Below are 72,089 nucleotides of genomic sequence, written 5' to 3'. Positions count from 1 at the left end.
TGAGTGAGATGTGCACAAATTTCAAAAATCAAATTAATGAGTTGAAAGACAAATGGTTAAAGAGTTAAATGACATCAAGAAGACATAGAACAAACACAAAGAAGAAACTGAAATCCTGAGCAGAAAAGTAGCAGAGCTCATGGGAAGGAAAGACAAAATAGGTGTGATCAAAAACACATTTGAGGCATACAACAGCAGACTCAAAATGAAAGAAGAAAGGATAAGTGATACCAAAGACAGAACAGCTAAAATTGAAGAGAGAAAAGAATGGAAAAATTGAGCAAGTGCTCAGAGAATTGTATGACAACAGAAAACACTACAACAGATGTGTGATGGGAGTCCAGAGGAGAAATGAAGGGAAAAAGGGACAGAAAGAGTATTTGAGGAAATAATAGCTGAAAATTTCCCACTCTCTTGAAAGAAATGGACTTTCATGTCCAAGAAGCACACCATACTGCAGTCAGAATAAATCCAAATAGACTGACCACAAGACAAATACTACTCAAAATTCAAAGATAAAGAGAAAATTTTCCGGGCAGCAAGGGAGAAGCAAGCTATCATGTACAAGTCATGTCCAGGAACACATAGCACAGATTTCTCTTCAGAAACCATGGAGGCAAGAAGACAGCAGTATGATACAATTAGTACACTGAAAGAGAAAATATGCCAGCTTAGATTCATGATCCAGTAAAACTGTCCTTCTAATATGAAGGTGAGTATAAAATATTCACAAACATTCAGAAACTAAAAGAGTTTGCAAAAAAGAATCCACCTTTGCAGGAAATATTAAAGGAAGCCTTAGAACCTGAAAGGAAAAGAGAGGAGAGACAGGGTTTGAGGACAGCATAGAAGAATAATAGCAGAAAGGGTGACCAAATGAGTAAAAGACAGACAAATAAGATATGACCTATGAAAACCAAAGAATTAAATAGAGGGAGTAAATAATGCATCTACAGTAATATCATTGAATGTGAATGAAATAAACTCCCCAATCAAAAGATACAGGCTGACAAAATGGATAAAGAAACATGAGCCATCCATATGCTCACATGCTGCTTACAAGAAACTCACTTTAGACCCAGGAATGCAAACCAGCTGGAAGTGCAAGTTTGGAAAAAGAGACTCCATGCAAATAGTAACAAGAAAGAGCAGTGGTAGCTATACTAGTATCAACAAAACAGACTTTAAATGCAGAAATTTATAAGAGATACAGAAGGTTATTATATATTAAGAAAAGCGACAATACTCCAGGAAGATATAATAGACATAAATATCTATGCCCCAAAATACATGAGACAAACTCTGGGAAACCTGAAGGGAGAAACAGACATCTCTACAATAATCATTGGAGGCTTCAAACCCAACTTACATCATTAGACAGAACAATTAGACAGAAGATCAACAAGGAAACAAAGAATTTGCACAATATGATATATGAATTAGAACTAGCAGACATATACAGAACACTGCATCCAAACTCAGGGGTGTTATAATTTTTTTCTCAAGTGCCCATGGACCTTTCTCCAGGATAGACTACATGTTGAGGCACAATGCAGCTCTCAATAAATATAAAAAGAATGGAATTATATAAAGTTCCTTCTCCAATCATAATGGATAGGAGCTGGAGATAATAGCAGAAAAGTAAATTTTCAAATTTGTAGGGGCTAAACAACACACTCCTAAATAATCAGTAGGTCAAGGGAGAAATTGCAAATGAAATCAGTAAATATAATGAGTCAAATGAAAATGAGAACACAATTTATCAAAAATTATGGGATTCAGAGAAGGCAAATTGCGAAGGAAATTTATAACCCTAAATGCCTATATTAAAAAGGAAGAAAAAGCTAAACTCAAAGATTTAACTGAACAACTAAGAAAATAGTAAAATAACAGCAAACCAATCCCAAACAAGCAAAAGGAAAGAAATAATAAAGATTAGATCAGAAATAAATGAAATTGAAAAAAATATATGGAAAATCAACAAAAGCTGATTCTTTGAGAAAAAAAATAAAATTGACAAACCCCTAGCTAGACTAACAAAGAAAAAGACAAGAGGCAAATAAATACAATCTCACCCAAAGAGTTCCAGAAAAGGCCAAGTTCTTAACGTTGCCCTGAGTCTGCAAACCCTCTAAGTAATGAGTCCGGAGACACAGAGTCTCAGGCAGATAGAGGAAGTGTGCATGCTCAGAGCTGTGGGGGGAGGAAACAGCTGGTGCAGCAAGGAAACACCTACAGGCAGCCAGGGGAGGGCGTTTATGCTGGAGGCTGAAGATCTGTGGGAGGAAGACTGCTATACTGCTGACAGTAATAATGTCCTCCATCTCCTTCCTGCAGCTTGGTGATGGTGAGCATGAAATCTGTTCCAGAACCTCTGCCACTGAATCGATCAGGGACTCCAGATGCCCAGGCTGATGCATGATAGATGAGCAGTTTAGGAGCCTGGCCTGGTTTCTGCTGGTACCAGTCTACATTTCTGCTCACATTCTGACTGGACTTGCAGCTAATGCTGATGGTGTCTCCTGGAGACACAGCCATGGATGCTGGAGACCAGATCATCACAATGTCACCACTGGACCCCGCATCAGAATGGACAATGACACACAGCCCTACCAATTTATCAAAGACAGATTAAATGCATCATTTAATAAGTGCTTTCTAATGGACTCTAATTAAAAAAACAGCACATAATTGGACCATTTTGGAAAGAGGCATTAAGTTTTCTGCATTTTAAAATCATTTCTCAATTCTTCAAAGATATTATTCTGAAGACATTGAGGCACTTTTAAATTTCTCACCAGAAGTCAGAGGAACAGGGACATGAGGACCTGCATCTTTGAGATCATCTTGCTGCTCTGCCTGCACGATGCTGCTCAGTGCACATTGCAAAGTGCTCCTTTATAGAATCTGAGCAGCTGACCTGGCTTGGGGGAGCCTATGCAAAGCAATCAGTGCACGTGGAGAAAATTGTATGGGCAGGGAGTGGTGGCCTATGCAGTGGAAATAAGAGTTGAAGATAACATCACAGAGAGTCTAAATTTGTCACAACTCAGAAGCTTTAATACAAACTTAGAATCTCTAAAATTACAAGCAACTATCATACCTAATGAAGAGCTTTTCAAGTTAAATATATTTTTGTCTTTATTTTTTAAATATTACAATTTTAAAAATGAGGTCCCCATATAACCCCCACCCCCCCACTCCACTCCTCCCCCCATAACAACAATCTCCTCCATCATCACGAGACATTCATTGCATTTGGTGACTACATCTCTGAGCACGGCTGCACCTCATGGTCAATAGTCCACATCATAACCCACACTCTCCCACATTCCACAAATTCATGACCACTCACCTCAAAAGGGCACTGAATCTTCCCTCACAATCATTCTTCATTTCCCTGGACTCTGCACTTTCTACTTTTTTTTTTATCTTTCAATTTCTAACATCTCTTCCCTGTCCTAACTAAAAGACAATTGCCTTATTTCCAATTTCCTGTATAAAAATAAGCAATAAGAGGAACAAGTCCATTAAGAATGAAGGAGTAAACTCACTGAGGGAGGAATGAAGCTGGCTAGTAAGAGAGGGAATTGATAGATGGATCTGGAACCTGGCAGAGACTCCCATGGACCTCAACAACCCCAAGGGGGCTGCTGGAAGACCCCCCACACACACACAAGATTCTGCCACTCAGAACGAGATTTCCTCCAGAAGCCAGGAGAAGCCCTGATACTCCCCAAGGACTTTATAATTGGGACTTCCTGGGGAATTGATGGGTGGGGTAATCAATCCAAACAGTAAAGAGCTGCAACTCCTGCCCTGTCATTAGCAAAGGGGTGGAATAATTATTGGTTTAAAAAGCAGGCAGACTGCTTCCCGAAGTCATGTTATTATATGTAGACAGGTATATTCTGCTGTTCTGCATTGAATCTTTAATTCAAGGTCATTTTCTAGTTGCTTCTTCAGCTGGTATGTGGTAGTGATCCCTCGGTGCCAGGGAGGCTCATCCCCGGGTGTCGTGTCCCACGCTGGGGTGCAATGGATGTGTCATGATGATGGGAGAGAGTGTTGCTGTGGAGGGAGTGGGGGGCGGGGGCAGTGGGGTTGAATGGGACCTCATATTTTTTTTAATGTAATTAAAAATAATAATAAATAAATAATTTTTTTTAAAAAAAGCAGGCAGATCTCTTGCTCTCGTGCCTATGCCCTGTCACAGTGCCTGTCCAGTGCAGATCCTGCCCTGTTCCTGCCTTCTCTGCCCTGCTCTCACTATGTCCCCCACATGGATCAACTCACAAGTCAAACTTGGGCATTTATAATCCATAATGGGAAACTTTAGTCTATAAAGTAGCCCACTTTATCACTTTTCAGTCCGTTACTTTCTACCTGGGACCCATGGTCTGTTATTTTATCTCATTTCTCTTCCTTCCACACCTGAATAAATTACTGGCCTAACTAAAGAAAAAAATAAATAAACAAAAATTTTTAAATGTTAAAAAAAGAGGAATAAGTCCAGAAGCCCCTCCCACATATCCTGTGATCCAGGGATGCCTATGTCCTCCTGCTCAGCCTTCTTTCCAGTTATTGTAGATGAGCGGGCAGCCCTCCTATGTGAGGCCAGACCCTCAGACCCCATCCCTCTCATCTGCTCAAGGATATTGCTCATTATGTCCACCCTTCTCTTCCTGAACTATCAATGTTCCCCTCTCTTTGCATCATTTCCATAAACATGCAAATATCATTTTATTTATATAGAAAACTACTGTTAATTTAATAAGGTCTTTTATCATATAAATTACTGTATGTTATATTTTAAACAGTATTTATTCTGTATCATATAACAAATATGTAAACATGTTAATATAAAAATATAAATTATTCTAACAATATTGAATACTTATTCTTTATAAAACTAACAATATATACTAATTTCTTCTATTTTTAAGTGTTTTTAAGAAAATTATCAACAATATACATGCTGCATTTTTTCTTGAGCATTTATTTTTTATTGCAATTTTGAAGATACATAGATCACAAAAAAATGTTACATTAAAAATATAAGAGGTTCCCACATACCCCACACCTAACCCCTCACTCCTCCCACATCAGCAACCTCTTTCACCATTGTGGCACATTCATTGCATTTGGTGAATACATCTTGGAACACTGCTGTACCGCATGGATTATAGTTTACATTGTAATTTACACTCTCCCCCAGTATATCCAGTGGGATATGACAGGATACATAATGTCCAGCATGTGCCCCCGCAATATCATTCAGGACAACTCCAAATCCCAAAAATGCCCCCTCATCACATCTCTTCTTCCCTCTCCCTACCCTTAGCAACTACCGTGGCCAATTTCTTCACATCTATGCTACAGTTTCTTCCATTACTAGTCACAATAATTCTATAGTAGAATACCAGTAAGCCCACTCTAATCCAAATTTTATTCCTCCATCCTGTAGACCCTGGGATTGTGGTGTCCACTATACTTCTAAGTTGCGAGAGGGCTTAGATCCCACATATTTGATTCATGTGATTCTCCTTCTTTTAACTGTAGGCCCTCTCGGTTCCCTGGTGTGGTGGTTGACCATCTTCACCTCCCTGTTAACTAACCTACGTAAGCTCCACAAACCACAGAGTAGGAGTTGCTACTCTCCTGAGGCTCAGGGCCCAGCTGGCACATGGTCAGTCCAGAGATTCAAGTCTCCTGGGTATACACCAACACCAGTGCCAACCACAGGTTCAGTAAAAGTGACAGAAGAGTCATATATAGAGAGGTCATATCTGGGGCCAAGTCCATCACACTCAGGAACACAAATTCCAAAGTGGGGTCAACTGACAAGGCCCTGAACTCCAGAGCCAACCACCATTACCATTGAACCATTGAACCTCTGTAGCCCTCAGCAGTACCAGTACCTGGGTTGTATCTACTTTGCTGTCTCTGGGATCCTGCTGAGGTGTATGTAAGTGCAACCCCTCTGATGACCTCCCAACTCTTTTTTGAAGACTCTTAACCATATAAGCTCACTTGTCTTTACCATTTCCCCCTTTTATTCAAGATGACACAGGGAATTGCAGGGAGGGTTGGTGGGGGAAGAGTTGAACATCGTAGATTGTCAGGTATGTGGTTGAAATTAGAATGTTGAGAAAACTTTTCAGAAAATATAAGAAAGGATTACCTGTTTAAAGTTCTTAAGGGGTCATCTGGCACAGGGGCAGGCTTCAAGGATTGTGTGTGTGCTCATCTTGTCATAATGTGTTATATCATTGGGTGGAGACCCATACAATGAGTGGGAAGGTGTACCCCCATTATGGGGAGGACTGATGTTTACAAATAACATTTGGAAAAGTCTCTTGACCTCACATCTTCCTCCAGTTCATATCCAGTAATCCAGAACCCCTCCCCATGACTTGGTTCCACAAAACTTAAGAGTCACAGAGAGGTAGCTTGGCCTCGGGCCATCCTAACATGAATAAAGACCATAGAGCCACTCACAGCAGTGAGTTAGAACCCTACATATATCCAAGTAAAGGGCCCCAAGTCTAAAGGGACCCGGGACAGAACACTAGCAGCTGAGGAGTGTCACAGGGTAAAACAAGACTGCTGCAGAACTGTTGGCAAGAAGTTCATGCACTTAAGCCAGGAAGAATCTTTTTGTGAGACCATGTAAAGGCAAAACAGACCTTCTTGATTGATGCTAACTGGCCCCCTGTGGATGGGTCCCAGAACTAAAAAGTGTAATGAAAAGGGGGCAATGAGTAAGGGAGAGATCTTAAACAAATCATGGGAACTTAGAGAAAATTCTGTGCAAAAAGAGAAAAGAGTAACATTCCAAGGGAATAAACAGAGGAAAGGAAGCTTTCTCCTGGAGGTGAAGCAATTGCATGCTAAAGGGCCATCTTAAAAATTGTACCACATAATCTAGGGAAATAATAAATTGCAAAAGAGCTGGCAAAATCTGAACAGTTGAACACAGGGTACTGTAAAGGATTAGAATACATTGGACCAAGCATCAAAATAGCCTTTACACAATGCAAAACTACCATATTCCTTATGCAATAAGGGAAACTGACCTTCAGAGTTAACACATCAAAGTAAGCTGATGCCCAGACTTCAGCAAAAATAATAACAATCCATCCTAAGAAAAAGAAATATATGGCTCAGTCAAGGAAACAATTTAAATTCCAGAGGATACACAAACTTTTGACCAACTACTCAAAGAACTTCAAACAAATCTAGTAAATTAAGTCAAAATGAAGGAAAACATGGATAAAAAGTAAAGTAATAGTGGATATAGAGTAACAGGATAAATTATGAATATAAAGAATAATTTGTGAGTATACAAAGAAACACAAAAAATTACAGTGAAGAAATCCACTATAATTGAGATTCAAAATACACTAAAGGCATACAATAGCACCTTTTAAGAAGGAAGAAAGAATCAGAAAACTAGAAGAGAGGACAAAAAATCATACAGTCAGAAGCACACAAAGTAAAAATTCAAAAAATTGAGCAGTATCTTTGGGACTTGAAACACAACATGATGTATACAAACATATGGATCATGGGTGTCCCAGGAGTAGAGGATGGAAAAGGGGCAGAAAAAATATTTGAAGAAATATTGGATGAAAATTTCCCTAGTCTTATGAATGACATAAAAATACATGTCCAAGAAGTGCAACATACTCTAAACAGAAAAAAACACTAAGAAACATACTACAAGACACATACTAATCAGAATGTCAAAGTCCATGGATAAAGAGAGAATTTTGAAAGCAGCAAGAGAAAAGCAATTTGTCACATAAAGGGATCTTCAATAAGACTAAGTACTGATTCCCTCATCAGAAAACATGAAGCTGAGAAGGCAATGGCATGAAGCTGAGAAGGCAATGGTACTGACAGAGAACCCCTTTCAGCCGAAGTCTTTCTCCAGGCAAAGTGCCTTCAAAAAGGACACAGTTTAAAATATTCACAAATGAATTAGAAACTGAGTGTGTTCATCAAGAAAATGCCTTCCTAAAAGAATTTCTAAAGAACATGTGGCCTCTAAGCCTCCTCTCAATTTACAGGTGGAGTGGACATCGCCATCCCAGGGTCCTCAGGATGGAGGAATAACGTAAGTATTAGAGTGGGCTTACTGGTATTCTCCTATAGAATTACTGTGACTCTAGCATGGGAAAAGTTATATCATTGATGTGGACACAGTGGCCCCAGGAGTTGCTGAAGGCAGGGAGAAGGGAAAAATAGGTGTGATGTTGGGGCATTTTTGGAACTTGGAGTTGTCCTCAATGATATTGCAGGGACAGATGCAGGATATTACATATCCTGCCATAACCCACTCAATGGACAGGGAAAGAGTGTAAACTACAACATAGACTATAATCCATGCTTTGTAGCAGTGCTCAATAATGTACTCATCAAGTTCAATGACTGTACCACACTAATGAAAAAAGTTTTCAGCATAGGAGTAGTGGGGAAGTGTGGGGAGTGGGATATATTTATATTATATTTCTTTAATGTGACACTTTGGGTGATTGATGTATCTTTTTTAAAAAAAGATAATAAAAATCACTAAAGGGAATTCTTCAGGTTGAAATGAAAAGACAATAGAGTGACTGGGATTAGGATGAAGAAGTGAAACTCTTCAGTAAAGGTAACTAAAACTGTAAATTCAGCATCCATTAGTACTATAGCTTCAATATACTACATTAGTACTATATCCTCAAAATACAACTCTACTCTCATTCCTATCAGAGTCACAATACAACTGAACAAAAAAGTCCTATTCTGTGATATTGGATATGCAAATATAAAGAGGCAATTCAGAATAAGAACAATAACAAATAAAGGAAATAGACAGATACAAGATCTGAGAATGTGTATGCTATTGAAATTTACTTGATATCTTACCAAATTATGGATATAGGTTTTCTAATAAAATCCCCAACAATAGAAAATATTTTAACATATTTTTATTAGAGAAGTTGTGAACTTACAAAGCAATCATGCACATGTGTGCAATTCCCATACAATACCACTCCACCAATACACTACATTGCTGTGGAAAATTTCTTACAAATTATGAGATAGCATCGTGAGACGATCACCACTAACCATTGTCTATACTGTACATTGGGTATATTATTTAAAAAAAGAACAGAAAGAAAAATGGAAAGGGGATTATTCAGATGCATCATCAGTGATCAACTATAATGAAAAGAGGCTACAATAAAGGAAAAGAAAAACAAAAAAGTTATGACATATGTATCCAAAGGGCAAAATGACTGAAGCAAGTATTACCTTTCCAGGAATAACACTGACTGTTCGTGGATTATATTTCCCCAATAAAAAGATAGATGTTGGCAAATTAGAGTAAAAGGTATGATCCAACTATATATTGTTTACAACAGACTCAGCTTAGACCACTGTAGCAGATAGGTTGGAAGTGACAGCATGGAAAGAGATAATCTACACAAAGAGTAATCAAAAAGAGCTGGTATTGGCTACACTAATATCAGACAAAATACACATTAAGTTAAAAGCTGTTAGAAGAGGCAAAGAAGGTCACTATAAATTAATAGAACTGTCAATCCACCAAGAAATACCAGTCATAAACATTTATGTACCTAACAACGGTGCCCCAAAATATACCAGGCAAAAGCTCACAAAACTGAAGGGAAAAAAATAAAGGCACCTCGACAATAATTGATAGATCTAAACAGAGAATTAAAAATGAAACTGAGAACTTGAATGATGTGATAAATGAACTAGACCTTACAGACATATAGAAAAGATTGCACCCTGAAACAGAAGGATACACATTCTTCCCAAGTGGTTCTGGATCATTCTCCAGGATACACCACATGTTGATGACAGAACAAGTTTCAATAAATAGAAAAACGTGAAGTTATACAAAGAAACTTCTCTAAACAGAATGTAATAAAGCTGGAAATCAAAAATAGGCAGAGTACTGGAAAATCCACAAATACAGAGAAGCTAAATAAAAGTTTCCTAAAAAATCACTAGGTCAAAGAAGAAACTGCAGGGAAATTAATAAATACTTTGAGATGAATAAAAATGAGAACACAACATACCAAACTTATGAGATATAATGTAGGCAGTGCTGAGAGAGAATTTATACTCCTAAATGCCCACAGTAAATAAGAAGAGCTAAAATCAAAGACATAATTACACACCCAGAGGTACTAGAAAAATGATAGACCACTACACCAAAGCAAGCAGAAGAATAGACATAACAAAGATTAGAGCAAAAATAAGTGAAATTCGGAAGAAAAAAAAATAAAGAGAATTAACAAAACCAAAGTTAGTTCTTCAAGAAGATAAAATTGACAATTAGGCTAACAAAGATATAAAGAGAGGAGATTAAAGTAAATAAAATCAGAAATGAAGGGGATCCATTACTACTGATTCCACAAAAATAAAAAGGATGATAAGAGGATACTATGAACAAGTTAATGCTTACAAATTAGACAACTTGGATGAAATGGAAAAATTCTTAGAAACACACAAACGACCTACACTGACCCTACAGGAAACGGAAAATCTCAAGAGATAAATTATAAGTCAAGAGCTGAATCAGTCACCAAAAGCCTTCCACCAAGAAGATCACAGGACCAGATGGTTTCCCAGGGGAATTCTATCAATTATGTCAAAAAGAATTAATACCAGTCCCACTCAAACTTTTCCAAAACATTGAAGAGGAGGGAACACTACCTAACTGGTTTTGTGAGAACGTCACCCTAAAACTAAAGTCAGATAGAGATACTACCAAAAGAAATTACAGAATAATTTCTTTTATGAAAATATAAATAAAAATTCTCAAAAAAGACATTGCAAATTGATTAAAACAGCATTTTAATAGAATCATGCACCATGATAAAGTGGGTTTTATCCCACGTATGCAAGGGTGGTTCAACATAAGAAAATCAATAATATAATACACCACATCAACAAAGGAGAAAAAACCCACAATCATCTCATTTGACACTGAAAAGTCATTTGACAAAATTCAGCATCCTTTCTTGATTAAAAAAAAAACTTAGAAAAATAGGCAAAAAGGTAAGCCCCCAACATGATAAAAGGCATATATGAAGGGAAACGGACTTTGGCCCAGTGGTTAGGGCGTCCACCTACCATATGGGAGGTCCGCGGTTCAAACCCCGGGCCTCCTTGACCCGTGTGGAGCTGGCAATGCGCAGTGCTGATGCACGCAAGGAGTGCCGTGCCACGCAAGGGTGTCCCCCGCGTGGGGGAGCCCCACGCGCAAGGAGTGCGCCTGTGAGGAAAGCCGCCCAGCGTGAAAAGAAAGAGCAGCCTGCCCAGGAATGGCGCCGCCCACACTTCCCGTGCCGCTGACGACAACAGAAGCGGACAAAGAAACAAGACGCAGCAAATAGACACCAAGAACAGACAATCAGGGGAGGGGGGGAATTAAATAAATAAATAAATCTTTAAAAAAAAAAAAAAGGCATATATGAAAACCCGACAGCTAACAACATACTCAATCACGAAGACTGAATGCTTTCCCTCTAAGATTTAGAAAAGGCAAGGATAACCTCTGTCACCACTGTTATTCAACATTGAAAAGGAAGTTCTTGCCAAAGAAATTAAGCAAGAATATTAAATAAAATACATCAAAAGGACGATGTAAAACTTTCATTATTTGCAGATGGCATGATCATATATATAGAAAGTCCCAAAACTCAACAAAGTGACTAGAAATAATACACAAATTCAAAAAAGTGGCAGGGTCCAAGATCAGCAGTGTTTCTATATCCTAGCAAAGAATAATCTGAGGAGAAATCAAGAAAAAAAAATTCAATTTACAATAGCAACTAAAACAATGAAATATACAAGAATAAATTTAACTAAGGATGTAAAGGACATAAACCTGGAAAACTACAAAATTTTGCACATATAAATTAAAGAAGATCTAAATAAGTGGAAGGACATCCCATGCTCATAGATTGGAACACTCAGTATTGTTAAGATGTCAATTCTACCCAAAATAATTTAAACTTTCAATCCAATCCCAATCAAAACTCCAATGGCCTACTTTACAGAAATGGAAAAGCAAATCATCAAATTTATTTGGAAGCTAAAACCATCAGGAAAAAGAGGAATGAAGTTGGAGGACATACACTTCCTGATATTAAAATTATTACAAATATATGGTGGTCAAAACAGCATGGTACTGCCTCAAGGATAGATATATAGACAAATGGAATAAAATAGAAAGTTCAGAAATAAACCCTTGCATCAATGCCCAATTAACATTTTTTGGAAGGATCTTTATTTTCTATATTAGAGAATTTGTGGGTTTATAGAAGAATCATGCATCAATATAGGATTCCCATACACTGCCCACCACAAACACTTTGCATTGTTGTGGAACATTTGTTACATTGATGATGGCACATTCTTAAAATTATCCCATTAAATAGAAGTCTATGGTTTAACTTAGGATTCACCGTGTAGTGTAGATCATGGAATTTTTAAAAAATTTTATTCTGTTATGAAAGATACAATCTAATATTTCCCGCTTAGATCAAATTCAGATATATATTTCAATGCTGTTAATGGCACTCACAACATTGTGCTACCATCACTGCCATCCATACAAAAATACTTACATCATTCCAAATAGGAGACTGGTGCATTTTAAACCTCACTTTCTCATTCCCTACACCCACCCCATCCCCTGGTAGCCTATATTCTACTCATAACTCTATGAGTCTCCTTATTCTAATTATTTCAAATCAGGGCGATCATGCAATATTTGTTCTATTGTGTCTGTCTTACTTCATTCAACATGATATCTTCAAAGTTCATCCTTGCTGAGGATGTATAGAACTTCATTCCTTTTTAAGGTTAATATTCCATGGGGTGTATATATCACATTTTGTTTATCCATTCATTGGTTGATAGACATTTGGGTTGCTTCCATATTTTGGTAATTGTGAATAATGCCGCTGTGAACATTGCTGTGCAATCTGTTCTAGTCATTGCTTTCAACAATTATCTTGGGTATTTACCTAGTAGCTATACTTAGTTTTCTGAGGAACCACCAAAATGTCTTTCACGGTGGCTGCACTATTTTACATTCCCACTGGCAATGAATGGGTGTAACTACTTCTCTGAATCTTCATCAACACTTGTTATTTTTTTTCTTTTAATTAATCATAGCCATTCCAATGACTATGTAATGGCATCACATTTCTCTGATCACTGATGATATTGAGCATCTTCCATGTGCTTTCTGACCTTTTATAAATCTTCTGTGGAGATGTGAATATTTAAATTTTTGCCCATTTTTAAACTGAGTTTTGTCTTTTTGTTCTTAACTTAAGGATTTCTTTATATATTCTGGACAGTAAACCTTTATTGAATATGTGGTTTCCAAATATTTTCTGCCATTAAGTAAGTTGTCATTTTACTTCCATAATAAAGTTCTTTGAGGCACACATTTTTAATTTTGATGAGGTCTCATTTTTCTATTTTTCTTTTCTTGCTTATGCTTTGGGTATAAATTCCAAGAAACCATTGGCTAACACAAGGTCTTTTTGTTTTGTTTTGTTTTTTGGTTTTTGGGTTTTTTTTTCTTTTTTTTTATTGATTTTGTAAAAATATTACATTAAAAAAAATATGAGGTCCCTTTCAACCCCACCACTCCCCCCCAGCAACATTCACTCCCATCATCATGACACATCCATTGCATTTGGTACGTACATCTCTGGGCATCTCTGCCCCTCATGGCCACTGGTCCACATCATGGCCCATATTCTCCCCCATTCTATCCAGTGGGCCCTGGGAGGATTTACAATGTCCGGTGATTGCCCCTGAAGCACCATCCAGGGCAACTCCAAGTCCCAAAGGTGCCTCCACATCTCATCTCTTCCTGCCATTCCCCATACCCATCAGCCACCATGTCCACTTTTCCCACTCCAATGCCACCTTTTCTCTGTGGACCTTGGATTGGTTGTGTCCGTTGCACCTCTCTGTCAAGAGGAGGCTCAGATTCCACATGGATAGTGGATGCAATCCTCCTGCTTTCAGTTGTAGGCACTCTAGGCTCCATGGTGTGGTGGTTGTCCTTCTTCAACTCCATCTTAGCTGAGTGAGGTGAGTCCAATAAATCAGATTGTAGGTGCTGGAGTCTGTTGAGGCTCAGGGCCTGGCTATCATATTGTCAGTCCAGAGATTCAAATCCCCTAAATATATCTTAAACCCTAACACCATCTACAATTCCAGTAAAGTAGCATGAAAGTCTTATGAAAAGAGATCCCATCTGAAGATGCTTCCCAATGTTTTCTTCTAAGAGTCTGGTAGTTCTATCTCTTATATTAATGTCCTGGAAGCATTTTGAGTTGATTTTTGTAGCATATGATGTCAGGTAGAACCCTACTTCCTTTTTTTTTTTTTTTTCAAATGGAGATCCAGTTGTCCCAACACCATTTGTTGAAGAGAATATTTTTTGCCAAATGAGTGGTCTTTACCACCTTGTCAAAAATTATTTGAGGGAGCTCCCTTCAACCTTTAGAAAGGGATGCTGCTTAATTAATGAATCTCTCAATAAAGCTGTGAAATCCTAAAAAAAAATTCAGGTGACTATAAATGTGAGGATTGATTTCTGAGCTCTCAGTTGTATTCCATTGTCCTGTATGTCTGTTCTTGTACAAATAATTTACTGTTTTGATTGCTGTGGCTTTGTTATAAGTTCTTAAAACCGGAAGTGTGATTCCTCCAACTTTATTCTTCTTTTTAAAGAAAGAAGCTTTAGTTATTTGGGGACTTTTACCCTTCCATATACATTTTTTATTAATTTTTTTATTTTTAAAGAAGACTTTGATTACGTGAATATTACATTAAAAATATGAGGGATTCGCATATGACCCACTCCTTCCATCTCCCACAATTTCCTACATCAACAACATCCCTCATTAGTGTAGTACATTTGTTACAATTGATGAACACACATTGAAGCATAGCTACTATCTATGGACTACAGTTTACATTACAGTTTAAACCTTGTCCTGCACAAGTTTGTAGGTTATGACAAACTATACAATGGTCTGTATCCATCACTGCAATGTCATTCAGTACAACTCCAAAGTCCTGAAAATTACCCCATATTACACTCATTCTTCCCTCTCTCATCCCTCAGAATCTCTGGTGGACAATGATAAAGAGTTCTTCCATTTCTAGAATAAAAATAAGTCTGTGGTAGAAAAAAGATAAATCTACTTTAATCCATTGTTGATACCCCAATTTTTTTTCTCTTTTTTTTCTTTTTGTTAACAAATCAATTTTATTGATATATATTAAGGGTATATGTTTTTCTTTCCAAATTCTACTCAATTTATTCATTTTTTTAAGATTTTACATTAAAAAACTATGAGGTCCCCATTCCCCAATCTTTTTTTTCCTCTGTTTTTTTAATTTTTTTTCAAATTCTATGCAATGTATTCATTTTTAAAAAAATATTACATTCAAAAAATATGAGGTCCCCATTCACCCCCACCGCCCCCACCTCACCACTCCCCCCACAGTAACATTCTCCCCCATCGTCATGACACATCCATTGCATCTGGTGAGTACATCTCTGGGCATCGCTGCACCCCATGGCCTGTGGTCCACACCATAGCCCACACTCTCCCACGTTCCATCCAGCGGGCCATGGGAGGGCATACAATGTCCGGCAATTGTCCCTGCAGCACCACTCAGGAAAACTCCAAGTCCCGAAAATGCCTCCACATCTCATATCTTCCTCCAACTCCCCACACCCAGCAGCCACCATGGCCACTTTGTCCACACCAATGCCACATTTTCTCAATTATTAACCACAATAGTTCATGAATAGGATATCATTAAGTCCACTCTAATCCTTACTGTATTCCTCCTTCCTGTGGACCTTGGCTTGGTTGTGTCCATTCCATATTGTTGTCAAGAGGGGGCTTAGATTCCACATGGATACTGGATACAATCCTCCTGCTTAAAGTTGTAGGCACTCTAGGCTCCATGGTGTGGTGGTTGACATTATTCAACTCCATGTTAGCTGAGTGGGGTAAGTCCAATAAAACAGAGTGTAGGAGCTGAAGTCTTTTGAGGCTCAGGTCCTGGCTATCATATTGTCAGTCCAGAGATTCAAATCCCCTAGATATATCTTAAACCCCAGTACCAACTACAATTCCAGTGAAGTAGCATGAAAGGCTTGTGAAAAGAAATCCCATCTGAGTCTAGCTCCATCATGCAGAAACACCAGCTCCAAAGAAGGGCCAACTGACATGGCAATGAACCCCATCTGCAATGATCATAGAACCCGTGGGTCTCTTTAGCCCTCAAAAGGACCAATACCTGGGGTTGTATCTACTTTATCTGTCTCTGAGACTGCTCAGGTGTGCATAAGGGCAATCTTTCTGACAACCTCCAGATTCTTTTTTAGAGACTCATAGTCATATGAACTCATTTGTCCTTTCCATTTCCCCCCTACTTTAGGTCAAACAGCATTTTTAACTCCTGTTATTATATGTAGACAGGGATATTCTGCTGGTCCGCGTTGAACCTTTAATTCAAGGTCATTTTCTAGTTACATAATCAGCTGGTACTTGGTAGCGATCACTCAGTACCAGGGAGGCTCATCCCCGGGTGTCATGTCCCACCCTGGGGGGAAGGCATTGCATTTACATGCTGAGTTTGGCTTCAAGACTGGCCACATTTGAGTAACACGGAGGCTGTCAGGAGGGAACTCTTAGGCACAGTGCTGCTCTAGGCCTTGTTCTTATTTCAGGTGTATTGGCTCACAAGCATAGTCATTAGTATCAGGGGCTCACTATTGGACCCTCATTCCTTCCTGGTCCTTACCGTTGCACCTGGGGGACTGCCGCTGCTCCCCTAGGGACAACAACAGAGACACCCCCCCTGACCAGGAACCCAAAACCCCCCCTCCAGCTGCTGTTTTTAATTGTTTCCACTATGAGTATATCCAAACATTTCATGTACCCTGGACACATACCCTGTATAACTCTCTGTCAACCAAATAGCGTCTGTCAATAACATCCCATACCAGTATTCCTCTGCTGCCATTGTTGACCCTCTCTGTGATCCAAAACTTCCAGAAAAGTGAAGCCCAATGTAATGTCAGGTTCCCTTACTAGTAAAATGGAATATAGTGATGAGTTTAAAGGTTAGATATAGAATACATATTGATTTGGAAAAATTCTACATCCTATCTTTTTCGTTTCTTTTTTCTTAATTATTGAGCTTCTCTTCACAAGAGCCTTAGATCACAGTAATTCATAGATACAATATACACTACTCCCACATATCCATTATAAAACCTTTTCCCTTCCACAGTGATAATCTTTTAACTTATTCATATCATATTTACTGAAACTGATGTACAGATATTGAGACAATAGCTTTCAAACAAGGTAACATTTGTGTTTACACTGTGGTTTATACTTTAGGCTACACAGTTTTCTAAATTTTTTAGTTATCCTATGTTTTACATTATGGTTTACATTATTAGTCTGTCGTCCCCTATATTATAAGTTTTTGGTGTAATGTTTTATATCCATCCTTGTGTACTCTTGTGAAACACTTCTTTTGCCCTCACATTTACTTTGGTTCCGTCTATTCAATATCTATTTCCCCCTCCCCTTGGGGCCCACAGTGACAGTCAATCTTAATTTCTTGTGGAGCCATGTTCAGAGATACTTGCAACAGTGTTGAGGGCTTGACTTGCTCAACTGCCCTAATGCCCTGGGAGCCACCCTTTCTCTTGAGAGATACAGTTCCCTCTATTTGATGGCATTAGACCCCCCAGGATGTGGGTCTACATTCACTCTCATTGTATGGGTCTCTACAAAATGGTATAACCCACTCTGGCGAAATGAGCATTCAGATATTCCCTAGGAGTCTGTCCTGTGTCAGATTATCCCCTTTGAGTATCTTAAACAGGTAACTTTACTAATTATATTTTGAAAAGGTTTTCTCAGCATTTTACTCTCAACCAACACCTGAAAATCTCCTACGTTAGTATGTTGCCCTCCCTCCCCCCAATTACTTGGGCAATATTACCCATTCGCCCATCCCTAGCACCCCTCAAACCCACAAAACCCCACCCAAAGGTAACCCTATGCCCCCGTTTTATCTCTTCCTTGTGCACATACTTACCTCCAGCTTATCATAGATTTCACCCATGTAGATGTCAGCTTACATCCTTCCTCTACCCCCCGATTTCCTATAAGCCTATTCTTTCCAGTCTCTAGCTCTCTGAGGCAGCTTGCTTATTTCATACCATTCAGGTCATGTAGTATTTGTCCTTCAATGCCTGGGTTGCTTCACTCAACATAAGGTTCTCAAGATTCATCCATGTTATCACTTGTGTTTGTAGTGTATTTGTTCATAAAGCCAAGTAGTATTCCATTGTGTGTATATACCACATTTTATTGATCCACTCATCGGTTGATGGGCATTTGGGTTGATTCCAACTTTTGGTGATAGTGAACAATGCTGCTATGAACATTGGTGTGCATATATCGGTTTGTGCCCTTTTTTTCAGTTCTGCTGGGTAAATACCCAGCAGTGGTATTGCTGGGTCATATGACAAATCTATGGTTAGTTTTTTGAGAAACCGCCAAACTGTCCTCCAGAATGGTTGGATCCTTCTGCATTCCCACCAGCAGTGGATGAGTGTTCCCATGTCTTCACATCCTCTACAGCATTTGTATTCTTCTGTTTTTTTCATAGCTGCCAATCTTATGGGAGTAAGATGGTATCCCATTGTAGTTTTGATTTGCATTTCCCTGATAGCTAAATTTTGGAGCATTTTTTCATGTGCTTTTTAGCCATTTGTATTTCTTCTAAGGAGAAGTGTCTGTTTAAATCTTTTTCCCATTTTTTAAATGGGTTGTTTATCTTTTTATTTTCAAGGTATAGGAGTTCTTTATATATGCAAATTATAAATCTCTTAGATATATGGTTGCCAAATATTTTCTCCCATTGCCTTGGTTCCCTTTTTACTTTCTTGACAAACTCCTTTGAGGTACAGAAGGCTTTAATTTTGAGGAAGTCCCATTTATCTATTTGTTCGTTTGCTGCTCGTACTTTTGGTGTGATGTTCATGAAGCCATTTCTTATTACAAGGTCTTGTAGATGTTTCCCCACATTGCTTTCCAAGGTCTTTATGGTGTTGGCTCTTATATTTAGGTCTTTGATCCATCTTGAGTTGATCTTTGTATAAGGTGTGAGATGGTAATCCTCTTTCATTCTTCTACATATGGATATCCAGTTCTCCAGGCACCATTTGTTGAATAGGCCATTCTCTCCCAGTTGAGAGGGTTTGGTGGCTTTATCAAATATTACTATATATACGAGGTTCTATATCAGAACTTTCAATTCGATTCCATTGGTCTGTGTGTCTCTCCTTATTCCAATACCATGCTGTTTTCACTACTGTAGCTTGGTAGTATGTTTTGAAGTCAGGTAGTGTGATTCTTCCCCCAATTTCGATTTTCTTTATCAATATGCTTTGTCTATTTGGAGCCTCTTTCCTTTCCAAATAAATTTCATAGTTAGTTTTTGTGTTGATTTTTTTTGGGATTGCATTGAATGTGTTGATCAGTTTTGGTAGGGTAGACATCTTAATAATATTTAGTCTTCCTATCCATGAACAGGGAATATTCTTCCATTTATTTAGGTCTTCTTTGATTTCCTTGAACAGTCTTGTAAAGTTCTCAATGTATAAGTTTTTTACATCTTTAATTAAATTTATTCCTAAATATCTGATTTTTTTATTTACTATTGTGAATGGTATTTGTTTCTTGATTTCCTCCTGATCTTGCTCAGTATTGGTGTACAAAAATGCTACTGATTTTTGTGCTTTGATCTTATACCCTGCGACTTTACTAAACTCATTTATGAGTTTTATAAGCTTTGTTGTAGACCTCTCAGGGTTTTCTATGTATAGGATCATGTCATCTGCAAATAATGAAATTTTGACTTCTTCCTTTCCAACTTGAATGCCTTTTATATCTGGTTCTTGCCTCAGTGCTCGAGCAAGTACTTCTAAGACAATGTTAAATAGAAGGGGAGATAGTGGGCATCCTTGTGTTCTTCCTGACTTTAGAGGGAAGGATTTTAGGATTTCTCCATTATAAACAATGTTGGCTGTAGGTTTTTCATATATACTCTTTATCATGTCAAAAAATTTCCTTGTATTCTGATCTTTTGGAGTGTTTTTATCAAGAAAGGGTGCTGTATTTTGTCAAATGCTTTTTCTGCATCTATAGATATAATCATGTGATTTTTTTCCTTCAATCTGTTTATATGGTGTATTACATCGATTGATTTTCTTATGTTGAATCATTCTTGCATACCTGGAATGATTCCCACTTGGTCATGGTGTATAATTCATTTAATGTGTTGCTGAATATGATTAGCAAGCATTTTGTTAAGTATTTTTGCGTCTAGGTTCATTAGAGAAATTGGTCTGTGATTTTCCTTTCTTCTGGTGTCTTTGTTTGGCTTGGTACGAGGGTAATGTTGGCACCATAGAAGGAGTTAGGCAATCTTCCTTCTGTTTCAATTTTTTGGAAGAGTTTCAGGAGGATTGGTGTTAATTCTTTCTGGAATGTTTTGTAGAATTCACCTGTGAAGCCATCTGGCCCTGGGCTCTTCTTAGTTGGGAGGTTATTAATGACTGATTCTATCTCTTTCCTTGTGATTGGTTTGTTGCGATCATCAATTTCTTCTTTCCTCAATATAGGCTGCTTATGTGTTTCTAGGAATTTGTCCATTTCCTCTGAATTGTCAATTTTGTTGGAATATAGTTTTTCAAAGTATCCTCTTTGATAGTCTTTATTCCTGTGGGGTCAGAGGTGATATCTCCTTTCTCATTTCTTTTGTGTATTTGCATCTTCTATCTTTTTTTCTTTGGTAGTCTCACTAAAGGTTTGTCAATTTTATTGATCTTCTCAAAAAACTAGCTCTTGGTCTTGTTTATATTTTCAAGTGCTTTCTTATATTCAATTTCATTTAGTTCTGCTCTTATCTTTGTTATTGCCTTCTTTCTTCTTCCTGTGGGATTACTTTGTTGGTTTTTTTTCTAATTCCTCCAAATGTGCAGTTAGTTCTTCAATTTTTGCTCTTTCTTCTTTTTTGATGTATGAATTTATGGCTATAAATTTCCCTCTCTGTACTGCTTTTGCTGAATCCCTTAAATTTTGGTATGTTGTGTTATCATTATCATTTGTTTCAAGGTAGTCATTGATTTCTCTTGAGATTTCCTCTTTTACCCACTGTTTTTCTAAGAGTGTGCTGTTTAATTTCCATATCTTGGTGTGAAATCTGGGCCTCTGGCCCTTGCAGGATTCCAGCTTCACTCCACTGTGGTCAGAGATATTATTTTGTATGATTTAAATCTTTCTGAATTCATTAAGCCTTTCTTTGTGGCCTAGCATATGGTCTATCTTGGAGGATGATCCATGTGCACTTGAAAAAAATGTATATCCTGCTGTGTTTGTGTATAATGATCTGTATATGTCTATTAGATCCAGCTCCTCTAATATAATGTTCAAATATTTTGTTTCTTTAGTGATTCTCTTTTGAGATGTTCTGTCCAGAGCTGATAGTGGTGTATTAAAATCCCCCACTATAATTGTAGATGCATCTATTATTTCACTTAGTTTTTCCAGTGTTTGCCTCACTTATTTAGAGGTGCCCTTGTTGGGAGCATAAATATTTATGATTGTTCATTCTTCTTGACAGATTGTCCCTTTCACTAATATGTAGTATCCTTCTTTGTCTCTCACAATTGTTTCGCATTGAAAGTCTATTTTGTTTGATATTAATATTGCTACTCCTGCCTTTTTTTCATTATTGTTTGCTTGTAAGATTGTTTTTCAACCATTCCCTTTCAGCCTCCATGAATCTCTGGGTCTAAGATGTGTCTCTTGTAGACAGCATATAGATGGGTCATGTTTACTCATCCAATGTCCCAGTCTGAATCTTTTGATAGGTGAGTTTAGTCCATGACATTCAGTGTTATTACTTTCAAGAAATTATTTATGTTAGCCATATTTTGATTGTACTTGTGTTTGCCATATTTTGTTTGTTTGTTTTTTTTTCTCTTTTTCTCTTTTTTGTTGCTCTTACACTCTCCTCCAACTCTGCCTGTCCAGTTTTTTCCTTTCTTGCTGCAGAACTCCCTTTAGAATTTCTTGAAGGGGAGGTTTCTTGTTGGCATACTTTTTCAGTTTCTGTTTATCTGTGAATATTTTGAACACTCCATCATTTTTGAATGCTAGTTTAGCTGGATAGAGTATTCTTGGTTGGAAATTTTTTTTCTTTTAGTACCTTGACTATATCATACCACTGCCTTCTTGCCTCCATAGTTACAGATGAGAAAGCAGCATTTAATCTTATGGAGCTTCCCTTGTATGTGATGGTTTTCTTTTCTCTTGCTGCTTTTAGAATTTTCTCTTTGTCTTGAGCATTGGATAATTTGACAAGTATATGTCTTGGTGTGGGCCTGTTGGGGTTTATGATGTTTGGGGTGCGCTGTGCTTCTTGGATATGTACATCTGTCTCTTTCAGTAGATTTGGGAAGTTTTCAGCCATTATTTACTGCAACACTCCTTCTGACCCCTTTCCCTTCTCTTCTCCTTCTGGAATGCCTATAATACTTATGTTTGTGTGTTTTGCATTGTCATTCAGGTCCTTAAGTCCTAGCTGGATTTTTTCTATCTTTTTATCGATCAATTCTACTATCTGTTTGATTTCTGATGTACTACTGTCTTCCACAGTGCTAATTCTCTGCTCTGCCTCTTCTAATCTGCTGCTATTTGCTGCGAGTGTATTTTTGATTTCTTGAACTGTGGTGTTCATTCCCATCATATCTGTTATCTTTTTGCATATGTCTGCAATTTCCCCTCCAAGTGTTTTCTTCATATTGTTAACCTCTTCTTTTACTTCATTAAATTTGTCTGTGATATATGTTCTGAGATCCTTAATTACTTGTGTGAAGTTCTGCTCCCCTTCCTGGTTTTTAGTTTGTTCATTGGATTCAGCCATGTTTTCCTGATTGCTGGTTTGGTTTGTAGATTTTGTTGCTGTCTGGTCATCATTTTATCTTGACGGGTTTATTCAGTTCCTTAGCTTCTTTGTCTAGTCTTGGGGATTAATTAGCTGTTGTTTTTGTGTAAGTGTTATATCTTCTCTTTGTCACTTTGTTCTTCTTATTCTAATTTCTTATTGCTGGCTGAGTTCACTTTGAAGGAAACTATTAGGGCCAGGGAAAGGTGATTGTACAAGAAAGGAAAATGTGTCAAGTAGTATTGGTAATAAATGCTAACAGAGCAACAATATGAGTTCTGGGAGGATGGATATTAGATTCATGTAAGTTGTGTAGAGTTATAGCAGTAAGTAGAGTACCTGTAATGAGGTAGTCTACTGAATATGGGAGGAATATGGTATGAATTAAAGAGCTAGGGTTTTCATGAGAGAGGGAAAGAGAAAAGAAAGGCAATAGTTTCAAGAGTGGGTTAAAAACAAAAAACAAAACAAAGGTATTAGAAATTACGAGTTAGACAATTTGGGGATCAAAGAAAGGGAGGTGGAATATAGGAGAGACAGTAGATGATGGAGGGTATCAAGATATGGGGGGAAAGGAATAGTGTAGGTAGCCAAAATCAATTCACACAGAAATGAGGCTATGGAGGATGAGGAAATCCAGCAAATGTGAGGTGTTCCCTGCAGCACCTATTGTATAATTAAGATAAAATAAAATAAGAAGAAAATGAGGGACAAGAGAGAGAAAAAAAGAGAAGAAAGAAAGAAAAAGGGGGGTGGGTAAAGGAAGGGGAACAAGTAAGGAAAAGAAAAGAAGATGTAGAACAACCACAACAGCAACAACAAAAAAAAACCCTAAATAAATGAAAAAAAAGACCTTGGGTGATACAGTGGGATAAAAGACTAGGAGATAATGCAATGTTAGCAATCAGGACAATAAAAAATATAAAATAAATAAAATAAAATAAAATAATAAAAAATAAAAAAATAAAACAAAACAAAAACAAAAAAGAAAAAAGAAAAAACACAAATGTTGAGGGCTAGGACATTCAAGGACCTCAGATGGACCTCAGGGCGTGGTGGATTCAGGGATGGAAAGTCTGTGATATTGCAGACTCAAGAGGTGTGAGTCTCTGGGGTGTGGGCCACCAGGGTTTAGGGGACACAGACCTGGCAACCTCAAATCTGGTTAACAGGGAGCCTGGGAGCACCGCAGTGCAACACAGCCTTCAGGGATCCCCGCAGCTGGCTGCCAGCCCTATGGGGAAGGTCACATCCGCAAACTCTGACCTATGTGTCAGAACCCCACAATTCCCTGTCTCACTAAGGTCTCTTCTGTGGCTGTATCACCAATTCGACTTCAGGACACATCCCACCCTGCAAGCCCCCGAAACAGCCACCTCGGGGCGCCTCTACACTGCAACCAATTTAATAACGCTGCAGATCAGTAGCCAGGCCCAGGGGGAGGGGCTCCAGCTGGAAGTGCCTATATCCATGTCCGAAACCAAAATTCCCACGCTTGGCAAAATATTCCCCTAATCGGCTTCCAGACATCTCCCACCCTGCCAGCCCCTGAAACAACCTCCTGGTGATGTCTCTATTGCAAGCGATTTAAGGCCACTGCAGATCGGCAGCCGGCCTTTTGGGGCGGGGCTCTAGCCGGAAGCGCTATTATTTGTGTCTGCAATCAAAAATTCCTGGCCTCACAATAAAACTCCCATCTATCTCCCCAAATCAGTCTGGGAAGGCCTCCTGCCCTATTGGCTGCCCAATAGCCCACTCAGGGCTTATGAATTCCCCAGTACCGCAGAGCCTCCAGGAATCACCACTGTGGTGCCAGTGCTGCGGCTCTGTCCACCCCAGGAGGGAGCTTCCCACGCAGCCCCCACCTCCATGTAAAAGAGTCTCAATTTTATCTTATACACGAATTTACTCTGTTACCTTCCCACCAAATCGATGTCCAGACACCTCCTGCCCTGCAAAATCCTGAAACAGCCTGGTCCTGAAGAATTTTCAATGCTACCCAGCTGCTTCTTTGCAGGAAAGATTATCAGGTGCACTCTTTCAACCACCATCTTGCCCCACCCCCCATACCCCAATCTTGAGGACCCCAGGATGGTGATGCCCAGTGCTTCTAACTGAGAAGAGCTTAGTTCCCATGGGGCAGATGGATAGAACTATTTTGCTTGCAGTTGCAGAAGATGTTTGTTACTTGGGGTGGGTGTTGTGCTTTCAGCATTTCATAATTGGCTTTTCCATTTCTGCAAAGAAGGTTGTTGGAATTTTGACTGGGATTGCACTGAATCTACAAATTGCTTTGGATAGCATTTAAATTTGGCAATGTTTAGTTCCAAGAACACAGAATGTCCTTTCACTGATTTAGGTCTTCTTTGATTTCTTTTAGTAATGTTTCATAGTTTTTACTGTAAGAGTCCTTTAAATCCTTGGCATATTTATTCTTATATATTTTATTCATTTGTTGCTATTGTAAATGGAATTTTGGTCTTGATTTCTTCTTCCAATTAGTCATTGCTTGTGTGTAAAGACATGACTGATTATTGGTTGTTGATCTTGTATCCAGCCACTTTCCCAAGGTCACATATAAGCCCTATGGTCTTTGTTGTGTATTTTTCAGGATTTTCTGTATATAATATCATGTCATCTGCAAATAGGGAAATATTCCTTTCCAATTAGAATGCCTGTTATTTCTTTTTCTTGTTGAGTTCTTCAGACAAGTACCTCCAATATATTGAATAACAGTGATGACAGTGGACATCCTTGTCTTGTTCCTGATTTTAGGGGGAAAGATTTCAGTCACATTTTAATGCTTTTTAATTTTGCCTATTGTTCATCTTTAATGGGAGAAACCATGCTGTCTCCCCTCCTCCACCATCACCATCATGACCTTACCATCTCCATTGTCCTTTTGGGGTTTAGGTTTGTTTTTGTTTAATATGGAAAAGTGGATTTTTTTTATTTTTTAAATATCTATCTTTTTAGAGAAGTTGTGAGGTAACAAAACAATTATGCAAAATGTACATAATACCCATATAACACTCCTCCACTAACACCTTATATTGTTGTGGAACTTTTTTCTTTTTTTATTATCTTTTTTTTTAAAGATACATAGATCACACAAAATGTTACATTAAAAAAATATAATAAGTTCCCATATACCCCACTTCCCACACCACTCACTCCTCCCACATCAACATCTTCTCTCATTAGTATGGAACATTCATTGCATTTGATGAGTATATTTTGGAGCATAGCTATACAGCACAGATTATAGTTTATGTTGTAGTTTACACTCTCTCCCTGTCCATTCAGTGGGTTATGGCAGGATATATAATGTCCTGCATCTGCCCATGCAATATCATTGAGGACAACTCCAAGTCTCAAAAGTGCCCCAAAATCACATTTCTTTTTCCCTCTGCCTGCCTTCAGCAATTCTCATGGCCACTGTCTCCACATCAATGGTAAAATTTCTTCCAATGCTAGAGTCACAATAATTCTATTGTAACCACCAGTAAGTCCACTCTAATCCACATTTTATTCTTCCATCCTGAGGATGTCGACTCCACCTCTAAATTGAGAGGGTGTTTAGATAACACATGGCTAATGGATGGAATTCTCCTGCTTGCCATTGTAGACTATCTTGGTTCCCTGGTGTGGTGGTTGACCATCCTCACCTCCCTGTTAGCTGAACTGGATAATTCCAATGAGTTGGAGAGTAGGTGTTGCCCCTCTGGTGAGGCTCAGGGCAGAGCTGGCACATTTTTTACAGGTTATGAAAGAACACCATCAGACTATTACTAGTAACTACTGTCCATGGCATACATTTGTATTTTTCCATACACCCCCTATTATTAACACCATGTATTAGTATTGTACATTTTTTTATAATTCATAACAGAACACTCATGTTTGTACTTTTACCCACAGTCTATCTTCTACCACATGGTTCACTGTGTTATACAATCTCATGCCTTGTACAGTCTCTCCAAAGTGTACACCCCATGGCTCTCACCTTCATCAGAGAGTTATGCAGTCATTGCCTCAGTAAATTCTGAAAGTTTTCCTTAGTCCAAAAGAAAAAATTACATATCTTCCTCTTATTGCCCTTAACATTGATACCTTCTTTGACATTATTGAATGAATATTACAATATTGCTATTAACTATAATCCATAAGATACATTATTTGTATTTTCCCATGCATCATGATATTCCTACCACCATATAAGAATGGCAAACATTTTTTATAGTTCATTGAGCAATATTCTTGTATTTCTGTTATTAAATACAATCCTCATGCACCTCTGGTTTTACTATGTTATTCAGTCCTTAGATTATTCTCTAGCTTTCTTTTGACTGACATTTACATCACTAGACCATCCCTTTCAGCCATAGTCCCATTTATTAGCCAGCCATTTCAGTTATACACACTATATGTTACCATAAACTTTATCCATTTCCACAAAATTAAGGAACAGTATCCCTTCTCAGACTCCATCCTATCTCCTAGTAACCTATACAATAGGTTTTAACTCTGTGTTTATTCTTTGCATTTTGTTCATATTAGTGAGACCATACAATATTTGTTCCTTTGTATCTGGCTTATTTCACTCAGCATAATGTCCTCAAGGTTTATCCATGTTATCATATGTGTTCCAATTCCATTTCTTCTTATAGCAGCATAGTATTCCATCATATGTATATACCACATTTTGTTTATCCAGTCATCAGTTGATGGACACTTGGGTTGTATTCATCTTGTGGCAATTGTGAATAGTGCTGCTAGAAACACTGGTGTGCAGTGTCTGTTCAAACACTGTTTTCTGTTCTTCTGGACATATTCCTAGTAGAGGAATTACCAGATCATATGGCAGTTCTATATTTAGCTTGCTGAGGAAGCAAATGGCCAACTGATTTTTAACATGGTTATCCAAATCCACTCAATTGGGAAAGAAAAATTGCTTCAACAAATGTGCTGGGAAAACTAGATAGTCACATGCAAAAGAATGAAGAAGGATCCCCATCTCACACCATCTTCAAGAATTAACTCAGAATGGACAAAAGACCTAAATATAAGAAATAGGACTCTAAATCTCCTAGAAGTTTGCACCCATCTACCAAATGGGAGGTCCCAGGTTCAGTTCCGGTGCCTGCTAAAGAAGATGAACAAGACAGTGAGTTGGCAGGATGGGCTGGCACAGAGAGCTGATTCAATAAGATGATGCAACAACATTATGCAAAGAAAAAGACACAATGAGGAAACACAATGAGAGACACAATAAGAAGGCAGTGTAGCTGGTTCAATGGATTGGGTGCCTCCCTCCCACATGGGAGGTCCTAGATTTTGTTCTCGGTGCCTCCTGAAAAGAAGATGAGCAGACACAGAAAGCACACAATGACAGACATAGAGTACCAAAAGCAAGTGCAAACACAAGTGGGGGGTAAAAATAAATAATAAATAGATAGATAAATAAATAAACAATATATTTTTTAATCTCCTATAAGAAAAAAGAGATGAGTGTCTTCAGGATCTTGTGTTAGGCATTGATTTTCTACACTTTACACTCAAAGTGCAAGCAACAAAAGAAAAAATAGATAAATGTGTTCCTCTAAAAATTAACTCATTGTGCATCAAAGGACATTATCTTGAAAGGAAAAGACAGCCTACTCAATTGGAGAAAATATTTCATAACACATCCAATAAAGATATATTTTTTTTGTGTTTGTAGTCATCTGAAGGAGACCCTAGAAAACAATCCTAATCCTGGAAATCTATATGAATTATCTCATATGTAAAATTTCTGCAGATGTGATTAAGTTAAAACTTCAAAAGGGAGAATTGCCTGGATCAAAACACTGGCCCCACAATGCCATCACATATATTCTCACAGGAGGGACATTTGACCACATATAGAAAATAAAGTGGTATTTAAACAGTAAAGACATTAATCCTTGAGGACTGAAGCAAGTCAGCCACAACAATCAAACTATTCATTTCAGTAAGGCTCTTAATATAGGTCTTCTTGGTGGAATCCTGATGGACTTTAGTACCAAGCATGGGGAAGTGCTCTAACAAATATAAAATATGTGGAAGTGACATTGAAAATGGTTGATAGGTAAAGACTGGAAGAATTTTGAGGCCTCTGATTTGAGGCCTAGATTTCCTCAAGCAGAACCTTAGAAATATAGACATTTGCTTCTGTTGAGGGCTCAAAGAAAATAACGAACTATTCCCTTAAAAGGCAAGGTGACAATATTTTTACATAGAAGCAGAACATTGCTGAATTTTGTCTGAGGGTGTTTTGTGTGAAAAGCAGAACTCAAAATCAATAAACTTCTATGCATAGCCTTGGAGATTTCCAAGTGAAGAGTCCATGCCATGTCCCAGGTTCATCTTGCTACGTATGTAAGCTACCGGAAGAAAGGTAAAATTGTAAAATGAAAAAAAAATATTGTTACGTAAAAAGGAACTATGAATTATGATTTGGATAATACCCCATCTGTCTAAATTGCAAAAGATGCTAAAACAAAGATATCAACTGTAAAGAAAGAATGAACTGGAGATAAGGTCAAGGGAGACATTACAACTTTTGCAAGTGAAAAGACATTAGGCATGTACATATAGATCACTTCAGCCAAGGAGCAGAAATGAGGAACACAGATGGGAATATCCTGGAAAGATCTGTGGAGGAACCTCTTGTCTAATGATATATGAAATGGAGAGATGTGCAAATTTAATACCTAATACTCCTTTATATCAGATATTAAATTTTAAATAACATTTCACTTATTTTTTGTAATATAAAATAAAAAGATGTATAATTCACTGTAGTTACATTATTCAACTGGACATACATACATCATCCATCATACAAGCAATAGTTGCTTAATGGACATTTTTTACTGATCTTAAGAAGAATATCTATAGCTACCCAAATAGATTTCAACCCATTTTTAAATCAAATTTTAGATTGAATTGATCCTAGCTTGTCTTATCTTATAAACTTCCTGGAACCTTCCATGTTGCTATGTTGGGAACACACATATTCCAAATTTTGGATTTTTATACTGCTTTGTAGCAGTATAAAAAATCTGAGTCAAGCAAAGAGATGCTACTTAAAAGTTCCTGTTGAATGAACAGACAACATTAAGTCACCAGTTATTTCAGCCTATGAAATTGTTTACAGGTTATGCACATTTTTTAATTTGTTGAAGTATATCACTCATACATAAACTTACATAAACAATATGTGTATAGTAATAACTATGAACTTACAAAACAAACATATATATCATCATACAGGACTCTCACACCTCACCCTAACACCAGTACCTTGCATTGTTGTTAGACACTTTTAACTAGTTATTAAAGATCATTGTCAATGTATTACTACTATTTTCCCCCACCCACCCTATTACTATTATTATATTTGTATCATTTATATATGAAGATACAAAAACAAGAAGTGTATAGAAAAGTTGTGAACTTACAAAGCAAACATGCATAACATCATACAGTAGTCCCATACATGTACCCTCCACCAACACCTTGCATTATCGTGAGATGTTTGTTACTTGTGAAGAAAGAATATTGTCAAAATCTTACTACTAATTTTGGTCATTATCTTACATTTGGTGTATTATCCCTCAAAACACTCTGTTATTATTTTTAAATATATTTTTATGATAGAAGTCATAATCCTATGAAACAATCATGTACATGTGCAGAATTCCCAAACAACATTCCTCTAGCAACACACCACACTGTGGTGGGGTATTTGTTACAGGTAAGATAATGTCATCTGATTACTACCATCTCCATAGTGTACATTTAGCACACATTTTGCATACTGGTCCATTATCAATAAAGTACATCTTTATAGTATATTGTTATGTTATGTTATGTTATGTTATGTTATGTTATGTTATGTTATGTTATGTTATGTTATGTTATGTTATGTTGTTATGTTATGTTATGTTGTTATGTTATGTTATATTATTACTGCTAACCACAATCCATAGTTCCCTCCAGCTTTATTTTTCCCATGCTTCCCCACATTCCCACCACCCTGCAATAATGATGTACATTTGTCCAATTAACAAAGAACACCCTTGCATTTGTACCATCAAACACAATTCCCATCCTCCTCTTGGTTTACCGTGCTATTCCGTTCCTAGAATATTCTCTAGCATTCTGTCGATTGACTTTCATATCCCTAGACAAACATTTTAAGCCACAACCCCATTTATAAAATAACTGTTAATCACTATGTATTATCATCCACTCTATACATTTCCACACTTATACAGTAAACCTAAATAAAACTTCTACATATATTAAATATCAGTAGTCCGTCCCTGCCCTCCTCTTATCACCTTTGAGAATATACCTCCTACCACCAAGTCTTGAAGATATTTTCCTACATTTTCTTCTAGAAGTTTTATGGTTCTTCTTTTATTTTTAGGTTTTTGATTCATTTTGAATTAATTTTCAGATAAAGTGTGAGATAGGAGTCCTTATTTCTTCTTTTGGCTATAGATATCCAGTTCTTTCAGCACCATTTGTTGAATGGACTGTTCTGCACAAGATGTGTAGGTTTGATAAGCTAGTCAAAAATCACTTGACCAGACATGTGAAGGTCTGTTTTTCAGGCATCAGTTGGATTCCATTTGTCTATGTGTCTCTCTTTATGCCAGTTCCATGCTGTTTTACCACTATAGCTAGATAACATGCTTTAAAATCTGGAGATGAGAGTTTGCTTTTCCTTTCTAAATGTTCTCCCTGCTCAGGACCCCTAACCCTTCCAAAAAAACTTGATAATCGTGTTTTCAATGGAAAAAAATGCTGGTAGTATTTTTTATCAGGATTGCACTGAAGCTGCACATAAATTAGAGTAGAGTTGACATCTTAAAGATATTTAGTTTTCCAATGCATGAGCATGGAGTGTTCTTCCAGGTAATTAGGCTGTTTTTTTATTTATTTTCACACTGAGTTGAAGTTTTCTGAATACTAGTGCTTTACATCATTGGTAACATTTATTCCTGCCTATGTGAGTGTTATCTGCCATATTTTGTTTTCACCACTCTTTTAACATTTGGTACTTTTATTGATATAATCTTCTTTTCTAGACTCTCTTCCAGGCCTCTCTCTCCTGTCTTTTCTTTTCAGGTTCTAGCACACCCTTTAGTGTTTCTGGAAAATCTGGTCTCTTCCTTAGATTCTCCCAACTTCTGTTTTTTCTGATATTCTAGACTCACCCTCATTTTTTGAAATATAATCTTGCCAAATATAAGATTCTTGAATGGAAGTTTTTCTCTTGTAGTATCATAAATATATCATACCACTGTCTTCTTGTCTCCATGGTTTCTTGTGAGAAATCAGCACTCTATCTTATTGAATATCCTTCTTTCTTTCTTTTTTTTTTTTTTTTTTTTTTTGCATGCTTTTATCTTGTTCTCAGAATTCTCACTTTGTTTTTGGCATTTGACATTTTGATCAGTGTGTGTCTTGAAGTTGGTCTATTTGGAGTATTTTGAAAGGGAGTACATTGGGCTCCTTCGACATAGATATCTATGTCCTTCAACAGGGTTGGGAAATTTTCTAACATTATTTCTTCAAATATTCCTTCTGCCCCTTATCTCTTCTCTTCTCCTTCTGGGACACCCATGACCTGAATGTTTGCATGATTTTTCATGGCATTAGTTCCCTGAGACCTTGTTCGATGTTTTCCACTCTTTCCTTCATCTGTTCTTTTGTATGTTCACTTTCAGAGGCCATTTTTTAAGCTCACCAATCCTTTCTTCTGCCTCCTTACAACTGCTATTTATGATTCCAACATTTTTTAATTCTACTTATTGCACCATTAATTTCCATAAGATCTGCTTTTTTTCTATGTATGCCTTCAAATTTTACTTTGTGCTCATCCAATCTCTTCTTAATATCTTTAATCTCTTTAGCCATTTCATTGAATTTATTAAGGAGATTTGTTTGAATATCTATGATTAGTTGTCTCAACTCCTTTATGTCATCTGGAGGCTTATCTTGTTCTTTTAACTGGGCCATGTCTACCTGTTTCTTGGTGTAGCTTATAATTTTTGTTGTGTCTTGGCATCTGGCTTACTAGAGTACTTATTCTGGGTGCAGTTTTTCTCATTAGTTTCAGGCTTCCTGCCCTTTCTCCCTTGCTGGTTGTGCAGTAGGAGCCAAGGATGTAGTTGGTGTTACAAGATATGGAGGCTGAAGCTGCCCTCATTGCACCAGGGACCAAGGAAGCTTCTCCCAACTTTCTCCTTTTCCAGGGGTATGGACAAAGTGACAGCTTTGTGGAATAATACAAGTTGTGCAGGCCTAGACTGTAGCTGCCCAGAGTGACTGATGAAGGTTCACACCCCTTTCTTCTTTGCCTTGGGTAGGGGTGGAGCTGCAGGTGTGGGCAACAATCTATGTGGTTCAGGTCCAAAGATGACCACAGTTGCCCCCATAGACTTCAGATTATTCAGTCTTTGCTAGCCAAATGTACCCGCGGTTACCTGGAGAAGGCTTGTGCAGGGCCCACCAGCCACCCCCCTGTGAGAGTTTGCAGGGCGATCCAGGTGAAATAAACTGCTTCCTACAGTCACTGTGATTTTTGTTCAGCCCAGTTTCCCCTCACATTGGGAGCAGGGTCAAAATGGAGGACAAAGACCTCTTTCAGACTTCAACAGTTTCAAACTTTAGATGTTCTTAGTGTTATACTTTAGCCAGCCAAATTTTCTAATCAGTAGCTGTAAGCAGTGGCCAAACATCTCCTCCTCCCCTGTTTTTGGGAATGGAGCTTCCAATTCCAGCCACAGAATTCCTCCAGGGTGGCTTGCATTGCCAACATTCCTCCCTGTAGAGGTGGGGCTGGGGCCTAGGCTAGACCTGCAATATGGCCTGGATGGAAGGAAGCTGGTCCCCACCAGCACTGTGATATTCAGTCGTCCCTGCTTCCCCTTATGCCAGGTGCAGAGTTAAGATTCCAGCTACCAGCCTCTTTCTCATTTGAACAATTTCAAACTTTAGCTGTTCTTAGGGTTATATTTTTGTCTGCCAAATTTACTCAGCAGTGGCTGAAGTTGGTGCCCAAGCGTCTCTTCCTCCCCTGTTTCTTGGAATTGGAGCTTTCAATTCCAGCCTTGAAACAGCTCCTAAGGTGGCTTGGGCCTACTGTGGAGGATGGGCACCAGCCCCAGTGGCTTGGAGTGCTCTACTTATGAGTCTTCTCTGCAGATGGGCAGTCTCATCCTTCTATTCCTTCAAGGATGTTGCAGGATGCGCTTCTGGTTTCCTGGAGCCCCCAAGCAGGTGCATCAGCTAGCTCCAGAGCTCTGCATGTTTACTAACTGTGCCCTCTAGAAGGACCTGAGTCTAGGCGCTCCTTCCTCTGACTCATCTTGCTGGCTGTTCTATCAGGTTATGCACATTAAAAGAATATATGTAGAAATATAGTTGAGGATATTATGAGGAATTGGAAATATTCAAAATTTCCCATTTATTTGATCCTAATGCACTTGTTTCTTGTACAGCACCATGTCCCTCTAATAGAATCCAGTTGTAAACAAACTTTTCTATTTAAGCTAAAGGTCTATTAGAGGTCCTCAGGATTTATGAAATTTCAGACTCCATATCCAGACCCCTTTCCCACATTATTGGTTTGTGATTTCCTAAATCAGAAGATTTTTGAGAATGTTATATAATCAAAAACAATGTCAGCAGAGCTGAAAGGGGCAAAAAGAGGACAAAATTAAAGAAAGCTGTGGAATTACAAAATTCTATATACTGATAAAACTATGAACTTTAAAATTTTGAAGAAAAACAAAGTATGATACCTTACTTTGCTGCTATCATAGGTACTACAGAATGGGATGGCTTAAACACTGGGAATTTTTTTTAATTGATTTTGTAATAATATTACATTAAAAATATATATGTGAGGTCCCATTCAACCCCACCCCCCCACCCCACCTCTCCCCCCCCCCCCCCCAGCAACACTCGTTCCCATCATCATGACACATCCATTGGAAGTACATCTTTGGGCACCTCTGCACCTCATAGTCAATGGTCCACATCATGGCCCATACTCTCCTCCATTCCATCCAGTGGGCCCTGTGAGGATTTACAATGTCCGGTGATTGCCTCTGAAGCACCATCCAGGGCAGCTCCATGTCCCAAAGACGCCTCCACCTCTCATCTCTTCCTGCCTTTCCCCATACCCATCAGCCACCATGTCCACTTTTCCCAATCCAATGCCACCTCTTCTATGTGGACATTGGATTGGTTGTGTCCATTGCACCTCTATGTCAAGAGGAGGCTCAGATTCCACATGGATGTTGGATGCAATCCTCCCACTTTCAGTTGTAATCACTCTAGGCTCCATGGTGTGGTGGTTGTCCTTCTTCAACTCCATCTTAGCTGAACACTGGGAATTTTTAGACTGACAGTTTTCAGGTTAGGAGAACTCCACTACTGAGACAGCAGCAAGGCAATGCTTTCTCCCCAAATTCGGTAACATTCCCATGCTGGATACCAGAGATCCTTGAGGTTTCTTGGCTACTATCCCTGCCTTGCTTTCATAGCAATGTCTTCTTCTTTCTCTTCTGGTTTCTGTTGTCTTCCACCTTATGGATCCTCCCTATAGCTTCTATATCTTTGAATGAAGTTATCATGCTTTTAACAGAATCCAATGGTCTGGATTAAGGCCCCCTTCCAATCATGCCAGCTACACCTTAACTCAAATAACATATTCGATGTCCTACCTTCAATATGCCCACACAGACAGTAATACTGACAATGACTAAGAATACATATGTAATTCAATCTACACCTGATAAGACAGAGGTCAGTTCTGCAGGAAGAGTTATAACAAACATGGGCTTAGAGGCCAGACACATGGGTACAGAAGCCAAAGCCAGAGGTCCAGAGGGCAGAGATGTGTCACCAAGGACAAGCCATAGGCCACAGAGATGACCCCAGGCAATGAACCTAACAGAACTTCAGGATTTCAAAATTGCTTGGGAACAGTGCTTCTCTTCTTCTTTTCATCCTCTCCATTTTGGAATCAGGATGTCTGCAACATTTATACTATGCCTGCCCCAGCAGGGTATTTTGGAATCAGTAAGGTTCTTTTCTTGTTACTGGTCTATAGAGAGAAATGAATTTACCCCAGATCTGATCGTACTGAGATCCAATGCCTCAATGCCTCCTGAGGTATTAAGCTAGGCCTGTAAAATACAATCAGGAGATGCTGAGCAGAAGGACCTGCCCCGACAGTGGGTCCAGTAGGTAAGGAGGGAGAGTGACAGACAAGACCTTCAGAGGAGAGTCTGAACATGTGCTGGCCAGGATCATACCTTTATTTCATACATGGAGGAAAATAGCAGGGCCCAGAGGAAGGGAAGGAGAATGAGAAAGAGTGAAAATAGGAAAGTTTAAATAAAGGAGGCACAGGGCAGAGGTAGTTGATACATCAGGAAATAAAACACTCTGAAATGGGCTTTAATTTCATCTTTTGGAGCATGAAAATAGCCATCAGAAGAATCTAGAATTAGTCCACCAGGTGGTAAAAGACATGTGGTGCAGTCAACCCAAAGTCAGGCTGATGGCCAGCTAAGGAGCAGGTGAAGGAGATCAAAGATGATTGAGCCTAGAACACACAGACCTCAGGGGACCTGCCAGATAACTACACACCAAGAGTAGGCCCAGATGAGTCAGCCAGGCCCCCATAGGAACAGACTGCACAGCTCACCAAAAACTCACCAGCTAACTCTTTATGACACTGGTTTTGGGCATGGTATCTTACATGACAGTAGCTAATTGATATATTAACATCTTTTAAATTGCTATTCATTGTTAAACCACAATCTCCTCTCCACACCTGATTTATTTTTTATCCTAAAACCCAAAAATGGCATAGTGTATATTTTTCATATGTGGTTTTTTCTCATCAACTACAATGATAGGAGGGATTTTTGCAACTGACACAGGAACCAGTCAATAAATGTTTCTTGAGTGAATGAAAGACATGGATTTAATGATTAAAATGCCTCTCGTTACTAAGAGTAAGAGCAGTTGTGTGTCAGAGAGTTTGGTGTATTATCCTCTGGTTTGATGAGACATTTTGGTGAAACTAAATTTCACCCACCAACATATTTATGAAGAAACTTCAGAAATGATACTAGAATATCTGGAGTATTCCCCCAGCACACTGAGAATAATGTGTTAATTAAAGTTTATCCAGGGAACCTGATGTGGCTCTACTGATAGAGCATCCGCCTACCACTTAGGAGGTGCAGGGTTCAAACCCAGGCCCTCCTGGCCCGTGGGGTGAGCTGGCCCATGCACAGTGCTGATGGGCACAAGGAGTGTCAAGCCACGCAGGGTGTCCACCATGTAGGGGAGCCCAATGCGCAAGGAGTGCACCGCAAAAAGATAGCCACCCCATGTAAAAAAATCACAACCTGGAGAGCTGATGCAGCAAGATGATTAAAAAAATGAGACAGATTGCTGGTGCCACTCATGAGAATACAAGTGAACACAGAAGAATACACAGGGAATAGATGCAGAGAGCAAACAACAGGGCTGGGGGAGTGAAAGGAGAGAAATAAATAAATAAATAAATAAATAAATAAAAGAATAATAAATAAACTTAATTCAAATTATTCCGTTTACAGCAGACTTAAGAACCATGAATTCCTTCAGTGCCAGAGGATGGTAAGAGAGAAAGTTGACAATTGGTGAAAGAGTGCACGAAGAAAGTTCTCACACATTTCTAGAAGGTTAAAGCTGAAGAATTAGAGAGTTGCCATGAAAGAATGAGAATAGCTGAAAGAGATGGAGAAAAGAAAAAGGGCTTTACAAAAGGAGGCAGACTTTCAGTTATTCTATAAATATTTGGATATAGACTGTTCTAGTTAGCCAGGCTGAAATGGGTTGGCTTCCACAAGAGGTATTTATTAACTTATAAGCTTACAATTTTGAGGTTGAGGAAATTGTCTAAATCAAGGCATCATCAGGCAATGCTTTCTTCCCAGAGATCAGCTGCCAGTGATGCTAGAATCCTCTATCAAATGGCAAGACACATGGAGATATCTGCTTGTTTCTTCTGTAACTTCCAGGTTTCATTGCTTCAGATTCTTGCTGCCATGGATTTCTCCTTCTTTGTCTGGATCTCATTCTCTTATAAAAGACTCAAGTATAGGACTGAGACCCACAGTGATCCAGGCATGAACTGAAGTAACCTGCTCAAATGATTCAACCTACAATAGGATACACCTGCAGAACAGATTCACCTTAAGATCCTACTTTACTGAGGTCCACACTGCTTCACACTATCAAACATACATATATTCTATTTGAATTATTTTTTTTCTTTTTTAAACAGATGGAGCATACAACATTGAGTAATATTGTAAAGAATAAAATTATGTATGTGCCATTTCAAATTATGGGAATAAGATGAAGTAAACACAGATCTTATAACAATATAGAAAACATTTAATTTTTGGCATTTTATGGCTCAACGATTTTATAAGAGAACTATAGAAATAGCGGGACAATCCCAGGAATATAAAGCTCACTGGAAAATTTTTTATCTAAGCTAAAATCAATATACATCATTGGCTGAGCATCATCCCTTATAACCTAAGCATTCTTCAATGAGTATAGTATATTAAGGCACCTACAGTTACTATCTGATGGCAATAAGAAATGAAAATAGTTATCTAAATGAAAAAACAAGGTAGAGTAGCAAATCAAATCATCTTTTGTGACACTGAAGAGAAAGGCTTGGATGGCAAAGAGTCCAGGGAAGTAAAGAGTAAGGGAGGAAAATGACCTTCCATAGGGGAAGTTTTGAATATGAAGGATCAAGGATTTTATCTTGGGAAGGTGCAGAGTTGGAGGATGATGCGGGAGAAGGAAGAAGATGGAAGGGATAAGGAAAGAAGATGGTGAATTTTTTTTTTAAAGATTTATTTTTTTATTTATTTAATTCCCCTCCCCCGGTTGTCTGTTTTCTGTGTCTTTTTGCTGCGTCTTGTTTCTTTGTCCGCTTCTGTTGTCGTTAGCGGCACGGGAAGTGTGGGCGGTGCCATTCCTGGGCAGGCTGCTCCCTCCTTTGTGCTGGGCGGCTCTCCTTATGGGTGCACTCCTTGCGCGTGGGGCTCCCCTACGCGGGGGACACCCCTGCGTGGCACGGCACTCCTTGCACACATCAGCACTGCGCATGGGCCAGCTCCACATGGGTCAAGGAGGCCCGGGGCTTGAACCGCGGACCTCCCATGTGGTAGATGGACGCCCTAACCACTGGGCCAAAGTCCGTTTCCCAAGATGGTGAATTTTTAAACACTTAGGAGAAATAATGAATAGAGAATCAATTCATCTGGGTGTAAAGTTTAAAAGACCCTAGGCTAGAGGGTCATGTTATCTGGCCAAGTGGAAAAAAGATTTCTATGGTACAGTTCCCCAAAGAGTGTGGTTTCTCAGACTGATGGAGGAAGCAAACATATTCAAGTCTATATGAAGAGGAAGCAGCTGGTGCTGCAAGACTCACTGCTCTACAGCCCTGGGGAGGAGGTTTGTGTTTGAGGTCGAAGCACTGTGGGAGTATAGCTTTCATACTGCTGACAGTAATAATTTCCCACATCTTCAGGCTGGAATCTACTGATGGTGAGAGTGAAATCTGTCCCAGACCCACTGCCACTGAATCGATCAGGAGCCCCAGATGGCCGACGAGAAGCATAATAGATGAGCAGTTTAGGAGCCTGTCCTGGTTTCTGCTGGTACCAGTTTAAGTAGTTGCTAACACTCTGACTGGCCTTGCACTTGAGGGTGACGGTCTCTCCTGCAGATGCAGCCACAGAGCCTGGAGACTGGGTCATCACGATGTCCCCACTGGAACCTGCAACCAGAGAAGAACACAGAGCATACATTCAATCACTAATATATAAAATATGTATCTAAATGTAGGTTTTCTTATTTTTCATATATATTCACATCTGCTTTAGAGGAAATGGTTTGCTCACTCTGCATGTTAAAACATCTCTCCAGCTTTATAAAGATAATACTCTTCTAAACCTCTCACCTGAGGCCCAGAACACCAGCAGGATGAGCAGTTGGGAATGTGACATCATCTTGCTCACCTGTCTGATGTACTCAGGCCCCATTTCCAGGGAAACTGCATTAATAGAGCTCTGAGCAGACAACCAAGTCCCTGAGGAGCATATGCAAATCAATAGAGAGTATAAAGGCAAATGTACCTGTTCAGTGAGTTGTAAAGATAAATAAGAGATGGAGATAAAAATACCATGACCAGAGGAAATGTAACTACACGCTAGCAAAAGGCAAGATATCAACTTAACAACACAACTTTCAACACCATTCAGCACAATTCAGAAAATGAAATATTTTATACGCAATTGTATTCTTTCAAATCAACTGCACCCATCTTGAAACAAAAGGAATTTGTAATAAAATACATGCATCTGTAAGTGTAATATCAGAACTTAGTTAAATGTTATAAATATGGTGGCAAAACCTAGGTAGAATATACTCATATCATTGGATAGATTAAGATGTAGTGCACATATTGTGTATCTATCTCAGTCTATTCTAAATTTTAACATCCCAAAAGAACCTCACTTAATACGTCCAAAACAAGTCCTCTGTATTGCCCTTACACAATATTACTCCCAGAAAGGAGTTACCAATATTTACAAGTCACCCTTAGGACTATCATTTAAGTCGACCACTTTCTAAAATCACTAATGTAAAGACTAGCACACCTGAAGTGTAACACCGCCACCTAGTGGTCATAGGTAAAATGACTTCAGCTCCCAAGTTCAGATAGCGCATTTCTTCATTTATTCCTACACAAAACTAATGATACTTTTTGAATTATGCAAATAACAATGTCACTAACACTTCTAGGCATAGGATATTAAATTATGAACAAGTAAAACGATTCGTTTTACTGGGAGGTTACACAGTAAACAAGTAAAATTTCTGCAGCCTTTACTAACCTGCTTCTTTGAGATTTCCTCCTCTGAGCTAAGCTGGTACTCAGGAAAGGTAGGGCCGTGTGAACCTGGTCCATTTCAGGATCAACCCTCTGCGTGAACAGTCAGAGGTAAGAGAAAATTTAGGACACTTTAACAATTATGTAGATAAAAAATTCTGCCACTATCATGAGTATAACTTTTCCTGCAGACTTTTTCCAAAGCTCCTGAGGTTTTCCATGATGTGGAATGTCCTAAGGCATGTATTGTTCTAATTCTAATTAATAAGTTCATTTTCTGTAGTTTGTCTCCTTATGAGCACTTTACCTTAGGAGAGGGTCCCCTCCAGCATTCAGGAATGGTGCTGCACGTACCCACATCATCAGGGAGGGCATTCCTTCTCATCTACAATCCACCGTGTTCTTAGACCACCAAATATCTGTGTTAAGAAGATGTTAATAATTAATTCAGGTTTGTTCTTTAAACCCATGTATTTTTTCCTCCTCTTCCATGAAGTTGCATTTAATATACATTCTTAAGTTTACTTATTTTGCTTGAATTTCTACTCCTTAATTGATAGGTTTCCTACATCAGTGCAATATAATTTCCTTCCCATTCTTATACACATTCAAAAATTTAAAGACATCATGGATGACAGGATGATAAAACAGCATGTGTCATGCTGGGTAACTGGCCCAGAGGGATCCACCTAAAATGTGGAGTAAGGAAATATAGTCTTCAAGCAGGGGACAGTTGGCCTAATGTGTGACTAGAGGAGGGGGCTGTCCTTCAATGCCCAGGGAAGAGCACTTCAGAAAATGAACAGGATTGGGAAAAGATGGGCTGGGTATTTAATAAAGACTAAAGAAACAGAGCATGAAAGCAGAACAGGCATGATCCAAGAGGAAAATTAATTCGATGAAAGGTTGAGGCTTAGGTTATGTACTATGAGAATCCATGGAAAAAGAGTTAGAATTAATTTTTCATTTTAGCAGGTACTTCTGGGTCATTTTACAAGCAATAACACTCCGAAGATGCAGATACAGTGGATGCCACTAATGCTTCAGTGCAACTGGGAAACTAGCTTTTCTACCATATCGTTCCCTGAAGTCATATAATGATTTCAAACAGTGAAAATTTCCAAATGCTCTCCCAATGCCAAAGATCCAATTTAAGCCCAATCAATCTTTGGTAAATGATTTAAAAAGAACACATTGTATTAAGTAGAATTCTAAAAAAGCCTGGGGACTCCTGCCCCCAGTATATACACACCTTCTCTCAATTGTTGAAACATTATTCAGGTGCTGCTGTGAAGTGATTTTGCAGATATCCTTAAAGCTGTTGACTTTAAGAAGGGGAGTCCGTTAAATCTTGCTCTACTAGTCAGAGAGAAAGAGCTCAGAGAAATTCATAAATAATTGGTATTTGAAATGGAAGAATACATCTGAAGTTGATTGTGGAGTTCCAGGGACCATGTGGCAAGGAATGTGGGCAGGCACTAGGAGGAGAGAGCTGACAGCCAGCAAGGGCATAGGATCTCAGCACTTCCACCTGAGGAACTGTATCTGCCAAACCCCATGAGCTTGGAAGAGAACTCTGTGCTCTGGACAGAAGGCAGCCCTCTTTAACCATGTAGGAACCTGAGAAGAGAATCATCAACACTGGACCCAGACTCCTGATATACAAAACTCTGACCTAATAAATTGCTTAATAGTTATGAAATGAGAGAAAAGCAATATGTGTGTGTGTGTATTAAAATGAACCACATGATAAAAGGGAAGTCAGAAATCCAGATACAAGAGTTATCATTCCATTTAGCTCATGGTTGAATGATGCTGACACATGTCTCTTCTCATGAAATGTGCTGTGTTTTATGCCCCTTTTACTCACAGATGTTTTCCTGATGTGTTACCACATCCACAGCGTCAGAACTAAATACTGTGCTATGAAAATACAGGTAAGAGCAGAACCAGCTTTGAAGGTGGCCAGGATCTCTCCACTCTGTTTCCATGGCCATGTTCTCTGACAACTGAAGAAATTCTAGACAGGGCTGTTGGTAAGAGGGCAGTGAACTGGGGAATCCCAGGTAGACCTGAACCAAGCTGCTGTCTTCACATTTGCTTAAATCCTGGAGTGCTTCAGATTCCTAATGTGAATGATTCCTTCCTTCTACATGAGACAAAATGGAAATGTTGCATTTTGTCTTGATCTAAGCGATAAACTGTCTTATGCTTCCATTTATTTAGAGTTTACAATTCTACATGTTTTATTTAATTTTGTATACTCCTGTTGTTCAAGTGACCAAAAAAACTTAATTAATTATAGATAAAATCAAATTAGCAAGTGTATTTTCTGGGCTCAGCTCTACCTTCCCCATGAACTTACCAGGGGTCAATAAAGCCAAGTGCTGTTGTTGCAGACATGAAATCAGGCTATTTGATATATGAGGCACAATTCTCATGCAGCCAGATCTAACATGCTTCAGGGTTCTCAAACAATTCTACATTATCTATGGAATTCTTTTTCTCCAATATAGATACAGGGCCCCAGTGAATGTGCTCAATGAGTTTGGGCATGAATGGATGAAAGGAATGTGTTAGCAAATTCATAACATGAAGGCAACATTAATCTTTAAACTTGAAATGATGAGCCTTGTTGCCAAATGCATAGAATACTGATGTACAGAATAAAATATGATGCTGTTCCCTTAAGATGGGAACAATGCATTAACAGTGCCCAAGACATTTTTCAGTAAAGGTCACACAATATTCCTGCAACAGATTCGTGGAAACCAAATGCATGTGGTGACCTGGATTGGAACATGGAAGGGGCACAGGATAAGAGTAAAAAATTAGATTTATCTGAATAAAGTCAGGAGTATAGTTACTGAATTTGTACCAATGTAAATCTTTTAGTTTGACTAATGTACCTTGATTATGTAAGAATTTAACATTAGGGAGAAGTGGGACAGCTCTGGACAGCTTCTACAACTTATATATGAATCTAAAATTATTCAAAAATAAAAAAGTATTCAACAAAATACGAGGAGAGAGATCTCAGTATAGCTGAGTGAACATTGTAATTAACTAAGTGAGGTCTGAAATGATGAAGTAATGTAAGATAATCCTATTCTAAAGCCAGACCCCATATGCAGTGACATTAAAATGCTTGCTCCAGACATTCAGCATCTCCCATGACAAGTGAGAGCTGCACAACTTGAAATAGTGACTTTTTGACTCCTGATTTTCCTCACCTCATTGGATCCTTTGTTCCAAACCTACTTTAGGTATACTCTTCAACCAAGGTATGTGTCCCAAGGGTAAGCAAAAAGTTTTTCACAGGGGTTCATGGCCAAGAATAAGTTTAATGATATACATTTCTAGATCTGTGTATTCTGCTCAGATTCTTTCTTAAATTGAATCTTTCCAAGAACAGTCAAGTTGTGCTGCTGATTCTCCTTTCCCACCTCAGGTGCACAATCACCCTGAACTTCTTTAATAAGAGAAGTGGACAGTCACTCATCTTACCATAAACATTTCCTTAGGATCCAAAAAGATATACAGCAAAAAATGCAGGGATTTTTCAGAGATCCACGTGCATCAACATACAGAAAGTGAATGACTCTAGAAACTGGCAAATCTTCTGTGGAGACAAATATTTCACTCCCAAAAAACTGAAGGAAGATCTACTTGAGTTGTTTCACCAAATATTCCAACTTGCAATCAGGAAATTTCAAAATTCATCGCTTGAGTCCACCTTGTTTATTCTTGTCTCTTCTGTATTTTAATAACAACCTGTTTGAAAACTTTCCATTCACTAATTGGATCTAGTTAAACAGTACAAGCTGGAAAGACCTCAGCAAAAAGGGGGAAAGACTAAAATGAATTTATGTGGTTAAGAGACTTAAAAGTGAGGTGGAGGTCATTCCAGAAGTTATGCTTATGCACATTGCCACAAGATCTCATTGACAGTCCAAGTAAATAATTCCTTAAATAGCAGGGCACCTGAGGACCCTGAAGTCATCCAGACACTAGAAGCAGGGCAAGCAGCTCAGCAGTTTTGTGCCCTGCCACTGAGCCCTACTTTGGAACTTATACTCCCCGGTGTGACAGAGATGGATTCAGTTTCCCTAAACATGGCTCTTCTACTTGAACCTAGAGTTAGTAATAGTGCTAATAACTGTAAGCCCAAGAGACAAATCTTTGGACTGTCCATGTGCCAGTTGTAACTGTTTATCTCAACAGTTACCAACACCTACTTTCAAGGTTATTGGACTCATCCAGGACAACTGACAAGGAGATGATGAAGGACAATGAACATTTCAAGGAACAAAGAGAGTCTGCACCTGCAAGCAAGATAGTCCCATCCATCTGCTCCATGGGCTGTAATCCCACTGACAATTGGAGGGAGAATGGGCATAACCTTCCAAGAATCCTCAGGATTGGAGAATGAATAATGGACTAGAGTAGACTTACTGGTATGCCACTATAGACATAGTTCTAGCGATTGAAGAAATTTTCTCATAGATATGAAGGCACTGGACACAGTAGTTTCTGAAAGAAGGGAGGGGGAAAAACAGCTGTCCTATGTGGGCATTTTTGGGATGTGGGACTCATTCTGAATGACATTGTAAAGACAGATACGTGGCATTGTATATCTTGTCATAATCTACAAAATTGTGCAGGAGATAGTATAAACTACAGTGTAAACTAAAATCCATGCCAAGTGGCAGTGTTCCCAAATGTGTTCATTAATGATAAAAAATGTACCACGAAAATGAAGGATGTTGTTAATATGTGAAAATGTGGAAAGGATCAGGAGCAATATTTTTACATAACATTTATGCAATACAAATATTTTTAAAACTTTTTAAAGTACAAAAAAAGAAATGAACCCATTTTAAAAAAGAAAAATATTCATTAATTTTTGCTTTTTAGCATTCATTTTTCTTTATTTATTGCTGCCTAAAAGGTTTTTGAGAACAAAAGGCTGGAGGGAAACAATAAAATAGTTAATATGGACCCCAGACACTGAATGACAGAGCAACTTTAGCAAGAGGATTTACATTGTCCTTTACTACTTCCATGGCAGGAATCCTGTGTCTCTCATCCAGCAAATATTGTACATTTGATTAACCTATAAGTTCCCATGTTTGCCACTATTTACACCAAGTCCAACTTGGCATCTTCGTGCATCAAGGTGGACAGCACAGACCCAGTAGTGTACCCAAGAGAATGGGGGTTTTGAGGCGCATCAAATATTTCATATAACATCTTCTGAGACTAGATGGAGTTAGCTTTCCCAAGATGATAAGGAAATGGTGAGGAACACAAGAATGGTTGATACAGGTCTCTCTCAGACTTAACCACAAGGTAGATACAGCTCTGTTCTCTGCACTGGGATTTCATTTACTAAGACCAGAGCTTAAGCTAGAAGTAAAAACATAAACTAAAATCAAAATGATTTTTTAAATTGTACCTATTAATGACACTTTCTAGGCAATAAAAAATCTGGAACAAATGTTAAAATGCAAAGTACACTACAACAATTCATATAAAGATAGATTTTTTTAGGCATTCTTGAAGAGAGAATGTTGAGGAATAGACAAAAGAACTCAATATCTGAAAGTTGACTAATTACATAATCAACTAAGATCATCTCGGCATCTCAAATTAGCTGAATATCAGAATCAGGAGTCAAAATGATTGGAAGTATGAATCTTGAGCCACATTTGGCCAACCATTCAGAATTGCCAGAACTGGAGTTAAGTTATCTGTTCTGAGCGAAGTCACCAAATTTATAGCCTGTCTGCACAAGTCCATGAATGGGCATTTAGAAACTAATCCTGCAACCTATAAGCTGTCCCAGTGACATCAAGGACAAAATTAAATGTTTTTAGGAAGATTTTATGAAGATTGAGATAAATAGAGCATAACATGATCATCTTTATATTTATCTTAAATGCAAAGAAATGACAACCTGGCTAAGGATTGAAAAAATGTAGATGTGATTCTGAAATTAAAGATCAATTTCTGACTTTATCGTGATCTTGGCAAAAAGCAGGAATGTGCAGAGTATTCAATAGAAGAACAGACAAAAAATAGGTTACATCAGAAACTAGAGGATTATGAGATGTGAGGATATATTTTTATTATCATAAAGACACAGGACACAATACACTGAGAAGGAAAAGGCACCTGTAGACTCTGAAAATGAAGACAGTGCCCAAATGTGGTCTTAGTGCCAGGCAATGCTCACATATTTTATATGTATAGACTTACTGAGCCTCACAAGAATGCTAAAAATAAAAATAAAACAATTGTATATACTTGTACCACAGAGTAGTAAAGTAGCTTCAATTTCCGGGACTAGGAAGTGCCAGAACTATAAACATAAACATCATACTTTAGGGATCAAATTCATAGAGAAATCTGTACTCGTTTATTGGTAGATATATTTACAAAATAGGGTGGTGGATAGTAGGATTTTGAAAGAAAGAGATGATAGCCCATCTTTTGTGTCTTGCTTTCTGTTTTTAAAATCAATTTATGGATATTATCAATAAAGCATGAATCCATCCAAAGTGTACAAACGTATCTGGTATAAATTATATTTAGCATGATTTTTGCATATTTTTCATGGATCCAAACACTCTACTGAAATTGTTTATTAACTCTAGCTAGGAACAAATATTCATGACCATTGTAGACTTCATTTCTGTAGCTGGTCACATGGTTAAAGTACATATTCATCACTACATTCTTCCACTACCTATTCCACATTCCCTTCACCCTCACACAGCACCTCAGTTGGCCGTGTTTCTTTGCCTGATGGGATGACTCAAGCCTTCATTCCTGAAGATTCTGGGTCATTGATAGTCATGCCTAGGTTGACTTGTTGCAGTTTTCCATTGACTTTAGTCACAGAGCATTGTAATACTAGGAGGTGCCCTAGGTCACGTGCATCCCAGACAAACTCTTTCTTACCACCATTGTGTAGTAGCAGTCCTTTTCCTCTTGATAGGATCAATCACCCCAGCCAACACCATAATTCACTTCTTTCTCTTTTGATTCAGAGGCATGAAAAGACCAAAGTGGGGAGGCTACAGTCTTACCATCAAGATCAATGGAATCGTATTTGTGTTTCCTGGTGGAAGCACTCCTTCTTTTGGGACAAAGACCTGAAGACCAGTTGAGCTTAAGGTTGCAGGGAAAGGAAACAAAAACTTTCCTGGTGGATCCCTGGGGTAATAGTGAGTGGTGCCACTTGCATTTCTACCCCTTGATTCTAGGATTGTGAATTCCAACTAGGGGAGAAATAGCACCATAGAGTGAATGCTGGTTTACAGTATAGGAAGCTTCCTGGAAAGCATCGCCCCAGCCCTGCAGGTACTGTCACCTAGGTGACAAACTAAGTGAGCCCTCTTAGGCCCAATACACTGAGGTGGAAGAACCCTGTACTTTGTTGGGTTTATCTCCCATTCTCTCATCCAAAATCAGGTTATTCATTAAGAGCCATTATTATAACCCTAGTACACAGAAGAGTACGAGGCCTGTAGGAGATTGCCACTAGCGTTTGTTTAATAAGTATGTGAAAAAAAAGATAAATAAATAAATGATATAAATCAATTGTGCCAACTTTACTTACAAGTAAAACAGAATTCTAAGCAATAAATTGATTAAGTTTAGATTTTTCTTTGCTATTTCATAAATTAGCAGAAATGAAAAGAGGTTAGCATAGCCATAATATTCAAGGAGAAATAAATTTTGATAAAGAATAATGCTGCCAAATATGAAAAATATTTTATGGATTAGTACTCTTGAATGCAAACAACAGAAATGGAGTTTGTTTTGCTAAGCAAAAATGAAAGTATGAAATGAATATCATGTGGCTTACAGATCTGATTACAAGTTGGGGCAGCATAGGAAATGTGTTGCAAGTTAGATGGCCTTAACACAGTCTGGGACATCCCAAAAAGGGAAAGACCTGATCCTGCTCCTATTCCATCATGGCAGAGGATTCAGTCTGAAATATTTTAGACTCAGAAATGCATATTAGAAAAATTACTACATGTTATGCCCAAATTGTGAGAATCTAGCAACTGTAAATAAATTGTTAAATGCAATTACTGTTTTCCAACTTAGTGTTATTAGAGAAACCAAGACAAGATATGACCTCTTCCCATATATAAGTAAGGAGAAATAGAACCAGCAAGATGGTGGCAAGTCAGGAGCTCCTAGAGTCAGCTCGTTCTACAGGGCAGTTAGTAATCCCCCAGAGCTATCTAAAGCACCTGCCTGCTGGCACCAGGAGACAAAAAGGTCATTCTGCAACATTGTTGAAAGATTGGATGGAGGATACTACCCATCTGCAGAGAATATTTGTAATTAGGGCACTCCACATCCCAGAACCTGGTGCCCATCTTCCACTGGCTACACAAGCTGCCTAAGGAGTAACTCCATGCCTAAAATTGGGAACTTCACTTCCAAAAAACGGGAAGGAAGAGATGATTGGACACCAACTTAAGATACTGATTTGTAAATGCAGTGGGCTATATTATAATCCTAAGAAGAGCTAAAGTTTGAACCTGTCCAAGTCAGAAAGAGGCCAGTAACACCATTTTAACTCCACCTTTGGCATAAGGAGAAGCAACAATGACTGAAAATTACAGTGCTGGTGGGGACCAGCTTCTTTCCATCCTGACCAAATTGCAGTTCTGGCATAGCCCCCTCCCCACGTCTGGCAGGGACATAGCTGGAAAGGCATGCACCAGCCTATCCAGGAAAATATAGACCACACCAAAGAGGCCAGTGATCATCCTACTGGGGCACCACAGGCCACCTCAGCAGCTACCCTGTGGCTGAAATTGGAAGTTCCATTTCCCAAAAGCAGGGGAGGAAGAGACAATTGACCACTAATTTCAGCTACTGATTAATAAACTTGGCTGGATAAAGTATAATTCTAAAAATAGCTAAAGCTTTAAAATGTCTAAGTCAGAAAGTGATTGGTAGTCACCATTTTGACTACACACACAGCATGAGGACAAGCAGGGTCACTGAAACTCACCATGCTTGTAGGGACAGGTATCTTTCACCCAGGTGGGCCTGCAGCCCAAGCCTAGGCTTCAGCCCCATCTCTAGCAGGGAGGAAACTGTTGTGCCCTGCAACTGCCTTTCCAGGTAAATGAAGGTGCACATTTCACAAACAGAATAGTATGATATGTACAGGGGCAACTGCAGTCACCTTGGACCTGTAACGCATAGATTGCTCTCCATACCGGTAGCTCCATCCCAGCACCAGGAAGGGGAGAAAGGCACTTGAAGCTTTGTAAGTCTCTCTGGGCAACCACAATCTAGAACTACACAACTTGGATTATTACACACAGCTGTAGTTGTGTCCGAACACCTGGCAAGAAGAAATGTGGAAGAAATTTCATCAGTCCCTGGGGCACTGAGGGCAGCTTGAGCCTCCATAGCTCACAACACCAACTGCATCCTTGGTTCCTACTACACAACCAGCAAGGGAGAAAGGGCAAGAAATCCCTAAACTAAAGAGCAATACTGCACTCTGAATGAATACTCTAGTAAGCCTGACATCAAGGCACCAAAAAATTTTAAATCCACACCAAGAACCAGGAAGATGTGACCCAGTTAAAAGAGCAAGATAGGCCTCCAGATGGCATAAAGGAGTTGAAACAACTAATCATAGATGTTCAAAGTAATTTCCTTAATAAATTCATTGAGATGGCTAAAGAGATTAAGGATATTAAGAAGACATTGGATGAGCACAAAGAAGAATTTGAAAGCAGACATAGAAAAATAGATTTTATTGGAACAAAAAACACAATAAATAAAAGAATAAAATTTAAAATACACTGGAGCCATATAATAGCAGATTTGAGGAAGCAGAAGAAAGCACTGGAAAGCTTGAAGAAATGGCCTCTGAAAGTGAACAAACAAAAGAACAAATGAAGAAACGAAGGGAAAAAATTGAACAACATCTCAGGGAAATAAATGACAACAAGAGATGTGCAAACACATGTTCATGGGTGTCCCAGAAGGAGAAGAGAAGGGAAAAAGGTCAGAAGGAATATTTGAAGACATAATGGTAGAAAATATCCAACCTTATTGAAGGACATAGATTTCCATATCAAGAAGCACAACATACTCCCATCCAAATAAAGGGAGTTTGTAACCGAGAGACCAGCATTGCAGGAAATACTAAAGGGTGTGCTATGACCTGAAAACAATAGACTGGAGAAAGAGGTCTGGAAAAGCATAAAGAAATGAAGATTATATCAATAAAAGTAAATATAAGTATCAGAAGAGTGATGAAAATAATATAAGACAGAAAAAAATATTCAGGAATAAACTTAATCAAAGATGTAAAGCACTTGTACCCAGAAAAATACAACTAATCATTAAAAGAAATCAGAAAGATCTAAATAATTGGAAGAATATTCCATGCTCACAGTTTAGAAGACCAAATATTCTTAAGAAGTCAATTCTACTCAAATTGATATGCAGATTCAATACGATCCAGATAAAAATTCCACCAAAATTTCTAAATAAATGGAAAACATGATTACCAATTTTATGTGGAAGGATGAATGGTCCTGAATAGGTAGAAGCATCTTAAAAAGAAATGCAAAGTTGGAGAACTCTCATTTCCAAACTTTAAATTGTATTACCCAGCAACCTTGGTAAAAACAGCATGCTACCATCATAAAGACAGACGCATAGACCAATGGAACCAAATAGATGGTTCAGAAACAGGCACATCAAAGGTCAAGAGATTTTTCACTAGCCTGTCAAAAGCACTCAGCACTGGCAGAACAGTCCTTTCAACAAATGGTGCTTATAGAACTGGATATCCATACCCAGAAGAAGGAAAGAGGATCCATATCTCATACCTTATCCAAAATTTAACTCAAAATGGATCAAAAACCTAAATATAAAAGCAAGAATCATATTGTTTCAAGAAGAAAATATAGGAAAATATCTTCAAGACCTAGTAATAGGTGGGGGTTTCTTAAAGGAGATAAGAAAATGACTGAAATTGGGCTACTGATGTTTAATTATGTCAAAGTTCTAATTAAATTTACTGTAAAAGTGTGGAAATGTAAAGAGTTTGCGGCTGGGGCGGCTTGCACCCCGACGCTGATGGGGGGGTTTGGAGGGGTCAGCTGGCCGCAAAGGCGTCTGAGGCTGCGGCAGACAGCCTCAGAGGGGCTCTCAGGCGTGGAGGACGCACGGCGAGGGGAGAAAGAATGCCACGGAGACCAGGTCTGTACGCAAGTCCGGTTTATTGCGGAAGGGGACATAGCTTTATAGGGTTAGGGACTGCGTGGAGGGATTTGATAGGTGCGGGCGGGTACTGCTTCCTGATAGGTGATTGTAAGCGGTTGCTAAGCAGAGGGCTGGCAGAGAGGTTTGGAATAGGGGAGGGGAAAGGGGGAGTGAGAGCTGGCCAGATGTTGGGCTAGGCGGGAGATAAAAAGGGGGAGGGCAGCGCCAGCCAGCCGTTAGCAGCAAAGGCCTAGTCAGGCGTGGTCACCTTATCTAGGCCCAGTGGGCAGAGGCGGTATCACTTCTTGCCGCACCATTTGCTACTGTGGCAAGCCGGGCGCCCTTCCTCCCACATTTCCCCCTTTGTTTTTATTAAGCTCCTCCGAAAAGCTTGATTTGAGGAGGGAGGGGTACTGTGCCTGTCTTAGGTCGGGATTGCGCCCAGCCGGGCAATGCCCATGCCACACAGGTGGCCAGTCTTACCCGTCATGGCGAAGCGCGGCAGCAAAAGGCCGTGTCCCTGCCTTAGGTTGACTGGCGGGCCGATCCCGTTGCCCGTCATTGGCTAACCAGTCCAGCACCTCGATGGAATGTTGGCGGCCTTAGATAAACAGGGCGGGGGAGGGGAAAGGGTAAGGGTAAGGGGTTAGGATGGGCAGTGAGAAGGGGTAGGGGCAGGGGAGCTGGGGCTTGGGTGTGTTGAGAGGCGGCTGGCCATTTGGGGAGGACGGCAATTAATGGAGACTCCTGGTGCGTCTTCGTCAGTGGTGCGGATTCGCTGGTACCGGACCTGGATGGGCTTACTAAGGACAGAGTTAACTTGACTTTTGACAAGCCGGACAATTCACCTGATGATCCAGGGTCCTAGGGCTAATAGGAGGACAAGGGTGAGGAGTGGGCCTAGAAAGGGGAGAAAGTAAGAAAGGATTCTATTGGGCAGCCCCCAAGAGAAAGACCATCCGGCTTCACGTTCCTGCTTTCTCTTGTGGAGGCCCTCCCTAACTTGTGCGAGGTTATCTCGAATGAGGCCAGAGTGGTTAGCATAGAAGCAGCATTTTTCTCCTAACGCTGCACAGAGCCCCCCTCTTTTAGGAGGAGGAGGTCTAGGCCCCTGTGGTTTTGGAGAACGACCTCAGACAGGGAGTTGAGAGATGTTTCAAGGTGGGCCATGGAAGTCTCAAGGCGGGCGATGTCTGCATCGACAGCTTGCCTAAGGGTTGAAAAGGAATTATCTTGGAGGCTGAGAGCTGCAGCTCCAGTGGCTGCGCCGGCAAGACCTAGAAGGGTGGCAATTGTGATGGCAGTGAAGACTTCCTGTTTCTGCTCGTGCTGCGGGGAGCTGAAGTGCTGCCGGGAGTCAAAGAATTGGTTATCAGTATAAAAGAGAACGTGGGGGGCAATGAGTATGAGCACACAGGTGTCGCTGGTGGAGTTAAGGGTTTGAACATTGAGACATGGAGTGAGGCCGGAGGAAGAACATAGCCATTTGGTGTTATTAGGGGGAATTAGGAACTTGGCGGCTGCATTAGGGGTGTGAGTTAGGCTGCAGAGGGACCGCATGGAGGGGAGAACTTTGCCGCCGATTTTTATTATACAGAGTCCAGTCTGGGAAACTGATCGGAGGGTGAGTCCTCTTTTTGTTTGGTTCCAATTGCAAGAGGTACCGGTGGAGTCTGGGGAGGCGCGATAGGCGCCGTTGGTAGCTATGGCTTCATAGAAGGGAGCCGCGGCGGAGAAGCAGAGCCAGCAACGTTGTGTAAGGTTGGGCTGGGATAAGTTTAAGGAGATAAATGATGCGTTGAGGAGGGCTACAAGAGGGTTGGGGGGTGGCAGGGTTTGGCGGTGGGGAGGATACCTAGTGATGGAAGGATTTAAGGTGGTAGCGGGAGGAGAAGGAGAAACAGAGGGAGGAGGGGGAGGCCGTGTGTGGGGAGGATTGAGAACTTGATTTGGGCCCACGGCGGCGGATTGTGTGCGGATTGAATTTTTCTTTATAATGAAAAAGGCACCGTAATCATAGCTGCTCATGTAAAGTCGGGCTCCCCAGGTGCGGCCCTGTAGCCAGCCTGCATTTTTAGGGTTTTTGACAGTGAGCGTAATGCTGCTCCAGTAGGGCTTAATGCTGCTCCTGTGACTTTTATCCTTAAAAGAAAGGGAGAGGTAGGGGTCCCTATTGGGAGCTCCTGACCACCCGTGGGCCATGGTTTTGCACCCCCAGGAGGGGCAGTAATAGTGCGCTGGGTCATAGCAGCCTCTGGCCATGGAAGGACAAATATAGAAGCCTGAGACTTCATGATTATAGGGGCCATCAAGGCCTGTAAGTGAGCTGTATCAACACCGGTGAGTCTTGTGTGTAACGTCTACGAGGGAACTGATGACAGGAAGGTTGGCAAGATTACATATGTGCACTGTGAAGGAGGGAGCACCCGCAGTAATGTTATTAGTGAGGAGCTTTTCCTGCTGCCAAAGAGAGAGTGTCCAGTTAAAGGGCTGATGGCTTATACTAGCCTGGTCCGTAGTGGAGGGGAGCAGAGCCCACATGAAAAGCAGGAGAGAGTGTAGATTTTTAGGTTTTTTGTTTGAAGCTAAGGCGCGGACAGCAAGCTGTACTATCTGTCCAAGGAGGAGGGTGTCATGAGCTGGATCCGCGGCCATATTTAGCCTCTCCATCCGATGGGCGAGTGCTCTCATCATCCGTCGTTGGAACCTGCTGCTGGCCGGTGGTGGGTTTGACGTTTTTCCCGGGGATCCAGAGCAGCAGGGAGGCATTTTCTGGAAAGACACAAGCAAACCCTCTGCCTTGGGTGAGAAGGGGACTGGGTCCCTGCCAATTGTTTGTTTCTGGGTCCTTCCAAAACACCATCGGGGCAACTGTTGGTGCGTAGGAGGGGCCCCAGTGCCTATGGAGGGGGGAAAGACCATTTTTATCAAAGGAGAGGAGGTTGATGTGAATGAGGCAGGCAGTGATAATGTCGCCTGGTTGACTATGTGGGCGTAGATCCTTCTCTTATTGAATTTGCACTTTGAGCTGGCGGTGGATGCGTTCTACTATAGCCTGCCCCTGGGGGTTGCATGGAATGCCGAAGTGGTGAGTAATGTTGTAGAGCTGGAGAAATGCAGCGAATGAGGAGCTGCGATACCTAGGCCTATTATCAGTTTTAACATCCCAAGGAACCTCCATGAATAAGATGGCTTGCCGCAATGCTTTAAAGCAATGCTTGGCTGTTTCCCCTGGTAAGGGGACAGCGTAGCAAAGGTGAGAAAAGGTGTCGACTGTGACATGGACATACTTGAGGTGCCCAAATGATGGCACATGGGTGACGTCTATTTGCCATCGGGAGTTTGGCTTGAGGCCGCGGGGGTTGACCCCTTGTGGCTGCAACGGTCCAATCGGCAAGAAGGGGGCACATGTTTTACAGGCGTGCACCAAATGCTTGCATGTTTCCTTGGGGAGGCCCGGCAAAAGACGTTGAAGTGAGGCCACTGAAAAGTGGAACTTAGAATGGAGAAGCTTGGCTTGATTGACCAAGTCTCCGACAGTGGCTATTGTATGGGTGGAGACGGTTTGGTCGGCAGCAGAATTACCCGTGGCTAGAGGCCCGGGCAGCCTTGAATGGCTGCGAATATGAGAAATGGTAATGGCTGTGTGCGGAGCTCGAGCTCTCGCTGCAAGGCACGGAGTGCTTGATCAATGGGCGTGTCACGTGGAAAGAAAACAGCATGGGCAATAACTGAACAAACTTGCAGGGCGTACTATCAGTGAAGATGTTGACGGGCTCATTGCCGTGGTGTTGGAAGGCAGTGAGGATGGCTAGTAGCTCGCCCACCTGAACCGATCCGGGATGGGTTTGGCAGTAAACGGTTGGCAAGTCACGGCTGGGAGAGTAGGCAATATAAGTAAACTTGGTCTTAGAGGCGTCCGTGAAGACAGTAGTGGAGTTGGAGAGAGGCTTGGAGCCAGGGAAAGGGTGGTATAGTGGGGAGAGGGGGAGCCTTGTGAGGCCCTGGAGCAACTTGTGTGTGGGGGGGTAATGGCAGTCAAAGGTCCCGTGGAAGATTTCTAGAAGAATTTGAGCACGGGGGTTTTCGGAGAAAAGGGCAGTGGTGTGCTTGTCAGTAAGGCATACATATTCAGAATCAGAGACAATATTCAAGGACTCTTAAAACATTTGTAAAACTTTAATGATGGCTCAAAGCTCTGTGCATTGAGCAGATGAATAAGGAGTTGGCTAAACCTGTTCTTTTTGGAAAGTAACACATGCTGTTTTTTTTTTTTATGCTGCTTTTTCATTACTATTACTATTAGTAAATACTGTACAAGATGGTTGGGCTATGCACATAGCCTTGAAAAGCACTGCAAAAGTTTATTGTTGGGTTCTTTACAGATAAAGGAATGCAGTTGGCTTGATTTGTGTAAGACACTAAAGAGAGTCTCAGCAAGTTTTAAAACAAAGTGATAGCAATACAGCTGGACTTTAACTTTTTGCAACAAACTAGCAGTATTTGGGATTGCTGCACACTAGTGTTGTTACTTTAATCTATGGTAAGGGGTTGTTTTTGTGACATATACTCTTTTATAATAATTAAAACTATAATTAACCATATTGTACTTTTCTTTAATATTATGCTGAAATATTGGTAACTTTATACACTTTTAAACATTCATAGAAACCTTTTATCCATATGACTTTAATTAATAGAGGGTTTAAGGGAAGAAAAAGTTGTTAATTTTATAACACTGTAAAACACCTTTATTTAGCTTATAACATATTAAATGAACTTAATTATTACTTTAATTTTTCTTTCAAGGTAAAAGAACAAATCTCTTATAATTAGTTTGGAACAAAAGGCCACTGTTCAGGATTAGGTCTTGAGAAAGCAGTTTTGAACATTATGTTCCTTTAAGAGATAAAGCTTTCTTTCTTGGAACACTGAGGAAAGGAAACGATAAGCACAAGAAACATTAGATAGACTTTCTTTGTATACTGACTGAGGATAAGAACTTTTATCAAAACAGATTAATGGTGAGAGGCCTTGAGAAAGAACAAAAAAATTAACTTTGCATCAGCATACTACCTGACACCAAAGCTTGTAAAATTTTATAAATAGACCCATTAAATTTTATTTAACTTTAACTGTAAAAATTCTTTGTCCATTAATCTTCTGCAGTTTTAGCATTCACTCAGGTTTCGTCCTATACTCTACTTTTTCCAATAGTCAATTATTTTATTTCAGAACAAAATTATTTTCTGTTTCCTTTATAATAAAAACACATTCCATATAGCCTACATCAAAGTTATCAAGCAAACCTCTTATAACAATACTGTGAACATTAAACAAGCTTGTTAAAATAATGAACTTTTCTTTAAATACTTAGTAGCATGCAATATTAGAAACAGTTTCCTAGAAGTAAGTTGGCAGGGGAGGCTGGTTGCTGCCAATCTTTCCTGTTATAAAATTACCTTTTATTATTATCATCATCAATTCAGTTTTATATATATTTAAGAATGACCTTTTGGAATTAGCCATTTAATACTTTAATGTAAACAATGCTTCATTAAACCTCTTATAATTATTTATAACCATATAGACTATTGAAGACAAATTTTATTTTTATAGAACACATTCCCTTACTTAAAGTTATCACAATACCTTTTACAGCTTGCCATCTGCAAATTAAGTTTCAAGAGTTCATGAAAAATTAGCTATTCTACTTTGGGACAAAATATGCCTTTTTGCAAAACTTATTACATTTCAGTTAGCATTTTCACAAACTTTTAACCTTTTTTAATATTCATTTAAGCTTTACATTCTTTATATTATCCTGTGAAGAAAAATAAGTTATTCATTTTAATCTGGGCAAGAACAACCTTTTATGAAGACGTACAGTTAATCTTGTCAATCAAGACTTACGATTTCTATTATTGTAGATATTTTATTAACATTTAAGCTCATGTATTGATATAATAAACTTAAGTATTAATATAAGCGCTTATTTAATTTTTGGCCATTTGTATAGAGCTCTTTTATAAATTTTTATTAATTTATATTTACCATCCGGAGGTATCAAAATATACACTGACATTGAACGAACAGACAAACACAGAACAATCACAACACAGTAACAGAAACATACAGTTTACAATTAACTCATAATTCTTACTTTCTTGGTATAGCTGCTTTTAAGTTCTTATTAATATTTCCTCTGGAATCCATGTTGCCTGTAACATGCAAGCTTGTGCTCGGAAACATTCCTATCAGTTATCAGCAATCAGCTAAAATAACCCGAGCAGCAGTTAGGCAGACCATTAGCACACATTTTTGGATAATTACTGTAAGACTATAGTGAGACTTGAAGTTCAGGAGTAAACTATTGATTTACAACTGAAAATTTCTTTTTAAACCTTGATAAAATTTTTGTACTAATTTTAATATCTTGGTTAAAGAAGTCCAATTAGAATTAGCATGGAAATAAAACAGAACACCAATGTTGCCATGTTTTTCTCTCATACCAGTGGATTAATTATTATTAGCCTTTACTAGCCCAGAGCTACATTGTCATGTAGATAGTAGGGAGCTTGAGGAGTTGTGAACAGGGGTGGGCGTTTGCTGGAACAGAGTTGATTGCCTTATAAGCTTGTGTGGATTTTCTGGCTTGTGGCTGGCCTTGTTGATAGACGGGGCCAATTTCAGATAGGTATCAGGGTCCGAGAGATTGGCAGTGGAAAGCCAGGGGTTGAAGGGGACCAGTAGATCCCAGTAAGCCTGGAGTTGCCTGCCCGAAACTTTGCATTGGTGGCAGGCTAGTAGGCCAGCAAGTGCTCTGACTTGCGGCGCTTGGCGGGAAGATAGATGCCCGCCCATTTTTCTGCCGGGGGCCGATAACGGGGGTCCTTACCTTGAGAGCGTGGCGAAGGGGTGGGAGCGAGGTCCCACGGGGGTGAGGCAGCGGTCACGTCGGACCGGGCCCGGTCCCTGTTCGGGCGCCAGTTGCGGCTGGGGCGGCTTGCACCCCGACGCTGACGGGGGGGTTTGGAGGGGTCAGCTGGCCGCAAAGTCGTCTGAGCCTGCGGCAGACAGCCTCAGAGGGGCTCTCAGGCGTGGAGGACGCACGGTGAGGGGAGAAAGAATGCCACGGAGACCAGGTCTGTACGCAAGTCCGGTTTATTGCGGAAGGGGACATAGCTTTATAGGGTTAGGGACTGCGTGGAGGGATTTGATAGGTGCAGGCGGGTACTGCTTCCTGATAGGTGATTGTAAGTGGTTGCTAAGCAGAGGGCTGGCGGAGAGGTTTGGAATAGGGGAGGGGAAAGGGGGAGTGAGAGCTGGCCGGATGTTGGGCTAGGCGGGAGATAAAAAGGGGGAGGGCAGCGCCGGCCAGCCGTTAGCAGCAAAGGCCTAGTCAGGCGTGGTCACCTTATCTAGGCCCAGTGGGCAGAGGCGGTATCACTTCTTGCCACACCGTTTGCTACTGTGGCAAGCCGGGCACCCTTCCTCCCACAAGAGTTGATCATAACACATTTAGTAAGAGCTGGTTTATAAATTGGAATGTGGCTGAAAATGGTAGTCGAGGGAAACGGACTTGGCCCAGTGGTTAGGGCATCCATCTACCACATGGGAGGTCCGCAGTTCAAACCCTGGGCCTCCTTGACCCATGTGGAGCTGGCCCATGCACAGTGCTGATGTGCACAAGGAGTGCTGCGTCATGCAGGGGTGACCCCCGCATAGCGGAGCCCCACGCGCAAGGAGTGCACCCATAAGGAGAGCCGCCCAGTGCAAAAGAAAGTGCAGCCTGCCCAGGAATGGTGCCGCCCACACTTCCCGTGCCACTGACAACAACAGAAGTGGACAAAGAAATAAGACGCAGCAAATAGACACAGAGAACAGACAACCGGGGGGGGGGGAATTAAATAAATAAATAAATCTTTTTTTAAAAATCCATTTTAAAAAAATGGTAGTTGAGGGATGTAAATGACAATTGAAAGAAAGCTAGGGAATAATCTAGGGAATAAATAGCAGAATAAACCCACAAGTGGATGAGAATTGTGGTTGATGTTACAGAGGCAAGAGTGTCCTTGGTGAGCTAGAGCAGGTATACATCATTATTACAGGGTGGTAGGAATGTGGAGAAGCATGGGAAAAATACAACTGGAGTGACTAATGGACTGTGGTTAATAGAAATAATGTAATATTCATGCATCTATGCCAAAGATGTGCTGTGCTAATAAGAGGGGAGTATGGAAAAGGTGTGCCAAATGTCTGCTAAGGACCTTGTAAGAATCTGATATACTTTCTCATATATCTAAAAAATTTTCCTCCATGGTGTGTTGTGTCGATAGAGGGATGTTGTTTGGGAATTCTGCACATGTGCATGATTCTTTTGTAAGCTTACAACTTCTGTCATAAAAATATATTTTAAAAATAGTAATATGGTGGGTTGAGGGAAAAAACACCAAATGTAAGATAACGACTATAGCTAGTAAGTTTTTGGTAATATTCTTTCATAATTTGTAACAAATATCTCAAAGCAATGCAAGGTATTGGTGGTGGGTTGCCACATGGGAGCCCTGTATGATGTTATGCATGTTTGCTATTAAGTTGCCAACTTGTACTATACATTTATTATTGATGCATGTTCATGTGTAAATGATATACAAATAATAATAATGTGGTTTGGGGAAAAGTACATTGGTTCAGTTAGCAATAATATTTTGAGGTTACTCTTGAATTGTTAGTTAAAAATGTTTCACAACAATGCAAGGTATTGTTGGTAGGTGTAGGTATGAGAGACCTCTATGATATTATGCATTTTTGACTTGTAAGTCCACAACTGTTACTATACACTTATTGTTTACATATGTGTATTGATGACTGATATACTTCAATAAATTTAAATATATATGTATTCATATATGTATGTATATACATGTGTGTGTGTGTGTGTATGGAGAGACCAGCTTACAAGGATTTAATCCCTAATACTATGCTCTGAGAATTTCACCATCATCTTCACTGGTTCATTGCAGGAACATCCCTCAGCCAACATACATTTTGTATCAGTATTGTTGATCTGAGCCTCACAAATGGAGCCTTTTATCTGAAGTATATGGCTAGAGAAATAACAATTAATGATAAGCTGAAAAATACTCAGGCTTCTCTTCACCTGTGCTTTTATTACAGAGTTTTTACAAACTTGAAATTTTCCTAGTATATGATCCTCCTATTCAGGTAGATCCAAGATATTAAATGGGATATGACACAAATGCTACCAGCAACACAAGCTTCTCTGCCTAACACAGTTAGAGACTGTATTTTTTGCTTGATTATTTTTCCGATCACGAGTTGAACAACATCTCTGCATCAGTCCCCTGTCATTTCCTCACAATATTAAGATTTTGATCAAATCATTCCTTCTCAGTGGAGACTTCCATGACTTTCCATGTCCCCAATTTTTTAACTCCTCCATGTTCCATGCTTATGACCATGGGTCTTTACAACTTTTCCTACAAAGAGGTAGAGGCCATTTGCTTTCCTCTTAAATATGAGCCTGTTCTGGGAATTCCGTTAATCAAAACAATGCAATAAGAAATTGCTCTGATTCTAGGTTTTCAAGAAACAAAAGGTTGCAAGATGATGACAACATCCCAGAACCTCAGGCTCCTGCTCCACTGTGTTTCAGATGAGAGAAGATGTGCAAACTTGAACATGGCATTTTCCTCCCAAGGTCATCCTCCTGTTCAGATATAAAACCCATCATATTAAAATAGGATATGAAATAAAAGGTGCAATCACCTATAAAGGTAAAATCAAATGAAAAAAAAAAGAAAATTTCATTTTCCCTCACAAAGGAAGGTAGATACCTTTACTCTCCTCCCTTTCCTTAGCTCACCAATTTTAGAAAAATTAGATTATAAAAGAGTTCTATGTCCTTTTCAGAGGTATGTATATTTTTGTTTGTTTTTATTTTTTAATTTTTATTTATTTTTAATTGGCTTTTGAAAAATGAAATATGGATCACAAAAAAATGTTACATTAAAAATTATAAGGGGTTCCCATATACCCCACACCCCAACCCACCCCACACTTCAAAGGTATTTATTTTTAAAAGATAAATAGTTGCTTAACATACTGATCTTTTTTCCTTTATTAGACACTGCATATGTACTCTTGAGATTCTTGACACTTTGTTAGAAAATGTAGCAGCATTCACTAGGATAGGAATTTAATACTTTCTTTTTTTATTTTGTGGATCTCCACCCAATAAGATGACACCCTAGGACAAGATGAACCCATTCAAGACTTTAATATTCACATGAAACCATGAAACTTATTCTTGAAAGTCTGAAACTTAGTGGTTACCAAAGCTTCCAAGGGGACAGAGAGGGAAGAATAGGTACATAGTGCATATTTAGAACCCTGGCATTGTTCCGCATTACTTTTCAATGATGGATGCATTATGATACATTATGTCAAAACCCAAAAAATAGTGAAGTGCAAAGTGTAAACCATAACGGGGGCCACTGTCCATGGAGAGTAGCAATGCTTCAATATTTGTTCATCAATTGCAACAAATGGACCATAGTCATGTCAGATATTATTAATAGGTTAGAATGTGAGAGGAGGGGGGGGTGTATAGGAAGCCCCTATATTTTCTATGTGACGTTTCTGTGACTAAAACCTTCTTTGAAAATAAAAAAAAAAACAAATAAGACACTGAGGGAACATACAGAAGAAATTATCAATATACATAAAAGATAGATCATACAGTGAAGAAAGATGCAATACAGACAAAATTTGGCTTTGCTTTTTTGGAGGTTTTGGATTACATAAAAGTTACATCGATGGCAGGGAAGGATAAGTGGTGCCATGATTGTGTAGTGCAAATTGTGTGGTCCAAGTATAAACTATACTGTAAGCTATAGACCATGGTTAATAACAATGTTTCAATATCTGATCATCTTTTGCAACAAATGTACCACACTAATGAAAGGTTGTTAATGGGAGAAAGTATGAGGGATGGGGTATATAGGAATCCCTCATATTTTTATGTAAATTTTAGGTAATATAAAACTTTTTAAAAATAGAAGGAATATCTTTCTCATCTGGGAACCATCTCTTAGAAATGAATCATCAGGAAGATAATGCCCTTCTCTCCCATTTTCTGTGGAAGAATAGGTGGAAAACTTAAATGGACACCTGACTCCAAATTGAGAAACTACCTCGTGCCATGAAAATATGAGAATTTTATGTTTCTTTTTTATGTTTCCTTGGAAAAAGGCAATGAACTAAGGCAAAGCCTCAACTCCATTGCCAGATGAGTTTCAGATGAACTATTTGTGATTAATGGAGCTGTCAAGTCTTCTTACTAGAGAACCAGTTATAATTTACCTTGAAACATGTGTGCTGTGATCAGCTCAGCGATATGTAGGCTCAAAGGGAAGGTGACACAGAACTTAAGAAATTAAAGGACAGAGGGGAGTCACAAGAGAGGAGATAAAGATGGGACCACGGGACTCACAGCTTCTGGAACTGAGAGCCTCAACCCTAATTTCCACCTCATGTTTATTGGAAACTACTGAAGAGCTGTTTGCTATCTGAACTGCAACATCATGGACAATAATAGGGAACAACTGCCACATCCACAACAATAGAACAGGTGCACCATTTACAATAAAGACAAAGTTAACCTCTTTCCCAAGCATGTGTAGAATGAGTTGTTTTCCTGCCAATGTCTAAAAAGTGATGTTTGTTTTGTCTTTGCAAACTCTGTAAAGTACTATCTGGATGTGCTTCACTCTTCCATTTTAATTTATGAATCAAAAAATTTCCTTTCTCCTCTACCTTTTTGGAGTAGCTTCATGATTGGCAGGATGTTTTGTTTTGAATTATATTTTCCCCAAGTCTGATGACATGAATTGAATTAGCTGGAAATTTACTGAATTAAGCAGAAAATTTACAGGAATTGTGGGCATGTAGCAATCAGGGAAAGGACCCTGAATTGGGAAATGGACTTGGCCAGTGGTTAGGGCATCCATCTACCAGATGGGAGATCTGCAGTTCAAACCCTGGGCCTCCTTGACCTGTGTGGAGCTGGCCCACATGCAGTGCTGATGCGTGCAAGGAGTGCCGCACCATGCAGGGGTGTCCCCCACATAGGGGAGCCCCACACGCAAGGAGTGCGCCCCGCAAGGAGTGAGCCCTGCAGGGAGAGCTGCCCAGCATGAAAGAAAGTGCAGCCTGCCTAGGAAAGGCATCACCCATATGGAGAGCTGACACAACAAGATGATGCAACAAAAAGAGACACAGATTCCCGTGCCACTGACAACAACAGAAGCAGATAATGAAACAAGATGCAGCAAAATAGACACAGAGAAGAGACAACCGGGATGGAGGGGGAAGGGTTGAGATATAAATAAATAAATTAATAAACCTTAAAAAAAAAAAAGTCCCCTGAATTATAATGTATCCCTTTTAGATCTTCATAATTTTGGAATGCTAGGCATATAAAACACATGATTAAAAAGTCTGGGAAATATGTGCTCTATAATCCCATGAGAAACAACATATGGTTAGCTAATTTGAAAGCCAGAATTTTCTCTGCTAGTATTTCTCCAAAAGGAGTACTGTATTTCTGTTATATTGGGCAAAGGCTTATGAGAAAACAGTATTGATGTTGCCTGACAATGATCCCTTGCTTTGGATAAATTAATATGTTTGTTGGGATCATAGGCCTCATCTCAAGCAAATAAATTACTGGGATGTATGTACTGTACATCATTTTAGAGGAAAGGAGAAAATCTTGTTGAAGGCTTAAGGACAAGATTGTGAAAATTGGAAGAGGAAATGTAAAAATAAAAGCCACTTTCTCTTTGAAGTGCCTTCCTTCTTTATTTTCCTTACTTGATAGGAGAAGGTGACTCTCTTGTTAGGGGCTAGTGTGGCTGGAGGTTTTAAATTGAAGCGTATATTCATTTACCACTGGAAAAATCCCAGGACCATTAAAAATATGCAAAATCTACTCTGCCTATGCTCTACAGATTGAACAAGAAATCCTGAATGACAGTCCATCTGTTTACAACATGGTTAGCTGAATAAATTAAGCCCACTGTTGAGACCTACTGTTCAGGACAAAAGATTCCTTTTAAAATATTACTGCACACTGACAACGCACTTGGTCACCCAAAGCTATGATGGAGTTGCACAATGAAATTCATATAGTTTTCATGCCTGATAACCCAACATCCATTCTGCAGGCCATGGATTGAGAAGTCGTTTTGAATTCAGGTCTTTTATTTTAAAATATATTTTATAAAGTTGCAGCTGCTATAGACATTGAGTTTTCTTATGGATCTCAGCAATTAAATGGCAAAAATTGTGAAAATAATTCACCATTATAGATGACATTAAGTACATTTGTGATTCATGGGAGGAGTTCAAACTATCAAAATTTTGGAATAAGTTCATTCCAACTGTCATGGAAAATGTAGAGAGGAAGTAACTGCAGATGGTGTGGATACAGAAAGAAAACTAGAGTAAGAAGAAGAGCCTGAAGATGGGACAGAACTTCTGGAATCTCATGATGTAGTAGCAGAGAGAATTCAAGTGGTATTGAAGGCCAAGACATGAGAATTCTGAGAAGGAAGCTTTATTTCAACAGGCCGGACTCGGCAGACTCTTGTCCTGATAAAAACTGAGCCCAGACTAGAATTTTTGAGTCTCTTTTATACAGAGGATATAAGAGTGGGGAGTCAAATTGTGCTTTATGCAAAATAACTTTTTGTTAGTTTCTTCAAGTGTTTTATCTGAGTTCTAGATATGTTATTTCCTCTGGTAAGCTTGATTTAACACATATGCCCCACATTCCAGGTAAGCTTGAGTTAATACATATCCCCCACATTCCAGGTAAGCTTGACACATTTGGCTTGCATCCTCCCTGAATATCCAAAGCTTATAGAGTTTATGCTTCTCAATTGGCTTTCTAGGCAGATTTGGATATAAAATAATTTGAATTTATGCATAGGCTATATTAATGAGATACATGTTTAACAGATGAGGAGTTACTTCTTCTGAATGAAAAAAAAAATGATGTATTGAAATAGAATCTATTCCTGGTGAAGATTCATCTCAAGCACACCTGGAACATCCTGCAGGATACACTACATGTTTGTTAAGAGAACTAGTCTCAACAAAATTGGACAGATTGAAATTTACAAACTAATTTCTCTAACCACAACAGAATGAAGCTGGAAATTAATAAGGGGCAGAGAATCATAACAGGCAGAAAGATATGTAAGTTGTACAACACACTCTTTGACAATCAATGGGTGAAGGAGGAAATTGCTAAAGAAATCAGTAATTACCTTGAAATGAATTAATATGAAAACAGAGCATATCAAAACATATGGAAGGCAGCAAAAGCAGTGAAGAAAGGGAAATTTATAGCCATAAATTCTTATATTAAAAGTAAGAAGAATGAAGGAATGAAAGGAAGAAAGGAAGGAAGAAAGAAAGAAAGAAAGAAAGAAAGAAAGAAAGAAAGAAAGAAAGAAAGAAAGAAAGAAAGAAAGAAAGAAAGAGAAAGATATAAAATGAAAGATCTAACTGAACACCAGGAAGAACTAGAAAAAGAACAAAAAATTAATCCCAGAGCAAGCAGAAAATAAGAAATAACAAAACTTAGAGTAGAACTAAATGACAAGAGAATTAAAAAAAGAAAAGAAAACATTAACAAATCCAAAAGCTGTTTCTTTGAGAAGATTAATGAAACTGACAAGCCTGGGAAGCAGATGAGGCTGAAACACTTGGGCAGCTGCCTATCATATGGGAGGTCCTTGGTTCAGGTCTCAGTGCCTCCTAAAAAAGAAAATGAGCAGAAGCCACCCCTCACAACAACAGAGCTAGATGCCACTGCAACAGAGCTAGACTTGCCCCACTGCAACAGCAGAGGCCACAAACCAGCAAACACTACAGCTCACAGGGAGCAGATGTGGCTCAGTCTGTTGGGCACTTCCCTCTCACGTGGGAGGTCCAGGTGTGGTTCCCAGACCTCTGAAGAAGGTGAGGAAACAATAAGCACACAGATGAAAGAACCATCTCGGGGAAGAGGGGGATAAATAAAGTAAATTTTTTTAAAAACAGGTTTAAAAAATTGACAATCCATTAGCTAGACTTACAAAAAAGAGTGAGAAAGAAGATGCATTTAAAATAAAAAACAAGAGAGTAGATATGATCAAGGATCCCACAGAAAAAAAGAGTCTCATAAGACTATACTTTGAAAAAATGTATGCCAACAAGATGGCTAACTTAGATGAAATGGACACCTTTCTAGAAACACACAAGAAAACTTCATTGAGTAAAGAATAAACTGATGAACTCAAAATATCAATCACAAGTTACAATATTGAATTAGTCTCCAAAAACCTTCCAACCAAGAAAAGCCCAGGATTAGATGGCTTCACAGTTGAATTCTACCAAGCATTCCAGAAAGAACTAATAGCAATCCTACTTAAATTCTTCCAAAAAATAGATGCGGAGGGAACATTGTCTATCTAAGTCATTTTATGATGCCACCATAACCCCAATACCAAAACCATGTAAAGATGTCACCAGAAAAGAAACCACTGATCAATCTTTTTAATGAACTTGGATGCTAAAATCCTCAACAAAATATGTGCAAAACATATTCAGCAACCCATCAAATGAATTTTAAACCATGATCAAGAGGGTTACATTTGTGGCATGCAAGGATGGGTCAACATAAAAAATCAACAAATACAATACAACACATTAGCAAATCAAAAGAAGAAAAATCACATGATCATCTCTACTGATGTGGAAAAGTCATTTGACAAAAATACAACATCATTTTTTTTTTAATAAAAATGCTTCAAAAGATAGTTATAGAAGAGAAATTTCTCAACAGGATTAAGGGCATTTATGAAAAACCCACAGCACAGAGGTGGGCAAGATGACATGGGACTAAGTGCACCCACATCATTTCTTCTACAAAAAACAGCTGAGTGGGGACAAAATCCTGCCTGAGTGAGGTGTTTTGGGAACCCACAAAGCAGAACACTTCTGGACATCAATCTGGAGAGAGTGCAACAAAATGGTCAAGGTAAAACCCCAAGTTCCTGGTGCTTCTGGAGCTGCGGGAAGGCAAGCCCCTCTCTTGGGGCAGGAAGCCATGGCATTCAATGAAACCGTGATCCTTGAAACTGTGTTTCCCAAACTCCACGTTCCCTAAACCTGCATTCCCCGAACACACATTCCCCAAACCCACCGTTCCCAAAACCCTGAAACCTGGTGGTCCCGAACACCACGGGTCTCAGACAAACTCCGAGAGTGGGAGGGTTCTGGTGCAGGGTGCTATGGGGTCTGAAGAGTGTGGGTTCAAATGTATGCACCCACTTTTTGAGCTGTGAGCAGCATACCGGCTGGCTTGAGGAGAAACTAGGAAGAGGTGAGAGGCGAATCTGCTGAGGCAGCCTGATTTACCTAGCTCCCTGGGATAGGGGAAATTGGTCTAAGAGAAAGTGGAGTCAGGCAATTAACTAGACCTGTGCAGCACTCCTAAGGCAGGGGGACAATAGGAAGTGCTTGGCAGGCCTCCAAGAGCATAATTAGGGTTCCTGGCAACGTATTGGTTCTCTCTCTCAAAAAGACTGAAAGGCAATACTTTCTGTGGTGAGTTGGTTCACCAGGGTCCCATTTGAATCTGGGAGTAGAGCTCTCACACTGGCTTCCTGCTAAAATCAGCAGGAATCAGCCCTTAATTTTATTGAGCTTCCCTTGTATGTAATGGTTCTCGTTTCTCTCGCTGCCTTCAGTATTTTCTCTTTGCCTTGAGCATTGGACGATTTGACAAGTATATGTTACCCAAGTATAGGCCTATTGGGTTTTGTGCTTCTTGGGATGGGCTGCACTTGCTGGACATGTGCACCCACCTCCCACAATAGGTTTGGGAAATTTTCAGCCATTATTTCCTCCCAAACCCTGGCTGTGCCCTTGTCCTTCTCTTCTCCTTCTGGAATGCCTATAATGCATATGTTTGTGCATTTTGTGTTGTCATTCAGAGCCCTAAATCCTTGCTAGATATTTTCTATCTTTTGATCTACCAATTCTACTATCTGTTTGATTTTATATGTACCATTTTCCACATCACTATTTCTTTCCTCTGCCTCTTCAAATATGCTTTTATTTGCTGAGAGTGTATTTTTGATTTCTTGAATTGTGCCATTCATCTCCATCATATCCGTTACCTTTTTGAGTGTTTTACAATTTCTTCAACATGCTCTCCAAGTGTTTTCTTAATATCCTTAATCTTTTCCTTCACCTCATTCTGTTGATGCATGATATTTGTTTGGAAAGCTTTTATTAAGTGATGTTTTCTGCTCCTCTTCCTGTTCATTGGACTAGGCCATGTCTTCCTGATTATTGGTATGGTTCAGAATTTTTTGTTGCTGTCTGATCATCATTTTATCTTAATGGGATGGTTCAGTTGATTAGCTTCTCCCTCTAGTCTCGGGTTTTATTTAGGTGCTGTTTTTGTGTGTGTGTTAAGTTTTCTCTTTGACACTTTTTTCTTCTTATTCTATTTCCTTGTTGTTGTCTAAGTTCCCTTGAAGGAAAAAAATTAGGGCCAGGCAAAGCAAAGGAGGTTATGAAAGAAAAAGTATAATGCTGCGACACACCCAGTTCAGTTGCAGCTGAACAGGTTCCATGTCATCCTGAGAGGGATCTGAGAGGGTAAAGAAATGAAGGACACAAAATAGCCATGATCAGGTGGGCTGTGAGGAGACTGAAGGAGTGCAGCAGCTACCTCACACACCAAGTTTAATCAGGCACATTATTTTTAACTTAAGTGGCATCATCATATTCAGCAGTTCTCCGGGGAAGCTCATTTCTAGGTCTCTGCAAATGCAATGGTTATTCTTCTTTTCAATAGCCCTCTGATAGCAGTTCTCCTGGAATTCTTATCCACACTTAGCATATTTTGTTCAGCACATAACCTTGCCCAGGGGCACTTCCTTCTTTATCTACATTCTTCCTGTGAACTTTGGAGCCTGCTTTCCAGTGTTTCCAGTGCTCTCCACAGTATAATAGTAGAATTGATAGTAACTGTTAGCAGAAGAACCATATGAGACCTCAGAGAATGAATATTAAACTCATGTAAGCAGTGCAGAGTTGTAGGAATAAAAAAGAGGAGTGCCTATAACGAAAAGGGAAACTGAACATTGAGAATTGCTGAAGGCAGGGAGAGGGAAAAAGAGCTGTGATATTGGGGCATTTTGGGGACTTGGAGTTGTCTTCAGTGATATTGCAGAGACAGATATAGGACATTATATAACCTGCCATAACCCACTGAAAGGACTTGGAGAGACTGTCAACTATACCATAAACTATAATCCATGCTGTGCAGCAATGCTCCAAAATGTACTCATCAAATGCAATGAATGTACAATACTAATGAAAGAAGTATTTGATGTGGAAGGAGTGTGGGATGTGAGGAGTGGAGTGTGTGGGAACCTCATATTTTTTAATGTAACATTTTGTGGGATCTATGTATCTTTTTCTAAAAGGTAATAAAATGGAGACAGTATATAGATATATATTTCAGCTGGCGGGCTGGCTGATGTCATACCGTGCCACGTGTTCTCTTCCTCCTGGTCTCTGCCAGCTGCACTTTCATCCTGTACTTGTTTTGGAAGTAACCGGCCCCTAGGCCAAGACAGCACTGGGCCAAGGAGGCTGGCAGCAGGGCAGTGTGGTTCCCTCCAGATCTGAAGTCCTCAGAGACCACAAGAATGACCCCCAGGCCTCTGTTTTCCTCCTACTGCAGCTCCTACCTCTACACACAGGGATTCACCTCCCTGGCTCCAGCTCCTCGGTGCTTTAGCTGGGGATCTGTTATGGCCATGGCTGGCCAGGTGCTCTGTGTGATGATGTCTGTGTGGCCCACAAGCTGCAACCTGCTCTGCAAGACTTTTGGCAAACACTTGATGGTCTCCTGCTTTGCTGGTAAAGTACCCCAAACCAGTTCGTTTGTATACAGACAGGCTCCATCCTATCATCGCTTACCTCTCTGGATGCTCTTTTTTCCTCGGAAACTTCCCGTAAATTGCTCACCATTCCCCTAATGACTTTAGTTGTTGGGACGCTTTTTCAAAAATTTGGCCAGAAACACCTGTAATTTGAATGGAACAAGAAACTCTATTCATTGAAATAGTAGAAAAGAGTGCTTCCTTGGCAACTTCTTGCTAATAACTTACCTCTTCTACAATCCAGGAGAAGCAAACTGACAAACTGCACAGGACTTGCACATGGACCTGAAATGCACAATGACTTCTGTGGTTCTGTTTGTGTTCAGATGCACTAATGTCACCATGTTCATAAAACCTCCTTCTGATCTCATGTCCTGACAATTAAGCTGATTGCAAACAGACTACAAAGGATAAATGGAGCAATCACTGTATGACTTAGATATGTTCTGGAGAAATTCTTTTCCATCTGGATGAGTGGGGGCAGGGCCCTTGATTCACATGACTCCAATGACCATCATTACATTTTCTAATCTGTCCTTTCTGTATTGGAATCCCTTTTACCTCCTCCTGCTAGGAAGAAAGACTCAACCCACCAGGATAGCAATCAACTTATTCTCTGAATGGTCTTC

At 39.4% G+C, this 72,089-nt stretch overlaps 1 gene segment (V, D, J or C); it reads right to left on the bottom strand.

The window, feature by feature from the left end:
- Nucleotides 1–39,689: 39,689 nt before the first annotated feature.
- LOC101444442 (immunoglobulin kappa variable 3-20-like) lies at nucleotides 39,690–40,295 on the bottom strand. The segment is given in 2 exon segments: nucleotides 39,690–40,033; nucleotides 40,217–40,295. Coding segments are annotated over 2 exon segments (393 nt in total).
- Nucleotides 40,296–72,089: the final 31,794 nt, after the last annotated feature.

This window comes from Dasypus novemcinctus, chromosome 17 (genome assembly GCF_030445035.2).
Source record: "Dasypus novemcinctus isolate mDasNov1 chromosome 17, mDasNov1.1.hap2, whole genome shotgun sequence".
Lineage (NCBI taxonomy): Eukaryota > Metazoa > Chordata > Mammalia > Cingulata > Dasypodidae > Dasypus > Dasypus novemcinctus.
Note: the sequence above shows the minus strand (reverse complement) of the source record. Positions and strands in the feature narration are given on the sequence as shown.